The following is a 71,291-nucleotide window of genomic DNA, read 5'->3' as shown; positions in this document are numbered from 1 at the left end:
TATGTCCAGACTGGCCAAGAGAGTGTGGGAAAATGGCACACTGACACGGACCACAAAGGTCCAAGTGTATCAAGCCTGTGTCCTCAGTACCTTGCTCTCCGGCAGCGAGGCCTGGACAACGTACGTCAGCCAAGAGCGACGTCTCAATTCATTCCATTTTCGCTGCCTCCGGAGAATCCTTGGCATCAGGTGGCAGGACTGTATCTCCAACACAGAAGTCCTCGAGGCAGCCAACATTCCCAGCATATACACCCTACTAAGCCAGCGGCGCCTGAGATGGCTTGGCCATGTGAGCCGCATGGGAGATGGCAGGATCCCCAAGGACACATTGTACAGCGAGCTCGTCACTGGTACCAGACCCACCGGCCGTCCATGGCTCCGCTTTAAAGTCATCTGCAAACGCGACATGAAGCCCTGTGACATTGATCACAAGTCGTGGGAGTCAGTTGCCAGCGATCGGCAGAGCTGGCGGGCAACCATAAAGGGGAGGCTAAAGCGAGGCGAGTCGAAGAGACTTAGCAGTAGGCAGGAAAAAAGACAGAAGCGCAAGGAGAGAACCAACTGTGTAACAGCCCTGACAACCAATTTTATCTGCAGCACCTGTGGAAGAGTCTGTCACTCTACAATTGGCCTTTATAGCCACTCCAGGCGCTGCTCCACAAACCACTGACCATCTCCAGGCGCTTACCCATTTTTTCTCGAGATAAGGAGGCCAAAGAAAAAAGAAAAAAAGAATGGGGGAGGGGAGGGAGGAACCATTTGGGACACAGCACAGGGCAGGAGGTCCCCCCTCCCCCACTCCCTGGTTCCACAAAGACTCCCCTTGGACTGGGCCACCCCTGGGCAGGGCTGGCTCAAGGTGCAGGAAGCTGCAAGCTGCTAGGCTGAGCTGTGGACTGGGAGGAGTGGGGGGTTTGACTGACAGGCCTGGGGAGGGGGATATCAGGGCAGGTACACACACTGCTCCCCCTTTTCCTCCTGGCATGTTTTACTGGAGTCGTGTTGCTGAGTGTTTCTGAACTCTGTTTTCCTATCCCAGTAATGTTGCTGTGATTGTTGGACTATATTGCCTCTCCTCATTCTTCCTCTTTCTCCCACTCTGAGTTTCAGGCTTCAGGCTCCAGCAGCTCAATGTGCCTGAAGTGTTAACTCTGTTTCTGTTTCTACAGCTGCTGCCTGACCATTTCCAACATTTTCTCTTATTTCAGATTTCCAGCATCTGCAGTATTTTCATCTTATTTTAATGCTGACGTTGCTCACAGAACTGAATTGAGAAACACAAACAGACCAATTAAGAGCCAGCTTGTATCAGGGTGCGTGTTGGATGTGGAACTCGGTCCCTGACCTGTGTAGGTCTTTTTTATTGCATCAGTTTTATCTGAAATGGAGATGGAGGAGAAGCTGCTGGGTTTAACCCGAGTACTTTTAAGCCCAGTCGGGTCCAATAATTTCTGATGTGCGACTGTCAAGGGAGGTAGATTCCATTGGAGATAAGGTTGCTAAATGGACACCAAGCACTCAATGTAAAAGAATATTGTTTTAGAAACAGTATTTCTGTAGATGCTGTTAATCCATTTTATAAATCCAGATTTTATTACTTCATTCTTGGGATCTGGGTGTCACTAGCCAGACCAGAATATATTGCCAATCCCCAGTTGCCCATTGAGAAGGTGATGGTGGGCTGCCTTCTTGAACCGTTGCAGTCCGTGTGGTGAAGGTGATCCCACAATGGTGTTAGGGAAGGAGTTACAGGATTTTCACCCAGTGATGATGAAGGAACGGTGATATATGTCCAAGTTAACATCCACTTGTATTTATGTTGCGCCTTCAATGTAATAAAATGTTCCAAGTCTGTTCACGAGAGTGTTATAAAGCAATATTTGGCACTGAGCCACATAAGGAGATCTGAGGGCAGATGACCAAAATCCCGATCAAAGAGGTGGGTTTTAAGAAGTGTCTGAAGCTCGGAAGGTGAGGTAGAGAGGTGGAGAGGATTAAGGAAGGATTTCCAAAGCTCATGGCCTTGGCAGCTGAAGGCCTGGCTACCAGTGGGGGAGCAATGAAATCGGGAATGCTCAAGATGCCAGAATTAGATGAGTCCTGATCTCTCGGAGGGTTGTAGAGCTGGAGGAGATTATAGAGGATTGGATTTTAAAATTGAGGTGCTGCTTAACTGGGAGCCTGTGTAGACCAGCGAGCACAGTAGCGATTGATGAACAGGACTTGGTTTGACTAAGGACACAGGCAGCAGAGTTTTGAATGATCTCAAGTTTATGGAGGATAGAATCTGGGAGGCCGGCCAGGATTGTGTTAGAATAGTCAAGTTAAGAGGTAACAAATGCATCGATGCAAGTTTCAGAGGCAGATCAGCTGAGGCCGTGGTGAAGTCGGGCAATGTTACTGAGGTGGAAATAGGCGGTCTGAGTAATTGCACCAATATGCAGTAAGAAGCGCATCTCGGGGTCAGATATAACACCAAGGTTATGAACGGTCTCGTTTAGCCTCGAGGGAGAGGAATAAAGTTGGTGGCTGGAGAGTGGAGTTTGCAGCAATTACTGATAAGGTCCCGCATGGGAGATTGGTTAAGAAGGTAAGCGCCCATGGGATCCAGGGCAATATGGCAAATTGGATCCAAAATTGGCTTAGTGGCAGGAGGCAGAGGGTAATGATTGAAGGCTGGTTTTGCGATTGGAAGCCTGTGACCAGTGGTGTACCACAGGGATCGGTGCTGGGACTTTTGCTGTTTGTAGTGTACATTAATGATTTAGATGTGAATATAGGGGTATGATCGGTGAATTTGCAGATGACACAAAAATTGGTGGTGTCATAAATAGTGAGGAGGAAATCCTTAGATTGCAGGACGATACAGATGGGCTGGTAAGATGGGCGGAGCAGTGGCAATGGAATTTAATCCTGAGAAGTGTGAGGTGATGCATTTTGGGAGGACTAACAAGGCAAGGGAATATACAATGGATGGTAGGACCCTAGGAAATACAGAAAGTCAGAGGGACCTTGGTGTACTTGACCATAGATCACTGAAGGCAGCAGCACAGGTCGATAAGGTGGTTAGGAAGGCATATGGGATACTTGCCTTTATTAGCTGAGGCATAGAATATAAGAGCAGGAAGGTTATGATGGAGCTGTATAAAACGCTAGTTAGGCCACAGCTGAAGTACTATGTACTGTTCTGGGCACCACACTATAGGAAGGATGTGATTGCACTGGAGAGGGTACAGAGGAGATTCACCAGGATGATGCCTGGCCTGGAGCATTTCAGTTATGAAGAGAGACTGGATAGGCTGGACTTGTTTTCCTTCAAGTGGAGAAGGCTGAGAGGGACATGATTGAGGTATACAAAATTATGAGGGGCATTGATAGATTAGATAGGAAGAAACTTTTTCCCTCAGTGGAGGGGTCAATAACCAGGGGGCATAGATTTAAGGTAAGGGGAGGAGGGTTAAAGGTTTTTCACCCAGCGGGTTGTTGGAATCTGGAACACACTGCCTAAAGAGGTAGTAGAGGCAGGAACCATCACAACATTTAAGAAGTATTTAGATGAGCACTTGAAACACCATAGCATACAAGGCTATGGGCCAAGTGCTGGAAAATTAGATTAGAATAGTTTGGTGCTTGATGGCCAGCACAGACACGATGGGCCAAAGGGCCTGTTTCTGTGCTGTATGACTATGATTATACCCCAATTCTTTGTAACAAAAGCTAACATACCATTTGCCTTCCTAATTTCTTGCTGCATCTGCATGTTAATTTTCTCTGATTCATGTACAGGGACACCCAGGTCTCTCTCAATGTAAAATTCCTCAGTCTCTCACCATTGTCATAAGTGCCTTCGTTTTCCTTTTAAAAAACTAAAAGGTCTCTGTTGATTTAAGATTGATGAGAAAAAAAGACCTTCTATGCATTGAAAGTTGACAATTGGTTTGAAGAGAGAGCAGGCTGTAAGTCTAGTATCTAAGCAACAGAAATATTTACAATGGTCTTGTGGTTCCACTGAAGAAGTTTTATTTTAGTTTCAGTTACGGCTGGAACTAACCAGGATTACAGCACAGAAAACGTTTTCTCTTGGAAAATAACTCCTGGATCAAGTGAAATTCTGATTTCTTCATGAAGTTAAAAGAACTTGAAGGAGTTGGAAAAAAAACTCATGTATGGGAACTAAAACCCTTTTTTTTCTTTTTTTTAAATTCATTTATGGGATGTGGGCATCGCTGGCCAGGCCAGCATTTATTGCCCATTCCTAATTGCCCTTGAGAAGGTGGTGAGCTGCCTGCTTGAACCACTGCAGTCCATGTGGGGTAGGTACACCCACAATGCTGTTAGGAAGGGAGTTCCAGGATTTTGACCCAGCGACAGTGAAGGATCGGCAATATAGTTCCAAGTCAGGATGGTGTGTGACTTGGAGGGGAACTTGTCGGTGGTGGTGTTCCCATACATTTGCCGCCCTTGTCCTTCTAATTGGCAGAAGTTGCGGGTTTGGAAGGTGCTGTCTAAGGAGCCTTGGTGCATTGCTGCTGTGCATCTTGTAGATGGTACACACTGCTGCCACTGTGCATCGGTGGTGGAGGGAGTGAATGTTTGTAGATGGGGTGCCAATCAAGTGGGCTGCTTTGTCCTGGATGGTGTCGAGCTTCCTGAGTGTTGTTGGAGCTGCACCCATCCAGGCAAGTGGAGAGTATTCCATCACACTCCTGACTTGTGCTTCTAGATGGTGGACAGGCTTTGGAGAGTCAGGAGGTGAGTTACTCACCACAGGACTCCAAGCCTCCCACCTGCTCTTGTAGCCACGGTATTTATATGGCTACTCCAGTTCAGTTTCTGGTCAATGCTAGCCCCTAGGATGTTGATAGTGGGGGATCCAGCGATGGTAATGCCATTGAATGTCAAGGGGAGATGGTTAGATTCTCTCTTGTTGGAGATGGTCATTGCCTGGCATTTGTGTGGCGTGAATGTTATTTGCCATTTATCAGCCCAAGCCTGGATATTGTCCAGGTCTTGCTGCATTTCTACACGGACTGCTTCAGTATCTGAGGAGTCATGAATGGTGCTGAACAGTGTGCAATCATCAGCCAACATCCCCACTTCTGACCTTATGATTGAAGGAAGGTCATTGATGAAGCAGCTGAAGATGGTTGGGCCTAGGACACTACCCTGAAGAACTCCTGCCGTGATGTCCTGGAGCTCAGATGATTGACCTCCAACAACCATAACCATCTTCCTTTGTGTTAGGTATGACTCCAGCCAGCACAGGGTTTTCCCCCTGATTTCCATTGACCTTAGTTTTGCTCGGGCTCCTTGATGCCATACTCGGTCAAATGCTGCCTTGATGTCAAGGGCAGTCACTCTCACCTCATCTCTTGTGTTCAGCTCTTTTGAACCAATGCTTGAACCAAGACTTCTTGTTGTTTCTGCCTGTAGAGAGAGAGGAAAGTGTTATGATCCTGTCAATATTTTTTTCAGGAAGAAGGCAGCGTGCCTTTAAGGCTGGAAAGGGAGCAGTACTGCTTTAAGGCAGCAAGCTCTCATAACTGAGTTGAAGAATTCATTCTCATTGCCCCAGGATACAGCCATTTGGAGACTGCGAGTCAAAGATTGCATTCTCATTGCCTGGGATACAGCCATTTGGAGACTGCGAGTCAAAGATTGCATTCTCATTGCCTGGGATACAGCTATTCAGGACCAGAGATCGAGAGATACATTGTTACAATTTAATCTTGAGCTGGCTAATAATGGAAACAGACTGTTCTAACTCAGAGAAACAAACTGGACTGACAGCTGTGTGTTAGCAGCTGAAAGGAGCGTTCTCACACCATTTAAACTGAAGGAAGAGAATTTAGTCTGTATTATTCTCTCTCAAAATTTTAAAGCATCAAGCCAAAACAGAGATCTCTGATAATTTAAACTGAATGAAGGGAAATTAGACTGTAACAATCTTTTATCCCTCAAAATTCTAAAGCCAAATTGATTCATTAAAAAGTTATTAATTGTGAAATTCATCACTGGAGAAGGACTGCTGAATTAGGCGATGTACTGTTCTCCTGTTGAAGAACCTTTTTTTCCTCTATTGGACGGCTCTGAGGACTTCAAGCAACCTTGGACAGTTCCACATCCGGCAGGAGCGTAAATCTGCAAGGAGTCTTTTTTTTCTTTATTTTGAATGTTGTTTATATCTTAGTAATGTTTAAGAATGTAGTTTTTTTTTTCTAATTACACAGTTAATTTGTTGATTTAAGGGCACCTAGTTTGGTTAGCCTCATTCATACATGGTATAATTTGGCTAGGTCTTTCTTTAAATTGGAAAGGTTGAAATGATATGTTCGGTGATCTGTGGAGGGACAGGATTGAATTAACAGTGCGTTTCTCCCACCACAATCAGAATCATATATTTTGATTGGGGAACTTTGATTTGAGTGATCGGTCGTAACATATTAATTGGGTTTCTCATCTGGGATTTAAATCACATTAATTGGGGGTTTGCTCACAGTTAACTCATATATAATGCGATGGATAGCATCTGGGATCAGAATCAGCCAAATTTAGAGGGCTCGCATTTGGAATCATTAATTATTCATTTCTGAGATAACATAAATTAGGGTCTTGCATTTGGCATCATATTTAATTGCTCTCGTGTTTGGGATCATAGCAATTGGAAATGCGATTGTTGGGATCTAAATATAACACAAATTACAAAGAAATTGAAAAAACCATGTCTCTTGTATAATAAGGTACAGTCTATACCAGCGTTATGGTATTAGTGGTTATAGCAGAGTTTTTGGGAAAGCAGAATGTTTCCCTGAGTGACTTGATAACTTTAACTAAGAACAAATTAAAAGAATTGACAGCGAAATTGGGTTTGGAATTGAAATCAGGTGCCAAAAAAAGAGATAATTATCATAATAGCCAAACATCTGGAATTAGTAGATGATGATGATGATGAAGCTGAAGGGGAATACGAGGAACAATAAAGAGAATATGAGAGACATGAAGGTAGTATGTCTGTGAGTGATGCAGTGGTATTGGCTAGAATTCAGTTAAAAAAAATAAAAGCTTACAGAAAAAGAATTAAGTAAACTTGAATTGGAGAAAGGAGAGAAAGAGAAGAGAGGGAATTGAAGTTAAAATAGTTGGAACTGAGACAAAAGGGTAGTCTTGAATCTAGGGAAAATTCGGGTCAGGAAGAATTTGAATTTAGATCAGGACTCAGCGAGAAGTTATTAATATTTATGCAGGTTCTTCCTAAATTCGAGGAAAGGGACGTAGAGGCATTTTTCATGTCATTTGAAAAAATAGCCAAACAGCTGAAATGGCCAAAAGAAAGCTGGACACTGCCTATTGTTACGACCGACTGTCCCTGTCAAAGCCCCCAATCAAAATATACAATTCTGATTGTGGTTGGAGAAATGCACTGTTAATTCAATTCCATGGCTCCACAGATCGCCTAACATATCATTTAAAACTTTCTAAATTAAAGACCCACCAAATTGTGCCATCTATTAACCCCCGAATGAGGCTAACCAAACCAGGTGTCTTTAAATCAACAAATTAACTCTTTAATTAGATGAACCAAATTCTTAAACACTATGAAGATATAAACAACATTTAAAATAGAAAAAAATAGAGTCCTTGCAAATTTACAGTCCAATATTGCTTGAAGTCCCCACAGGATGTTGTTCAAAGTACCCACAGGATGTTTGTTTCCTTCTCCAGCGAATTGCAACAAGTAATGACTTGCAAACACTTTCAAGAGAATCAATGTGACTTTAGAGCTTTTTGAGGGATAAAAGATTGTCACAGTCTAACTTCCCTTTCTTCAATTTAAATTACCAGAGATCTCTGTCTTGGCTTGATGTTTTAGAATTTTGAGAGATAATAATTAAACAGACTAAATTCCTATTCCTTCAGTTGAAATGGTTGAGAGCCCTTTTCTTTTCAGGTGTGCTAAACACCACAGCTGTCTGTATCTTCTGTGTCTGTTAGGACAAACTGTCTCACTAAAAGCCAGTTCAAACTGAATTGTAACTAATGTATCACATCAAGCTCACTCCAGTGGCTATATCTATGGTATCGAGAATGGACCCTTTGAATTGCAGTCTCCAAATGGCTGTTTCTAAGGCAATGAAAATGCACCTTCCTATAACTCCTAACGCTTGCTGGTTATTAAAGCAATACCAAACCCCTGCAAGCCTTAAAGGCAAACTGCATATTGCCAACCAAAACTACAGGACTGTGACATTATTCAGGGCAGGTTGGTAGGCAGAGCTCATGAAGCTTATGCCATGCTTTCTGAAGAGGCTTCTATAGATTATGATTTGGAAAATAAGGCTATTCTCGCTGTCAATGAGTTAGTCCCTGAAGCTTACCGTCAGAAGTTTAGGAACTTAGAGATTGGCTGGGCAGACATATTTAGAATTTGAGAGGGTGAAGCAAATTACTTTTGACTATTGGATATGGGCATTAAAAATAGAAACCACATATGAGAACCTTTGAGAATTAATTCTCTTAGAAGAGTTTAAAAACTCCATTATTTCAATAGTGAGAGGAAGTTTTGAAAGCTAGGCAAGCAGCAGAGATTACTGATGATTTTGAGAATCATGATCTTGTGAATAAGCCAACCTATTTTGTCTGTCACCCCCATAAACCCGAGAAGGATAGGAAATGGGTGAGACAAAGGAAAGCAGGTAGCTGGGGACAAGAAGGAACAGCTGCAAATGCCCCAGGATCATCTATTCACACCAGAAAGGAAGATGCTGAGGATAGAAGTGAGGTTCACAAGCCAAAGTGTTCTCATTGAAACAACATGGGTCATCTTTATTCAGAATGTTGGGAATTGCGATTTAAACCCATAGGATTTGTTGGGGTAGGCAAAGCTATTGCAGAAGAAAAGAATAAAAGCAAAATACTGCGGATGCTGGAAATCTGAAACAAAAACAAGAAATGCTGGATTCACTCAGCAGGTCTGGCAGCATCTGTGGAAAGAGAAGCAGAGTTAACGTTTCGGGTCAGTGACCCTTCTGCAGAAGAAAAGAGTCTGACTGAGCGTATAGCAGACCCGGCTATAGCTTTAACAATGAGATATTAAAATTAAGAGGAGAGTAGAGATTAAAAATAAAATACCTGAGAGTTATATTTTTTTTTTGTCAAAGGGAAGAGTAACTCCGTATCCTGTAAGTGAGGCAGATAAGCCTATCATTATACTTAGGGACACAGCAGCAACCCAAACACTCTTGCCAGGGAAAGAGAGGAGGTTTCCACCAGCGAGCGCCTTGAACGCTAAAGTTTTATTTAAAAGAATTGGTGGGGTGTGTATACCCATACCTTCATATCAAGTATGCCTAGAGAGTGACTTCATATCTGGGATAGTAACTGTAGGTGTTTTCCACAGTTTACCAGTAAAGGGAATAGATCTACTCCTGGGAAATGATTTGGCTGGATCAAAAGTATCAGTTTCTCCTCTAGTTCCAGAGGAACCAATGAAATTAAGGGAATGGAGCAATTACAGGAACAAGTTCCAGGAATATTTCCTGCATTTTTAGTTACCCAAGCAATAGCTAAACAAGATCCATTGTTGGAGGTAAAAGGGGCACCACAAATAGATAGCCAAGCATCTGAAATCTTATTTGGGGATTTAGGTAATCCAAATGACAGGTTTAGCAGATTGTCTGTAATTGCAGCACAGCAGGATGATCCGAAGATATACCAAATAACACAGACGGCTCTGTCAGGAGCTGAGGTCAAAGGAGTTCCGGAAGGCTATTATATGGCAAGTGGGGTTTTGAGGAGGAAATGGAGACCCCCTCATAGAACTGCATATGAAGACTGGACAGTTGTTGAACTGATAGTGGAACCACCTAAATATCAACAAGGATCATTGAGGTTAGTACACGACATGCCTTTTGCAGGACATCGGGAAATTCAGAAGACCAAATAGCACACAAGCAAATATTATTACTGGCCATGTCTTACAAAGGACGTGAGACAATTTTGTAGGACATGCCATACCTGTCAAATGGTGGGAAAACCACAAACTACCAAAAAAATCAGGGAATGAAGTATCAGTGTTGTTACCTTCACTGGGAGAACCACTAAAAGCACAGTTCAGTGGCCCAAATAGAGTGTTCAAAAGAGTGGGTAAGATAGATTACTTGATTGATACCCCTGATCACTGGAAGAACCGATTGTGTCATATTAAAATGCTCAAACAATATTACCGCAGGGAGGAGGATAAGCCAATACAGGAATGTCAGGTAATTGGGACTATTGAGAAAGAAAAGGATAGTGAGGATGAAGCAGAAGCAGGCCTAGGAAATCCTCAGATTGAACTTCTAACTATCCGATTCGCGAATACAGAATGGTTAGGAAAATTGCTCTTAGAGGCAAAACAGCGTGAAGTCCAAACCAGGGTTTTCACAACATTTCAAAGAGTTTGTAGGGATAAGCCAGGATGTACCTTAGCCGCACATGATGTGGTAAAGGGGAACCATTCTTTTAAAACAACATCCTTGTCGTTTAGGTCCAGACAGACAGGCCCACGTGGAAGCAGAGGTACAATGCTTGCTGAAAGGCAGCTTCGATGAATCTAGTCAGGACAGCTGGAATTCACAGATGGTCTTGATGACTAAACCTGGTGGGTCGGCTCAAACTTGCATAGATCTAGAAAAGTCACTGTGGTAAAGAAAGCAGACTCCGACCCAGAATTCTCATTTAAAGGACTGTATGGACAATAAATAAACAGACTAAATTCCTTCAGTTTAAATGGTCTGAGAGTGTTCCTTTCAGGTGCTAACACATAGCTGTCTGTCCGCTTCTCTGAGCTAGAACAATCTGGTTCCACTACAAACCAGTTCAAAATTGAATTGTAACAATGTATCTGTCGATCTCTCTTCCTGAATGGCTGTATCCTGGGCAACGAGAATGCATGCTTTGACTCAGTTTTAGAGCTTGTTCCCTTAAAGCAGTACTGCTCCCTTTCCAGCCTTAAAGGCACACTACATTCTGCTTGAAAAAAAAAACTACAGGATCATAAAACCTCCGCCTGGTGGAATGAAATGCCATTCCAGAAATGCATTTCATTACAATGTGTAAAACATACAATTTGAAAAAAAAAAGTGCTATACCATGTCTCTTAAAGAGACAAATGTTTGGAGGAAACTTGTCAAATTCCTTTGACACCCCAGGGTGAGAAAAAATCAGCTTCCATTCTACGGGACAGGGTTTTCCAGTGTCAATTGATGCCACATAGGTTAAAGGGTACTCGAGAAACTTCTCAGAGAATAGTGAACCCAGTAGTAGTCAGTGCTCCTAGCTGTGCAGTTCACCTGGCTGAGGTGATGGACAATAGGGACACTTGGAAGGAAAACACGAAACAGTTGGAAGACGATGCTTGGAAATTTGGAATGGGTTAATTTAGGACAGCCTTTTGAAAATTTAAAGTCGAGATGTTCTGCTGGAACTTGTTGCTGTAGTCTTGACATTTTAGAACAGTGCATGCCTGTAAATGCGAAAAAAATGTGTTAGCACTTTTTTTTTTCAAATTGTATGTTTTACACATTGTAATGAAATGCATTTCAGGAATGACATTTCATTCCACCAGGCGGAGGTGTTATGATCCTGTGGTTCATTTTTTTTTCAAGCAGAATGTAGTGTGCCTTTAAGGCTGGAAAGGGAGCAGTCCTGCTTTAAGGCAACAAGCTCGAAAACGGAGTCAAAGCATGCATTCTCGTTGCCCAGGATACAGCCATCCAGGAAGAGAGATCAACAGATACATTGTTACAATTCATTTTTGAACTGGCTTGTAGTGGAGCAGATTGTTCTAGCTCAGAGAAGCGGACAGACAGATATGTGTTAGCACCTGAAAGGAACGCTCTCAGACCATTTAAACTGAAGGAATTTAGTCTGTTTATTTATTGTTCTCTCTCAAAATTCTAAAAAGTCAAGCTAAAACAGAGATCTCTGATAATTTGAACTGAAGGAAGGGAAGTTAGACTGTGACAATTTTTTATCCCTCAAAAATTCTAAAGGCCAATTGATTCATTAAGAAGTGTTTGGAAGTTGTTAATTGTGAAATTCATCACTAGAGATGGAAGCAACAATTTCGATTTCTGCATTAGACTACGGACTGTTCTATGGTTGAAGAACTTTTTTCCCCCATCTGCAAGGATTTTATTTTTTTTTCTATTTTAAATGTTTTTTCATATCTTAGTAGTGTTTAAGAATTTTTTCTAATTAAACAGTCAATTTGTTGATTTAAAGGCACCTGGTTTGGTTAGGCTCATTTGGGGGGTTAATAAATGGTACAATTTGGCTGGGTCTTTATTTAATTTGGAAAGTTTAAAATGATATGTTAGGTGATCTGTGGATAGATGGGATTGAATTAACAGTGTGTTTCTCCCACCACAATCAGAATCGTATATTTTGATTGGGGAAGGGGGGGGTGGTTTGACTTGAGCAGTCAGTCATAACAAAAGACTCAGAGGAAGAGAAGTTGCAATACACTGGAAGCACACTGCTCTATATAGAGAGGCTATTTTGCGGAGAGGAAGCCTACATTATTGAAGATAGTCTCCAGACTCTGAAAAATCTCTACTTCAAGTGTGATTCCTGTTGCATTTTTGTATTTTTTGGAGGTTCCTGAAATCTCAAGAAAGTTTCTACTTTAAAAATGTAAATAGCCCTGTTGCTGCAACCAGTTGCTGAAAGAGCTGTGTGACCCCTGCTGCAAATGAACTACCTTGAACGCCTACCCATCACAGACTGTTCATTGATTGCACCTGGAGAGACATCGAGTGGCATCTGACTATTCAACTCTGGAACCTCACCAATCCATGAAATTACAACCAAACATTACAACCCAGTTATTTATATATTCCCAACAGACTCTTGTAAAAAAAAATCTCCATTTTCCCCAGTTAATCATTGCTAATTGGATGTATGTGTATGCATCAGGGTTAGGAAGATTAGGGAGTTGTAAATTTTTTTCATACAAATAGATTCATCTCATTATACTCTCATCATCATTTCAAACTTGGCTCATTAATAAATCATTAATTTTGTTGTTTAACGAAACCTGGTTTAGCTTGCTTTATTCTTGGGATAAATAAAGTGTTGAATTTGGCTAATTTTCTGGTAGTTGGGAAACATTATTACCTGTGGCGTAGTGGGACTGAATTAACCAGTGCATTACTCCCACCTTGGTCATAACACCATTCAGAAAAAAAAATGTTTTTTATTATTTTTCCCATCAAAGTGGATGACTTCACATTTCATCACATTCCCTCTGCCATGTTCTTCCCCACTCACCCAACCTGTCTATATCCCTCTGCACCCTCTTTCTGTCCTCTTCAATTCTTACTTTCCCACCTAAATTTGTATCATCAGCAAGCCTGGATATGTTACACTAAATGCCCTCATCTGAGTCCTTCATATAGATTGTAAATAGCTGAGGCCCTAGTACTGATCTTTGTGTTACCCTGCTGATTACAGCCTGCCAACATGAAAATAGCTGATTTATTGTGACTTTCTGTTATCTATCCATTAACCAACCTTCAATTCATGCTAATATATTACTTCCATCTCATGAGTCCTAATTTTGTGTAATAACCTCAGGCTGAGTTTTACCGGCTGCTCGATGCCGCGGGTCACAGCATGGGGGCCAGTAAAATGCTGCAGGGAGTGGACTGCCTCGACCTGCAACATCGAGACAGGCCTGCCACATTTTACCAGTGGTGGTGGCACCTCTTTGCGGCCCTCCACCCCACGGCGGCGGCACAACAATTAGCATATGGTAATGTTTACTTACCTATGCTGATTATGCAGCCCAGCAGCTCTGCACCAACACTTCTGGACTTTTCTTTGAATGGGCGGCCATCACATTCACTATTTGAAAAGTTGGCGGGTCCTCAAAGGCAAAAGTTGTCACCAGCGAAGGTAAGTTGTGTTATTCAGGGGTCTCACTCTAGCTCGGATGGAGGGATGGCTTCTTGGAGACTAGGGCTATCCCTACAGGGGGGATACACAGGGCTCTAAATCTGCATTCTTAAAAGGAGGAGGGGGGGTGATATGCAGGGGTCTAACTCTGCATTCTGGAAGGTAGCCACTGCGATTCTGCCCTTCGTAATGGTTGGTAGCTCTGCAGCATCGACTGCCTCTGTCATTGAGGGAACAATGGCACTCGAATCACCCTGTATGTGGGGAGAGTACTGCATACGGTAGGCGTGTGAAGCTTATATAGCAATCTATGCAGCTTGTACAATCTCTATGTGGTCATGCGGTGCCACTCTTAGTGGGAGCTAAGCCGGGCAATGTTATGCAATACCACACAGTTGCTGTATGAAAGCATCTGATGTTCTGCTCAACATCAATCTCTGCCCTGTCAGGAACCTTTGAAGTATTGAAGGATCCGAGTTGAATTGCAACTTGAAGATGGGGATGGTTCACCCTGTATTCACTGATGCGCTTCTTGAGAGGATACATACACACAGCAGGCAAAACCAACAGGCAGATGCAACACACATAGAGGCCCCCAGTCATAAGCAGCAGCATCCAAGCAGAGCTCACCACTACAGATTGCGATGCATCTACAGGTACCGCATGACATACCTGCAGATGTCAGAGCGCCAGTGTCAGAGGTGACTGTGGATGTCGAGAGAGGTAGTGACACATCTCTGTGCCCTGCTTCATGATGACCTGCAGCCCAGGAGCTTGGGGGGACATCCTATGCCTGTGGCCCTCAAATTGCAGTTCTCAATGTTTCCACCTCTGCATCATTTCAGGGACCCACCAGAGACCTTTGTGGGGTCTCACAGTCAGCACTGCAGCGCTGCATCAGGGAGGTCAACAATGCCCTGTTCCAAACGGCTGGTGACCATATCCACTTCACGACAGACCATGGAAGCCACACAGACAGCCAACAGTTTCCGCTCCATTGCAGGATTCCCACAGGTGCAAGGAGACATAGACTGCACCCATGTGGCCATCAAGGCTCCTGCCAGGCGACCAGCTGAATATGTCAACAATAAGGGCTTCCACTCAATCAATGTGCAGCTTGTATGTTTTAGTTTTAGAGATACAGCACTGAAACAGGCCCTTCGGCCCACCGAGTCTGTGCCGACCATCAACCACCCATTTATACTAATCCCACACTAATCCCACATTCCTATCACATCTCCAACTGTCCCTATATATTTCCCTACCACCTACCTATACTAGGGGCAATTTATAATGGCCAATTAACCTATCAACCTGCAAGTCTTTGGCATGTGGGAGGAAACCGGAGCACCCGGAGGAAACCCACGCAGACACAGGGAGAACTTGCAAACTCCGCACAGGCAGTACCCAGAATCGAACCCGGGTCCCTGGAGCTGTGAGGCTGCGGTGCTAACCACTGCGCCACTGTGCCGCCCAGAAGCGATTCATGAAAATCAGTGTCCGTTTTCCAGGCAGCTGCCATTATGCCTTTGTTCTGCACCAGTTGTAGTTGCCATTGCTGTTCATTGAAATGGCTCGGATGGAGGGGTGGTTTCTTGGAGACAAGGGCTACCTCTACAGACATGGGTGGCACAGTGGCGCAGTGGTTGGCACCGCAGCCTCACAGCTCCAGAGACCTGGGTTCAATTCTGGGTACTGCCTGTGCGGAGTTTGCAAATTCTCCCTGTGACCATGTGGGTTTTTGCCGGGTGCTCCGGTTTCATCCCACAGCCAAAGACGTGCAGGTTGATCGGTAAATCGGCCATTATAAATTGCCCCTAGTATAGGTAGGTGGTAGGCGAATTGTGGGGACGTGGCAGGAATATGGGATTAATGTAGGATTAGTATAAATGGGTGGTCGATGGTCAGCACAGGTCGAAGGGCCTGTTTCAGGCTGTATCTCTAAATAACTAAATAAATAATGGTTGTTGACACCAGTGAGACATCCCAGCACTACAGCAGAAGAATGATACAACGCCAGCCACGGAGCTACAAGAGCCACCATTGAGCAAGTGATTGGCATGCTTAAAATGCGATTCTGCTGTCTGGATAGATCGGGTGGAGCCCTGCAGTACAGGCCAGAAAGGGTATCTCACATCATTGCCTACATTACTGTATCCATGGAGATGCACATGTGATACTGGAATGGTAATAATGTTATTCCACATTGTCACATCTGGAAGGCCAATTCTGTAAAGGGAGGAGCCACGATCAGTACATGCTCGCACACTTCATTCCCATAATAAAAGTGCTGCAATGTTAGTGAAGATGTTGTGCCACTTTGTTCTACATTCCACCAACAGATGAAATTAGTTCTCTTTATCGACCCTATTAAGTCTTTTAATCTTCTTAAACACTTTAATTAGATCACCCCTTATTCTCTCCTCAATGGAATACAAGCGTAGTCTGTACAATTGATCCTCACAATTTAACCCTTTTCGCCCAGGTATCATTCTGGTGAGTGTGCAATTGAACCCGCTGCACAACCAATATATCCTTCCTGAGGTGTGGTGCCCAGAATTGAACACCTCACTTCATGGGGCGGCACAGTGGCGCAGTGGTTAGCACCGCAGCCTCACAGCTCCAGCGACCCGGGTTCAATTCCGGGTACTGCCTGTGTGGAGTTTGCAAGTTCTCCTTGTGTCTGCGTGGGTTTCCTCCGGGTGCTCTGGTTTCCTCCCACATGCCAAAGACTTGCAGGTTGATAGGTAAAATTGGCTATTAGAAATTGCCCCTAGTATAGGGAGGTGGTAGGAATAATATAGGGACAGGTGGGGATGTGGTCGGAATATGGAATTAGTATAGGATTAGTATAAACGGGTGGTTGATGGTCAGCGCAGACTCGGTGGGCTGAAGGGCCTGTTTCAGTGCTGTATCTCTAAACTAAATGATTTGTAACTAAAGTTGTTTACTTTGATCCTTCAGATAAAGGCTAGCATTCTATTTGATATTTTTAATTCTTTATTCTATCAGTTGTTACGACTGACCACTCAAGACAAAACCCCCAAAGTATATGATTCTGATTGTGGTGGGAGAAATGCACTGTTGATTTAATCCCACCCCTCCACAGATTGCCTAACATTATCATTTTAAACTTTCCAAATTAAAGAAAACCACAGCCAAATTTAACCATTAACTACTGAAGGGATGAACCAAACCAGGTGCCTTTAGATCAACAAATTAACTGTGTAATTAGAAACAAACACTACTAAGATATGAACAGCATTTAAAATAGAAAAAAAATATTTTCCTGGCACATTTATTCTCCTGCCGAAGTGGAATCTTTCAGTGTGGAACAGTCCAACGTTGCTTGAAGTCCTCACAGCCATCCGACAGGCAAAAGGAAAATGTCTTACATGCGAAACTGCAGTTCCTCTTTCGTCCAGCGATGATCTCAGCCAATCAACAACTCACAAACACTTCAGTGAAACAATTTGGCTTTAGAATTTTGACGAATGAAAAAGCGATCAGTGGCACAGTGGTTAGCACTGCAGCCGCACAGCTCCAGGGACCCGGGTTCGATTCTGGGTACTGCCTGTGCGGAGTTTCTAAGTTCTCCCTGTGACCACGTGGGTTTTCGCCGGGTGCTCCGGTTTCCTTCCACAGTCAAAGACTAGCAGGTTGATAAGTGAATTAGCTATTGTAAATTGCCCCTAGTGTAGGTAGGTGGTAGGGAATATGGGATTACTGTAGGATTAGTATAAATGGGTGATTGATGGTCGGCACAGACTCGGTGGGCCGAAGGGCCTGTTTCAGTGCTGTGTCTCTAAATAAATAAATAAAATTCACCTTCCTTCAGTTTAAACTATCAGAGAACTCTGTTAGGTTCATGCTGGTCCAACTGTATGTCTGTGTCAGTGAGTTAGAACAGTCTGTTTCCACTATCAGCCAGTTGGAAATTAAATTGTCGGATTGTATCTCTCGGTCCTCAGTTTCTGAGTGGCTGTATCCTACTGCAACCAGAATGTATTTTTTGACTCAGTCCCTGGAGTTGGCTGCCTTAAAGCAGTACTGATCCTTTTCCAGCCTCAAAGGCACACCGTATCATTCTTGGGGGGAAAAAAACTACAGGATTAGTGATTTCTGTACATGAAACCCTAAATCTCTCTGTCCCTCCACAGTTCCCAACTTTTAATCATTTAGAAAAAAATATGACCAACGTTCCTTAAATCTAATTTATCCGAATGGTTCCAGGGATGAGAGATTTTACTTACAAGGTTAGGTTGGAAATACTGGGGTTTTCTCCTTCGAGCAAAGGAGATTGAGGGAAGATTTAATCGAAGTGTACAAGATTATGACAGGCATAGGCAAGTTAGGCAAGAGAAAAAATGGCCCCATTAACTAATGGTACAAGGACTAGGGGGCACAGATTGAATGTTTTGGGCAAGAGATGTAGCTGGTAATACCTTGTAACTCACTGCCCACAAGTGTGGTAGAAGTAGAGACAATCAATTATTTCAAGAGGAAATTGGATGACCATTTGGAGGACATAAACTTGCAGGACTATGGGAGTCGAGCAGGGGAGTAGGACTGACTGGATTGCTCCATGGAGAGCTGTCATGGATTCGATGGACTGAATGACCTCCTTCTGTTTCATAAATGACTCCACTTCCCCACATTGAATTCCTGCTGCCACTATTTTGTCCACTCACTAAATCTATCAATGCCCCTTTGCAATGTTTTTTCTGCCTTCTAGAACACTCTAACTCAGTATCAACAAGAAGCTTAGATATACAGTTCTCTATTGTTGCATTGAAATTATTGATAAATATAGTGGAAACCTGAGACCCAGTACAGATACTTGGGGGCACTGCTAGTCACATCTTGCCAAATGGAGTTCATACACCGTACCCTACTCTTTGTCTCCTACTTCCTAACCAATTCCCTATCCAAGTAATAATTCTTGTAATAATAGCAATTTTAATTCCATTTACTTTCATTTTGTTAACAGTCGCTTGTGTGGAACCTTATTAAATGCTTTCTGGAAGTCCCTTATCTACCATGACCTCAAAAATACAAAATGTTTGGTTAGACATGACTTAACCTTTTACAAATCCACGCTGGCTTTCTGTGATCAGGTCATATTTGTTTCAGTGATAAAGGGTAAATGATTGAGACCGCACAGACCACTGAACCTCTCATTACTGGAGATTCTTCCCATTGATTAAACTATTGTCCTATTTATGGCAAGTGTAAAAGTAGAGTTCATCTCTCTTACTCTCCCCATCTTCCCTTCTCACTCCATCTGCCTATCTTTCACTCCATCTTTTCTTCTGTCTCTGTCACCTTCTTTCTCCCTGTAATTCTGTCTTTCACTTAAGATTAAAATTGCCCTGATTATTGCAATACCTTTCTTACAAGCCCCCATTATTTTTCCAACATACTCTGTTTTACAGTGTAGCTACGGTTAGGGGGCCGATAAACTACTTTGACTAGTGACTTCTTACCTTGGCTATTTCTTATCTCTACCTAAACTGATTCTGCATCTTGATCTTTAGAACTAAGTTTTTTCTCACTACTGTATTAATGTCATCCTTAATTAACAGAGCTACCCCACCTTTTCCTCGCTTCCTGTCCTTCTGAAAAGTTAAACACCCTTGAATATTCAGATACCAGCCTTGGTCACCCTGCAGTCACATCTCTGTAATGGCTATCGGTTCATACATATTTATCTCTATTTCTCCGTTTTGTTATGCAGTCAGATCTAGAGCCTTTAGTTCTATCTTTTACTAATTTTTCTAATTCTGACCTTATCTGCTGACGTACTCTTAAGTTTGTACGCTCTGTCCCTTCCTGCCACGCTTTGATTATCATTACCCTTGTTGCTACCTTTCTCTCTTGCCTTATCTTCCGTCTTTAAATAGTGGGGGCAAGGGATCAAGTGAAGCAAGATGTGTTAGCTTTAGTTGAAAATCCTCTCTACTGCCCTATTTATATGACATATGACTCGCCAGTACACTAGTACCTGCATGGTTCAGGTGTAGACCTCCCAATGGTTCAGCTCCCATTTTCCCCAGTACTGGTGCCAATGCCCCATGAATTCCAAACCATTTCTCCCACATCAATCTTTGAGCCGTGCATTCAACTCCCCAATCTGATTTGCCCTTCACCAATTTTCTCGTGGCTCAGGTAATAATACAGAGATTATTACCTTTGTGGCTCTGTTTTAGCAGCCTCTAGCTGCTAATACTCTCTAAACAAAACATCTTTCCTCGTCCTATCTTTGTCTTGGGTACCTACGTGGACCATGACAACTGGATCTTCCTGCACGCTCCCATCCACACCCACAACTGCAAGTTCCTCTCCAGCCCTGAACAGATCTCCTGAACCTTCTCATCGGGCAGGCAACACAGCCATCTGGACTCTTGCTGTCAGCTACAGAGAACTGTGTTTATGCCCCTAGCTATACTGTCTCCCATTACCATTACATTTCTATTTTGTCCCCCTGCTTGAATGACTTCTGCACCACAATGCCATGGTCAGTTTGCTCCTCCAACATGCAGCCCCCGCTCTCATCCATACAAGCTGAAAGAACCTGAAACATGTTGCAGAGATGCAACATAGATAGGAATTTAGGAGAATAGAATTAGGGAGAGACAGGAACAGAGAGGGACAGATATAAAGAGACAGGGAGAGAGAGGGGTACAAACATAAGATAGGTTGCATTCACAATAAAGTGGATGAATTAATCACAGAAAGATATAAACAGGTATGATATATTCAGGATTACGGAGACATGGCTGCAAGGTAACCAGGGATGGGAAATGAACATCCAGGGGTATTCAGTATTTAGGAAGGACAGACAAAAAGCAAAAGGCAGTGGAGTTGCATTGCTGGTTAATGAGGAAATTAACGCAAGAGTGAGGAAAGATATTAGCTCTATGTGGAATCTGTATGGGTAGAGCTGAGAAACACTAAGGGGCAAAAATCGTTAGTGGGGGTTGTATATCGACCCACAAACTGTAGTGATGATGTTGGGAATGGTAGTAAACAGGAAATTAGAGACGCATGCGATAAAGAAACATCTGCAATTCTAGGTGAATTTAATCTGCATATAGATTGGGCAAATCAAATTAGACAATACCGTAGAGGAGGAATTCTTGGAGTATACACGGGATGGTTTTCTGGACCAATATGTTGAGGAACCAACATGAGAACAGGCCACTCTAGACTGGGTATTGTGTAATGAGAGAGGAATAATTGACAATCTAGTGGTCTTGGGGATGAGCGACCATAATATGAGAGAATTCTTCAACAAGATGGAGTGATGTAGGTGATTCTGAGTTTAGGGTCCTGAATCTTAGTAAAGGAAGCTACAAAGGTATGAGGCACGAGTTGGCTATGATGGATTGGGAAACGTTACTTAAAGGGATGATGGTGGATAGGCAATAGCAAACATTTAGAGAGCACATAGATGAACTGCAACAATTGTTTATCCCTGTCTGGTGCAAAAGTAAAATGGGAAAGGTAGCCAAACCATGGCTTACAAGGCAAATTCGAGATAGCATTAGAGCCAAGGAAGAGGCATATAAATGAGTCAGAAAAAACCAACAGACCTGAGGATTGGCAGCAGTTTAGAATTCAGCAAAGGAGGACCAAGGATTGATTAAGAAGGGGAAAATAGAGTACGAGAGCAAGCTTGTGGGGAACATAACAACTGACTGTAAAAGTTTCCAAAGGTATGTGAAAAGAAAAATATTGGTGAAGACAAATGTAGGTCCCTTACAGTCAGAAACAGGGGGATTTATTTTGGGGAACAAAGAAATGGCTGACCAACTAAATGCATACTTTGGTTCTGCCTTCACAAAGGAGGACACAAATATCATACCAGAAATGCTGGGGAACACAGGGCTTGGTGAGAGAAAGGACTGAAGGAAATCAGTATTAGTAGAGAAATGGTATTGGGGAAATTGATGGTTTCGACGGCCAATAAATCCCCAGAGTCTGATGGTCTGCATCCCAGAGTACTTAAGGAAGTGGCTCTCGAAATCGTGGATGTGGATTGGTGGTCATCTTTCAAGATTGTATGGACTCTGGAACAGTCCCTACAGATTGGAGGGTAGCAAATGTAACCCCATTATTTAAAAAGGGAGGTAGAGAGAAAGCAGGGAATTATAGACCAGTCAGCCTGACGTCAGTAGTGGGGAAAATTCTAGAGTCCATTATCAAAGATTTTATAGCAGAGCACTGGGAGAACAGTGGTAGAATCGGGCAGAGTCAGCATGGATTTATGAAAGGGAAATCATGCTTGACAAATCTACTAGAATTCTTCGAGGATGTAACTAGTAGAGTTGAAGAGGGGGAGCCTCTTCTGGACCTTCAGAAGGCTTTCGACAAGGTCCCACATGAGAGATTAGCGTGTAAAATTAAAGCGCATAGGATTGGGGGTAGTGTATTGCGATGGATAGAGAATTGGTAGGCAGACAGGAAGCAAAGAGTATGGATAAATGGGTCTTTTTCCGAATGGCAGGCAGTGACTAGTGGGGTACCACAGGGATCGTTGCTAGGACCGCAGCTATTCACGAGTTTTACGCGTCTCGAAGAACCTGACAACATTTGTCAGCTTGTCCAGAGTTATCAGTTTGTCCAGAATCGCCTGCATACAGCCATCTAAGACCTCCATGATACAGTACTTGAAAGACTGGGAGACCGTGCTGTCTGTGGGCTTCACGTCATACAGTCCGGTGTAAAAAGATTTGATGATACTTAGTATGTCAGACTGCGATTATGATACCCAGCTGTCCTCCTCCTTCAGGCTGCTGATTACAGAGCTCTCTCTTTTGGAAGAAAGATGATCACGTCTCATCCTGCTCCATACAGCGGACTTTGGACTGTAAGATGATCTTGGAGGCTTCCGCAGCAAAGACCGAGGCCTGCTGGTTCTTCACCTCTTAGAGATCTTCCTTGATCTTAACCCCATCGCCTGCAGCAGGAGCAGATTCTGCATTCTTTTCTGGATTTGGGACATTTCCTTCTGTCTCTCCATCACTCTCTGAACACCTTTGAGGATGAAGGAACTCTTGCTGTTCACCTTGATCGTTTCCTATCAGTGTGTTGGAGACTCAAAGAAGGGTTTCACGATTCTGCAACCTTTGTAATCCATTTTCAGTTCCACAATGTTTTCTGGGATCAACAGTTTCACATTCAGCTTCCATGTCCCCCTGCCAACCCTCTGGTCATCCTGCAAGTGACAATTTGCCAGTGGGAGGCAGTGGTCAGAGAAGAACACCGGCTTGACATCAGTGGATCTGACTGTGAATGTACAGGACACAAATAGGAAGTTCATCCTGGAACAGACAGACCTGTCTGGTCTCAACCAGGTGTATTTAAGCTGCGCTCCATCTGCAGGGTCACTGAAGACATCATGCAGCTTGGCATCTTTTACCATTTCAATCAGGAGTCTGGATGTGGCATCCATTTGACTGTTGGCCCTGCTGGATCATCCAGCTGCACCAGTGATGCAGTTGAAGTTACTGTCTAGAATGACCGGCCTGGACATCGCCAGCAGCAGTGGGAGCTGCTGGAGGATGGTCAGCCAGTCGCTGTATTGAACTGGAGGGTACATAAAGGTTGATTAACCGGAGTGGAGCATTGTTGTACATCATGTCTGCTACATGGAGGCAACCACCCACCGCCTCCTAAACTTTAGAGATGGTGAAGTTGCCTCCCCACAGAATACCCAGGCAAGAGGAATGGGAATTATTATTCCCTGACGAGATCGATGGACCATGGGACCACCTTCACTACCATTGCCTGTAGTTGCTGAGGTGTGGTATTCCACACTCCTACAGAAACAGCAAGTAGCTTTGACCTTGGCAATGTTTCCCAAGGTCAAAACACATCACATAGTGGATTTAGCACTCTGCACATTAATGGAAGCAATCTTTAAACCCATTAAAACTGTATGTTGCTTACCACACCAGGTGTCAGTACTAGTACTAGTCCAGGTTCTTGGGTATGTTCCTGCAAACTAAAGCCTAGCTCGGGCATAAAATTAAAACCCGACCTGGGCACCCCCTGACCACAGCCAACCCAAACCCAGCCCAAGTCCTTTATTTATTTTTTTTCGCTCCCGAACCAATCTGACCCGACCTTCATCTGTTCTGAAGCAGGCTATTCCTGCAGCCGGAGTTGGGGGAAATCATGTAGTTGGATCTAGTTGGGCTCATGTTGGGTAGCCAGGCTTTACTGCAAACCCATAGTGTTCACAGAGTGGTGCCGTTGTTGGGCTCAGAAAACTGTCCTAGTCACTCACAGGGGTTTTGTTCTGCTGGAGTGATATTGGAGGGTCGGGGGGGGGGGGGGGTGGGTGTTGGAGAGTCTTGTAGGCAACGAGGTTTGGACTGTCCGCTGCTGGTGGAGTCTTTCCCATCAGTTCCTCCTCGGCTTCCCGGAGCTGGGGTGCACTGGGAGCTTCACACTGGCAACAACACCAACATCCTTGTTTGCAGATTTGATCGGAATGTCGGGGTTAGAACGGAGTGCAGCAAGTTCAGACGGAGACAGGCTAGAGTGAGAAATTGACATGGCTGATGTCCCGCCACAGTTTTCAATGAAAAGATCAAGAGCGGGTAAGAGGCCAGAGGGAGGGGTCCAGGTGGAGGAAGAATAGTGGAGGCTGGTGAATCGCTCTGCTTGTCAAAGGAGGACTCCTGGTCAAAGAAGTGAGCATGGAGGTGAAGGTGATGGAAGAGTCAATATCATGCTGTGCACAAAATTCATTGAGGTGGGGCGTAAGGGGATAAAACGGAGTCCTTTGCTGAGTACAAAACATTCAACATTAGAAAGGGGGAGGTCAGAGGGTATAGTGAATACACGGCAAGGGGTCAGATCAGAAGGGGTGCGGTCAGAGGGAAGTGAAGGGGAAGAAGGATCTGGAGGGGCATTAGTTCCCATCAGCTGCTGCAGCTTGAGTTCCGTAACACCTGAAAGGAAGAAAAAAAACTTCCTGTCCTTTGACATTTCAACATCCCCCAACCCGCCACTCTGATGCCCATATCTGCATCCTGGGCTTGCTGCAATGTACCAGTGAACATCAACGCAAGCTTGAGGAACAGCATCTCATTTACCAATTAGGCACGTTGCAGCCTACCAGACTGAACATTTAGTTCAATAATTTCACAGCATGACTGCACCCCCCTTTTTATTTTCAGTTTTTTATTTTTATTTTATTTTAGTTTGTTTCATCATTCATTTTTTTACCATGTGCCTGCCCACTTTTTTTTTTAATGTTTGTACTTTTGGGCAGGGCTGTTCATTTTTCAGTCAATTAACACCCTCTCTGCCTTTCACCACACCATTATCACACCCTGTGCCTTTACTCCACGACCTTCTCCAGCGACCTGGGTTCAATTCTGGGTACTGCCTGTGTGGAGTTTGCAAGTTCTCCCTGTGTCGGCGTGGGTTTCCTCCGGGTGCTCCGGTTTCCTCCCACAAGCCAAAGACTTGCTGGTTGATAGGTTAATTGGCCATTATAAATTTCCCCTAGTATAGGTAGGTGGTAGGGAAATATAGGGACAGGTGGGGATGTGGTAGGAATATGGAATTAGTGTAGGATTAGTATCAATGGGTGGTTGATGGTCGGCACAGACTCGGTGGGCCGAAGGGCCTGTTTCAGTGCTGTATCTCTGTAACTTCTGGTCAGTTATTCTCTGTGACCCTCTGTCCTATCAACGCCTTCCCTTTTGTTATTCTTTTCCCCGCCCCACTTTATTTGCTCAAAATCTATTGCATTTCTAATCTTTGCCAGTTCTCATGAAAGGTCACAGACCTGAAATGTTAACGCTGCTTCTCTCTCCACAGATGCTGCCAGACCTGCTGAAATGTACCCTAGGTAGTTAAAAGAAGCGAGAGGAAATATCAGAGGTTCTGACCATCATTTTCCAGTCCTCACTGGATACAGGTGTTGTGCTGAAGGATTGGAGAACTGCTAACGTTGTACTTCTGTTTACAAAGGCAGTGAAGGATAGATTGAATAATTACAGTCCAGCCAGTCTTATCTCAGTCGTGGGCAAATCATTGGAATCAATTCTGAGAGACAGGATAAACTGTCACTTAGAAAGACACATGTTAATCAAGGATAGACAGCATGGATATGTTAAGGGAATATCTTGTTTCACCAACATGTTCAATTTTTTTAAAGAAATAACAAGGTAGATGAGGGTAGTGCAGTTGATGTAGTCTACGTGGAATTTAACAAGACTTTTGACAAGGTCCCACATGGCAGACTGGTTTAAAAAATAATCCCATGGGATCCAGGGAAATGCCACAAGGTGGATACAAAATTGACTCAGTGCAAGGAAACAAAGGGGAATTGTTGATGGCTGGTTTAGAATTAGAATTAGAATATTACAGCGCAGTACAGGCCCTTCGGCCCTCGATGCTGCGCCGAGCTGTGAAACCATCTGACCTACACTATTCCATTTTCATCCATGTGTCTATCCAATGTCCACTTAAATGCCCTTAAAGTTGGCGAATCTACTACTGCTGCAGGCAGGGCATTCCACGCCCTTACTACTCTCTGAGTAAAGAAACTACCTCTCACATCTGTCCTATATCTATCACCCCTCAACTTGAAGCTATGTCCCCTCGTGTTTGCCATCACCATCCGAGGAGAAAGACGCTCACTATCCACCCTATCTAACCCTCTGATTATCTTATATGTCTCTATTAAGTCACCTCTCCTCCTCCTTCTCTCCAACGAAAACAACCTCAAGTCCCTCAGCCTTTCCTCGTAAGACCTTCCCTCCATACCAGGCAACATCCTAGTAAATCTCCTCTGCACCCTTTCCATAGCTTCCACATCCTTTCTATAATGCGGTGACCAGAACTGCACGCAATACTCCAGGTGCGGTCTCACCAGAGTCTTGTACAGCTGCAGCATGACCTCGTGGCTCCGAAACTCGACCCCCCTACTAATAAAAGCTAACACACCATATGCCTTCTTGACAGCCCTATTAACCTGGTTAGCAACCTTCAGGGATTTATGCACCTGGACACCAAGATCTCTCTGCTCATCTACACTAACAAGAATCTTCCCATTAGCCCAGTACTCTGCATTCCTGTTACTCCTTCCAAAGTGAATCACCTCACACTTTTCCGCATTAAACTCCATTTGCCATCTCTCAGCCCAGCTCTGCAGCCTATCTATGTCTCTCTGTACCCTACAACATCCTTCGGCACTATCCACAACTCCACCGACCTTAGTGTCATCTGCAAATTTACTAACCCACCCTTCTACACCCTCTTCCAGGTCATTTATAAAAATGACAAACAGCAATGGCCCCAAAACAGATCCTTGCGGTACACCACTAGTAACTAAACTCCAGGATGAACATTTGCCATCAACCACCACCCTCTGTCTTCTTTCAGCTAGCCAATTTCTGATCCAAAGCTCTAAATCACCTTCAACCCCATACTTCCGTATTTTCTGCAATAGCCTACCGTGGGGAACCTTATCAAACGCCTTACTGAAATCCATATACACCACATCCACTGCTTTACCCTCATCCACCTGTTTGGTCACCTTCTCGAAAAACTCAATAAGGTTTGTGAGGCACGACCTACCCGTCACAAAACCGTGCTGACTATCACTAATGTACTTATTCTTTTCAAGATGATTATAAATCCTGTCTCTTATAACCTTTTCCAACATTTTACCCACAACTGAAGTGAGGCTCACAGGTCTATAATTACCAGGGCTGTCTCTACTCCCCTTCTTGAACAAGGGGACAACATTTGCAATCCTCCAGTCTTCCGGCACTATTCCTGTCGACAATGACGACATAAAGATCAAGGACAAAGGCTCTGCAATCTCCTCCCTAGCTTCCCAGAGAATCCTAGGATAAATCCCATCTGGCCCAGGGGACTTATCTATTTTCACACTTTCCAAAATTGCTAACACCTCCTCCTTGTGAACCTCAATCCCATCTAGCCTTGTAGCCTGAATCTCAGTATTCTCAACAACATTTTCTTTCTCTACTGTAACTACTGACGCAAAATATTCATTTAACACTTCCCCTATCTCCTCTGATTCTACACACAACTTCCCACTACTATCCTTGATTGGCCCTAATCTAACTCTAGTCATTCTTTTATTCCTGATATACCTATAGAAAGCCTTAGGGTTTTCCCTGATCCGATCCACCAATGACTTCTCGTGCCCTCTCCTTGCTCTTCTTAGCTCTCCCTTTAGATCCTTCCTGGCTAGCTTGTAGCTCTCAAGCGCCCTAACTGAGCCTTCACGTCTCATCCTAACATAAGCCTTCTTCTTCCTCTTGACAAGCGCTTCAACTTCTTTAGTAAACCACGGCTCCCTCGCACGACAACTTCCTCCCTGCCTCACAGGTACATACTTATCAAGGACACGCAGTAGCTGCTCCTTGAATAAGCTCCACATTTCGATTGTTCCCATCCCCTGCAGTTTCCTTCCCCATCCTATGCATCCTAAATCTTGCCTAATCGCATCATAATTTCCTTTCCCCCAGTTATAATTCTTGCCCTGCGGTATATACCTGTCCCTGCCCATCGCTAAGGTAAACCTAACCGAATTGTGATCACTGTCACCAAAGTGCTCACCTACATCTAAATCTAACACCTGGCCGGGTTCATTTCCCAGTACCAAATCCAATGTGGCATCGCCCCTGGTTGGCCTGTCTACATACTGGAGGACTGTTTCCAGTGGCGTTCCGCAGGGCTCAGTACTGGGTCACCTGCTTTTTGTGATTATATATATATATATATATATATATAAATAAAAATGTTTTGGATGTAAATGTAGGGGGTATGTTCAAGAAGTTTGCAGACAACATAAAGATTGGCCAAGTGGTAGATAGCGAGGAGGATAGCTGCAGGCTGCAGAAAGATATTGGTGGTGTGGTGAGATGGGCAGAAAAGTGGCAAATGGAATTCAACCTGGAGCAGTGTGAGGTGATGCATTTGTGGAGGTCAAACAAGGCAAAGGAATACATGATTAATGGGCAAATACTGGGAAGTGCAGAGGGAGTGAGGGGCCTTGGAGTGAATGTCCACAGATCCCTGAAGGTAGTAGGACAGGTCGATAAGATGGTTAAGGCGGCATATGGAATCCTTTCCTTTATTAACTGAGGTATAGAGTATAAGAGCAGGTAGGTTATGCTGGAACTGTATAACTCATGGTCAGGCCACAAATTGAGTACTGTGTGCAGTTCTGGTCACCTCATTCCAGAAAGGATGTAATTGCACTAGACAGGATACAGAGGAGATTTACGAGGATGTTGCCAAGGCTGGCAAAATGCAACTATGAGGAAAGATTGGATAACCTGGGGTTGTTCTCAGAACAGAGAAGGCTGGGAGGAGATCTGATTGAAATGTACAAACTTTTGAGGGGCCTGGATAGAGTGGAGGTGAAGGGTCTATTCACCTTAGCAGAAAGATCAGTGATGAGGGGGCATAGAATTAAAGCGATTGGTAGAAAAAAATAGAGGGAAGATGAGGAAAAACATTTTCACCCAGAGGGGGATAGTGGTCTGGAATTCACTGCTTGAAAGGGTCGTTGAGGCAGAAACCCTCAACTCATTCAAAATGAATCTAGATATGGACCTCAAGTGCTGTAATCTGCAGGGCTACGGACCAAATGCTAGAAGGTGGGATTGGAATCGATGGAACGTTTTTCGGCAAGCACCGACATGATGGGCCAAGTGGCCTCTTTCTATGATTCAGTGCTCCCAGTTTCCTGATGCTAGCATGCACTGGGCCCTTCACTACTCCCGGTTTCCCACAGCTGGGGTGCTCTGGGAGCTTCACTGTTCCCAGTTTCCTGGAACTGAGGTGCACTGCGAGCTTCACTGGTCCCAGTTTCCCGGAGCTGGGGTGCACTGGGCTTCTCGCTGTACTCTGTGCTTTGGGGTTGAGGTGCGCTGGGCCTTTCTCTTCTTCGTGTTACGGAGCTGTGGGACCTTCTCTTTCAGCTCTTTTGTGTTCTGCCGCTTATTTTGCTGGAGTTGTCTTTCCTGCCATTCCTCATCCTATGCGGAGCAGCCACTGTGGTCTGTTTCAGACATTAGCCTCCTCTTGCCACTGGTTCGGGTGGTGGCCTGTTCCCTTTTCTGGGCCTCCTTCATGGTTTTCCTCTCCACCACTTGCCACTCAACCGGTTGTCCCTCTGCTGGCTCCTCCTCCATTGATATTCTCCATAGGAGAATAGAACAAACAAAGAACAAAGATAATTACAGCACAGGAACAGGCCCTTCGGCCCTCCAAGCCTGCGCCGATCCAGATCCTCTCTCTAAACATGTCGCCTATTTTCTAAGGTTCTGTATCTCTCCATAGGAGTGTTGACAGGCAGAGAGATCTGGGCGTACAGGTCCACAGGTCACTGAAAGTGGCAACGCAGGTGGATAAGGTAGTCAAGAAGGCATACGGCATGCTTGCCTTCATTGGTCGGAGCATAGAGTATAAAAATTGGCAAGTCATGCTGCAGCTGTACAGAACTTTAGTGAGGCCACACTTAGAATATTGCGTGCAATTCTGGTCACCACAGTACCAGAAGGACATGGAGGCTTTGGAGAGGGTACAGAAGAGGTTTACCAGGATGTTGCCTGGTCTGGAGGGCATTAGCTATCAGGAGAGGTTGGATAAACTCGGATTGTTTTCACTGGAACAACGGAGGTGGAGGGGCGACATGATAGAGGTTTACAAAGTTATAAGCGGCATGGACGGAGTGGATAGTCAGAAGTTTTTTCCCAGGGTGAAAGAGTCAGTTACTAGGGGACATAGGTTTAAGATGAGAGTGGCAAAGTTTAGAGCGGATGTGCGAGGCAAGTTTTTTTTTTTTACACAGAGGGTGGTGAGTGCCTGGAACTTGTTGCCGGGGGAGGTGGTGGAAGCAGGTACCATAGAGACATTTAAGAGGCATCTTGACAAATACATGAATAGGATGGGAATAGAGGGATACGGACCCCGGAAGTGCAGAAGATTTTAGTTTAGGCAGGCATCAAGATCAGCACAGGCTTAGAGGGCCAAATGGCCTGTTCTTGTGCTGCACTGTTCTTTGTTCTTTGATTCTGTCTGCTGAGGAGGAGGAGGCTCCGAGCACAGGATTGGATTTTGGCAGCTTGCTGCAGCTCCCTCTCCTTTCTTCTCCAGATCTTCCTCACTGTGTGGCTCAGTTACTGGGGAGGGTTACTGGTCTCCTTCACAGCACCAGCCATGTTGGCCGATCCATCCTCGTGCCTCTCCTTGGTTCTCACTGCCTGTGTATAACTGGATACACCATCACCTCACAGTCGGGATCATGTGTCTATGAAGGGGAGGTTGTTGTCCTTTCTAGACCACCCTGAATACCTTTGCTCCATGACTGTCAGGAATCAAAGATCCCGGGATTGTGAGAGGAGCCTCATGGCATCAGTCTCGTTGATCCTATAAAATAGTGAACTACATGAGTGGGAGGAGACCATTCAGCTCCTTGAGCTAGTTCTGCCATTCAAATATGTCATGACTGATCTGCATCTCAGCTACATTTACCCAGTTTGGTTCCATAACACTTCATAAACTGACCAACAAAAATATATCAACTTCAAGTTTTGAGATTCTCTTACCTTCTCTCACTGTCAGTCTCTCACTCTCTCTATCTCCTTGTGTCTGACTCCCCATTTACAGCCGTTCCCAGTCCTGACTCCATTTCTCCTCATTTACAGACGCTCTCTAACCAGTCCCATTTCTCCTTTCTCCATCGAAGCTACCTGACCAGTTCCCATTTGTCAGTCAGGACTCAGTTGTCAGTATACTCCCAGATGAGTCTGAAGGATTTGGGTTCAAGACGCACTCAAGTGCCTCAGCACAAAAATCTAGGCAATCGCTCCAGTGCAGGACTGAGGGAGTGCTGCACTGTCGGAGGTGCCGTCTTTCAGATGGGCGTTAAACTGAGGCCTGGCCTGCCCTCTCAGGTGGATGTAAAAGATCCCACGGGCACCTCTTCAAAGAGGAGCAGAGGATTATTCCTGATGTCCGGGCCAATATTAAGCATCACATTAAACATCATAGAGAGAGATTATTGGTCATTATCACAATGCTGTTTGTGTGAGCTTACTGCAGATTGACTGCTGCAATTCTTACATTACACTGATCATACTTGAAAGCTACTTCATTAGGGCGGCACAGTGGCGCAGTGGTTAGCACCGTAGCCTCACAGCTCCAGCAACCCGGGTTCAATTCTGGGTACTGCCTGTGTGGAGTTTGCAAGTTCTCCCTGTGTCTGCGTGGGTTTTCTCCGGGTGCTCCGGTTTCCTCCCACAAGCCAAAAGACTTGCAGGTTGGTAGGTAAATTGGCCATTATAAATTGTCACTAGTATAGGTAGGTGGTAGGGAAATATAGGGACAGGTGGGGATGTGGCAGGAATATGGGATTAGTGTAGGATTAGTATAAATGGGTGGTTGATGGTCGGCACAGACTCGGTGGGCCGATGGGCCTGTTTCAGTCATGTATCTCTAAACATTGGCTAGTATACAATTTAGGGCATCCTGTGCTCATGAAAAACACTAGAGAAATTCAAGAATAAAACCATAATGCTGAAAATACTCAGTAGGTCAGGCAGCATCTATAGAACATAACAGCGCAGTACAGGCCCTTTAGCCCTCGATGTTGCGCCGACCTGTGAAACCATCTGACCTACACTATTCCATTTTCATCCATATGTCTATCCAATGACCACTTAAATGCCCTTAAAGTTGGCGAGTCTACTACTGTTGCAGGCAGGGCTCTGTGTAAAGAAACTACCTCTGACATCTGTCCTATATCTATCACCCCTCAACTTAAAGCTACGTCCCCTCGTGTTTGCCATCACCATCCGAGGAAAAAGGCTCTCACTATCCACCCTGTCCAACCCTCTGATTATCTTATATGTCTCTATTAAGTCACCTCTTATCCTCCTTCTCTCTAACGAAAACAACCTCAAGTCCCTCAGCCTTTCCTCATAAGACCTTCCCTCCATACCAGGCAACATCCTAGTAAATCTCCTCTGCACCTTTTCCAAAGCTTCCACATCCTTCCTATAATGCGGTGACCAGAACTGCACGCAATACTCCTGGTGCGGCCGCACCAGAGTTCTGTATAGCTGCAGCATGACCTCGTGGCTCCTAAACTCGATCCCCCTACTAATAAAAGCTAACACACCATATGCCTTCTTAACAGTTCTATTAACCTGCGTGGCAACTTTCAGGGGTTTATATACCTGGACACCAAGATCTCTCTGCTCATCTACACTACCAAGAATCTTCCCATTAGCCCAGTATTCTGCAATCCTGTTACTCCTTCCAAAGTGAATCACCTCACACTTTTCCGCATTAAACTCCATTTGCCATCTCTCAGCCCAGCTCTGCAGCCTATCTATGTCCCTCTGTAACCTACAACATCCTTCGGCACTATCCACAACTCCACCGACCTTCGTGTCATCCGCAAATTTACTAACCCACCCTTCTGCACCCTCATCCAGGTCATTTATAAAAATGACAAACAGCAGTGGCCCCAAAACAGATCCTTGCGGTACACCACTGGAAACTATACTCCAGGATGAACATTTACCATCAACCACCACCCTCTGTCTTCTTTCAGCTAGCCAAATTCTGATCCAAAGCACTAATTCACCTTCAATCCCATACTTCTGTATTTTCTGCAATAGCCTACCGTGGGGAACCTTATCAAACGCCTTACTGAAATCCATATGGACCACATCCACGGCTTTACCCTCATCCACCTGTTTGGTCACCTTGTCAAAAAACTCAATAGGGTTTTTTTTTTTAGATTAGAGATACAGCACTGAAACAGGCCCTTCGGCCCACCGAGTCTGTGCCGAACATCAACCACCCATTTATACTAATCCTACACTAATCCCATATTCCTACCAAACATCCCCACCTGTCCCTATATTTCCCTACCACCTACCTATACTAGTGACAATTTATAATGGCCAATTTACCTATCAACCTGCAAGTCTTTTGGCTTGTGGGAGGAAACCGGAGCACCCGGAGAAAACCCACGCAGACACAGGGAGAACTTGCAAACTCCACACAGGCAGTACCCGGAATCGAACCCGGGTCCCTAGAGCTGTGAGGCTGCGGTGCTAACCACTGCGCCACTGTGAGGCACGACCTACCCTTCACAAAACCGTGCTGACTATCTCTAATGAACTTATTCTTTTCAAGATGATTATAAATCCTATCTCTTATAACCTTTTCCAACATTTTACCCACAACCGAAGTAAGGCTCACAGGTCTATAATTACCAGGGCTGTCTCTACCCCCCTTCTTGAACAAGGGGACAACATTTGCTATCCTCCAGTCTTCCAGCACTATTCCTGTCGACAATGACGACATAAAAATCAAGGACAAAGGCTCTGCAATCTCCTCGCTGGCTTCCCAGAGAATCCTAGGATAAATCCCATCTGTGGAGAGAAGCAAAGTTAGGTCTGTGACCTTTCATCAAAAATTCAAGGCATTTTTTAAAAAAGGAACTCCTTCATTGACAGGCATTCCGTGACCACACTCCATGTCTCTTCCATTTAGAGATGCTCCTTCGACAGTCCCCATTTCTCCTCCATTTAGAGATATTCCCTTACCAGTCCTCATTTGCCCTCCATTTAAAAACGTTCCCTGACCAGTCCCCATTTCTCCTCCATTTAGAGACGCTCCCTACCTCTCCTGGATTTTGGGACAGTCTCCGCTCCCGGCTCATTGTTGAGATTCGGTCCGGAAGGAAACGGTGGAAGCCTCAGCTTGGGGTGAATCTTGTTGTTTGTTGTGATCCCACAGTTGAGATTGTCTCCTGGTTCCGCACTCGGTGTAGCTGCAACCTGCGATCCCCAGCCTTCATTAACCCGCCTCCCTCGCACCGCGCTCTCCGCCTTACGCCCTGTCGACCGCGCATGCTCAGCTCACATGGCTCGCCCGGGTGATTGACGGCAGCTCCTGACCACTAGAATGCGCGGGGGCGGGGCTGGAGGACTGAACGGGTGATGTGATCTTCAACCAATCGGAGCGAGTGTAGGGCGGGGCTGGAGGACCAGGTAGCACGCCCTGGTCCTCCAGCCCCGCCCTCCCTTACTATTGGTCAATCATGACATCGCGAGCTTTCAAGTCAGAGGTCGTTCAGGTACGAAGTGCGCAGGCGCGCTGTTATAGACTGGACTGCGGGTGCTGCAGCGGATTGATGGTCTTGGAACCACAACGGGTGAGAAACCGAGGAAAGGAGGGAGCCGGTGGGTGGGTTTCAAAGTACCCGGTGTAGGCCTCAAAACTCCCGATAAGAAGCTCCCGGTCTCGTGTTTCTACCGATCGGAGCGTCAACTGCGGGGCTTCTCCCACCGCCAGATTTCCAGCTCCTTTCGAGGAAATAAGGATTAATAAACTGTAACATCAAAGGAGAAAACTTTAAAGGAAACTGAGCTCAGTTATAAAGGAGCCTGGGAGAGGGGAGGGGAGGGAGGAACCATTTGGGAGACAGCACAGGGCAGGAGGTCCCCCATCCCCGGTTCCACAAAGACTCCCCTTGGACTGGGCCACACCTGGGCAGGGCTGGCTCAAGGTGCAGGAAGCTGCTAGGCTGAGCTGTGGACTGGGAGGAGTGGGGGGTTTGACTGACAGGCCTGGGGAGGGGGATATCAGGGCAGGTACACACACTGCTCCCCCTTTTCCTCCTGGAGTCGTGTTGCTGAGTGTTTCTGAACTCTGTCTCCCTATCCCAGTAATGTCGGTGGATTGTAGGTTGTTGTGAGTGTTGGACTATATTGTCTCATTCCGAGTTTCAGGCTGCAGGCTCCGTCAGCTAGATGTGCCTGAAATGTTAACTCTGTTTCCTCCTCCACAGATGCTGCTTGACCTTAGTGTTTCCAGCATTTTCTCCTTTTGTTTCAGATTTCCAGCATCTGCAGTATTTTCGTTTTACTTTAATGCTGGCACTGCTCACAGAACTGAGTCAAGAAACACAAACGGACCAATTAAGAGCCGGTTTATATCGGGGTGGGTGTTGGATGTGAAAGTCGGTCCCTGACCTGTGTTGGTCTTTTTTATTGCATCAGTTTGAGCTGGAGTGGAAATGGAGGAGAAGCTGCTGGGTTTAACCTGAGTCCTTTTGAGCTGAGTTGCGCCCAGCACTTTCCAATGTGAGACTGTCAAGGAGGTAGATTCCAAAAGAGATGAGGTTGCTAAATGGATACCAACCACTCAGTGTAAAAGTATTTCTGTAGAGGCTTTTAATTTGTTTCACATGTACAGATTTTTTTTTACTTCCTTGGGATATGGATATCACTAACCAGACCAGAATATTTTGTCAGTTTTCAGTTGGACATTGAGAAGGTGATGGTGGGTGGCCTTCTTGAACCGCTGCAGTCTGTGTGGTGAAGGTGGTCCCACAATGGTGTTAGGGAAGGAGTTACAGGATTTTCACCCAGTGATGATAAAGGAGTGATGATATATGTCCAAGTTACCATCAACGGGAATATAGGGACGGATGTGGTAGGAATATGGGATTAGTGTAGGATTAGTATAAATGGGTGGTTAATGGTCGGCACAGACTCGGTGGGCCGAAGGGCCTGTTTTAGTGCTGTATCTCTAAATAAAAAAAATTAATTAAAAAAAAATAAATAAAATGTAGTAAAATGTTCCGTCTATTCACGAGAGTGTTATTAAGCAATATTTGGCACTGAGTCACATAAGGAGATATTAGGGCAGATGACCAAAATCCCGATCAAAGAGGTGGGTTTTAAGAAGTGTCTGAAGAAAGGTGGAGAGGTGGAGTGGATTAGGGAGGCATTTCCAAAGCTTATGGCCTTGGCAGCTGAAGGCACGGCCACCAGTGGTGGAGCAGTGAAAATCGGGAATGCTCAAGGTGCCGGTATTAAATGAACCCTGATCTCTTGGAGGGTTGTCGAGCTAGAGGAGATTATAATGATAGTGAGGGGCAAGGGCATGGAGGGATTTGAAAACAAGGATGAGGATTTTAAAATTGAGGAGCTGCTTAACTGGGAGTCTGTGTAGGTCAGCGAGCACAGTGGTAATGGTTGAACAGAACTTGGTTTGAGGAAGGACACAGGCAGCAGAGTTTTGGATGATCTCAAGTTTACGGAGGGTAGAATGTGGGAGGCCGGCCAAGAGTGTGTTAGAATAGTCAATTTGAGATGTAACAAATGCATGGATGTAAGTTTCAGAGGCAGATGAGCTGAGGCAGTGGCGATGTCAGGCGATGTTACTGAGGTGGAAATAGGCGGTCTGAATGGTGGCGCTGATATGCAGTCAGAAGCTCATCTCAGGGTCAGATATGAGACCAAGGTTATGAATGGTCGGCTTAGCCTCGGACAGTTGCCAGTAAGAGGAATAGAGTTGGTGGCTGGAGAGTGGAGTTTGCAGCAGAACCTGAAGACAATGGCTTCAGACTTCCCAATATTTAATTGGAGGAAATTTCTGTTCATCCAGTACCGGATATCAGACAAGTCAGGATGGTGTGTGACTTGGAGGGGAACTTGGAGGTGATGGTGTTCACATACACCTGTTACCCTGGTCCTTCTAGATAATGGAAGTTGAGGGTTTGGGAGGTTTTGCCAAAGTTCTGGTTGTGTTGTACATATATAAAATCCCTCTCCTCTCCCTGCGCCTCCCTCTGCGGCTCTCTCCTCCCATAGAGGGCAGAGTCTTGTGTAGGTCCTGACTGGGTGGCAGGTTCTCTTCCCTGAAGGATATTAGTGAACCAGTTGGGGTTGTATGTCAATCCAGCAGCTTTCATGGACATCTTTTCCTCGTGCCGGAATTACCAGGTTCATTCAGATCCATTTCACAACCTGACTTACCTTCAGGAGTGGAGAGCAGCCAGACCTGTGTGGAAACAACCAGAACTGGGAGCAGATAAACCCAGCGCGAGGCTCAGGGCCTTCACTTACCTTCAGTAGTGGAGAGCAGTCGAACCTCTTCAAATGCACCGGAGTTTTGAAAAAAAAGGAAAAAAAAAAGCCAACAGTGACATCACAGGAAAGCTGAAAGGTGATTGGTGAGTAACTGCTGTTAGGGGATAGCAAAAAATAGCTGGGTAAATATCTAAGGTAAGAAAGATCTGCAGTTTATTTTCATATATACTAAGTAGTGTTTTTTTTTAGGGAGTTCTGTAGTAACGAGGACCAGGGAAGAAGGGCCCGAGAGTAATTGATATTATTTGACATTAAGATCTTCCAAAAGGTTTAATTTAAATGGTTAATTCATGGCAGGACAGCTCAAAGCCGTGGTGTAATCCTTGTGCTCCATGTCAGAAGCCGGGAACGTTTCCAGTGCCCGGGACCAGCATGTGTGCAGGAAACGTATCCAGCTGCAGCTCCTGGAAGCCCGGGCTTCGTGGAGCATCCACGAGGCGGAGAGTATTGTGGATAGCGCGTATAGAGAGGGGTCACACCGCAGGCTCAGACCCCACAGGCAGAAAAGGGAATGGGTGACCACCAGGCAGAGTAAGAGGACTAGGCAGGCAGTGCAGGAATCTCCTGTGGCTATTCCCCTGCAAAACAAATATATTGCTTTGGATACTGTTGGGGGGAATGACCTCTCGAGAAAGCAGCAACAGCCCACTTTGTTGCACCATGGTTGGCTCTGCTGCAGAGGGGAGGAGTAAAAAATGTGGGAATGCAATAGTTAGAGGGGATTCAATTGTAAGGGGAATACATAGGCGTTTCTGTGGCCGCAAAAGAGACTCCAGGATGGTATGTTGCCTCCCTGGTGCTAGGGTCAAGGATGTCTCAGCGCAGTTACAGGACATTCTGAAGGGGGAGGGTGAACAACCAGTGGTCGTGGTTCACATTGGTACAAACGGCGTAGGTTTAAAAATAAAATTGAGGTCCTAAAAGCAGAATATAGGGAGATAGGAAGTAAGTTGAAAATAGGACCCCAAAGGTAGTAATCTCAAAATTAGTACCAGTGTCACGTGCTAGTCAGAGTAGAAATTGCAGGATATATCGGATGAATACGTGGCTGAAGGGATGGTGTGAGGGGGAGGGTTTTAGATTCCTGGGGCATTGGGACTGGTTCTGGGGGAGGTGGGACCAATACAGACTGGACGGGTTACACCTGGGCAGGACTGAGATTGATGTCCAAGGGGGAGTTTTTGCTCGAGTGGTTGGGGAAGGTTTAAACTAAAATGGCAAGGGGATGGGAACCTTTGCAAGGAGTTGGGGGGGGGGGGGGGGATCAAAGACAAGAACAAAAGACAGTAAGGGGAATAAGAAAAGAGATAAGCAGAGAAATCAAGGGCCAGAATCAAACAGGGCCACACTGAAAAATAGTGGAAAGGGGACAAGTAATGTTAAAAAGACAAGCCTTAAGGCTTTGTGCCTTAACGCGCAGAGCAGTCGCAATAAAGTGGATGAATTAATCGCACAAATAGATGTAAACGGGTTTGATATAGTTGGGATTATGGAGATATGGCTGACCTGGGATGGGAAATGAACATCCAGGGGTATTCAGTATTTAGGAAGGATAGACAAAAAGCAAAAGGCAGTGGAGTTGCATTGTTGGTTAAAGAAGTAATTAACGCATTAGTGCGGAAAGATGTTAGCTCTGACGATGTGGAATCTGTATGGAGAGAGCTGAGAAACATTATTAGTGGGGGTTGTGCATAGACCTCCAAACTGTAGTGGTGATATTGGGAATGGTATTAAACAGGAAGTTAGAGACGCATGCAATAAAGGAACATCTGTAATTATGGGTGAGTTTAATCTGCATATAGATTGGGCAAATCACATTAGTCACAATACTGTAGAGGAGGAATTCTTGGAGTGTATATGGGATGGTTTTCTGGGCCAATACGTTGAGGAACCAACTAGGGAACAGGCCATTCTAGACTGGATATTGTGCAATGAGAGAGGAATAATTGACGATCTAGTTGTGCGAGACCCCTTGGGGATGAGCGACCATAATAAGGTACAATTCTTCAACAAGATGGAGAGTGACGTAGTTGATTCTGAGACAAGGTTCCTAAATCTTCGGAAAGGAAACTACAAAGGTACGAGGCGTGAGTTGGCCATGATGGATTGGGAAACGGTAGTTAAAGGGATGACGGTGGATAGGCAATGGCAAACATTCAAAGAGTGCATGGGTGAAATGCAATTGTTGTTTATTCCTGTCTGGCGCAAAAGTGAAAAGGGAAGGGTAGCCAAACCATGGCTTACAACGGATATTAGAGATAACATTGCATCCAAGGAAGAGGCATATAAATTCACCATAAAAAACAACAGACCTGAGAATTGGGAGCAGTTTAGAATTCAGCAAAGGAGGACCAAGGGATTGATTAAGAAGGGGAAAATAGAGTACGAGAGCAAGCTTGCGGGGAACATAAAAACTCACTGTAAAAGTTTCTATAGGTATGTGAAGAGGAAAAGATTGGTGAAGACAAATGTAGGTCCCTTACAGTCAGCAACAGGGGAATTTATTATGGGGAACAAAGAAATGGCTGACAAACTAAGTGCATACTTTGGTTCTGTCTTCACAAAGGAGGACACAAGTATCATACCAGAAATGTTAGGGAACACAGGGCTTCGTGAGAGAGGAACTGAAAGAAATCAGTATTAGTAGAGAAGTGGTGTTGGGGAAATTGATGGTATTGAATGCCAATAAATCCCCAGGGCCTGATGGTCTGCATCCCAGAGTACTTAAGGAAGTGGCCCTAGAAATAGTGGCTGCAATGGTGGTCATCTTCCAAGATTCTATGGACTCTGCAGCAGTTCCTACAGAGGGTAGCAAATGTAACCCCACTATTTAAAAAGGGAGATCAGAAGAAAGCAGGGAATTATAGACTAGTCAGCCTGATGTCGGTAGTGGGGAAAATTCTAGAGTCCATTATCAAAGATTTTATATCAGAGCACTTGGAGAACAGTGGTAGAATCGGACAGAGTCAGCATGGATTTACGAAAGGGAAATCATACTTGACAAACCTACCAGAATTCTTTGAGGATGTAAGTAGTAGAATTGATGAGGGGGAACCAGTGGATGTGGTTTATTTGGACTTTCAGATGGCTTTCGACAAAGTCCCACATAAGAGATTAACGTGTAAAATTAAAGCGCATGGGATCGGGGGTAGTGTATTGCGATGGATAGAAAATTGGTTGGCATACAGGAAACAAAGAGTAGGGATAAATGGGTCTTTTTCCAAATGGCAGGCAGTGACTAGTGGGGTACCACAGGGATCGGTGCTAGGACCCTAGCTATTCACAATATATATTAATGATTTAGATGAGGGAACTAAATGTAATATCTCCAAATTTGCAGATGACACAAAACTGGGTGGGAGGGCGAGTTGTGAGGAGGATGCAGAAAGGCTTCAGGGTGATTTGGACAAGTTGAGCGAGTGGGCTAATGCATGGCAGATGCTGCATAATGTGGATAAATGTGAGGTTATCCACTTTGGTAGCAAAAACAGGAAGGCAAATTCTTAACTGAATGGCTATAAACTGAGAGAGGGGAATATGCAGTGAGACCTGGGTGTTCTCGTACACCAAACGCTGAAGGTAAGCATGCAGGTGCAACAGGCGGTAAAAAAGGCAAATGGTATGTTGGCCTTCATAGCGAGAGGATTTAAGTACAGGAGCAGGGATGTCTTGCTGCAGTTATACAAGGCCTTGGTGAGGCCACACCTGGAATATTGTGTGCAGTTTTGGTCTCCTTATCTGAGGAAGGATATTCTTGCTATAGAGGGAGAGCAGCGAAGGTTTACCAGACTGATTCCTGGGATGGTGGGACTGACGTATGAGGAGAGATTGAGTCGGTTCGGATTATATTCGCTGGATTTCAGAAGAGTGAGGGGGGATCTCATAGAAACTTATAAAATTCTAACAGGATTTGACAGGGTAGATGCAGGAAGGATGTTTCCGATGGTGGGGGAGTCCAGAACCAGGGGTCATAGTCTAAGGATGCGGGGTAAACCTTTCAGGACTGAGATGAGGAGAATACACCAGAGAGTGGTGAGCTTGTGGAATTCGCTACCACAGAAAGCAGTTGAGGCCAAAACATTGTATGTTTTCCAGAAGGAGTTAGATATAGCTCTTGGGTCTAAAGGGATCAAAGGCTATGGGGCGAAAGCGGGAACTGGTTACTGAGTTGGATGATCAGCCGTGATCATAATGAATGGCGGAGCAGGCTCGAAGGGCAGAATGGCCTACTCCTATTTTCTATGTTTCTATGTTTGTGTTTTTGTGGGTTCTTTCACACACTTTCTCTGTTTTCAATAAATTTCACAGGGTTATAGAAGGGGAGGGATTGCAGTCATGAAATGCAAAGCAAGCATCAGATCAGGATCTGAAGGAGTCGCCCAATTTATCGTAACTTGAATATCACAAGATTTTGAACCTGGAAGGAAAAAGCATCGATCGCAGTGGGGTGAAACTGTACACGTGTTCTGTGTGTGGATGAGGTTTCAGCCAATCATCTGGCCTGTTGAGACAACAGGCACAGCAACACTGGGAAGAAACCATGTAAGTATGAGGACTGTGGAAAGGGATTGAGTTATCCAGTTGAGCTGGAAACTCATCCACGCAGTCATACCCTGGAGAGGCCGTTCACCTGCTCTGAGGGTGGCATGGGATTCACTCAATCATCCGACCCACTGGCACATCAGCGAGTTCAAACTGACGAGAGACCTTTCAAATGTCGAGACTGTGGGAATTGCTACAAAGGTTCTGCTGAACTGATGTCCCATCAACGTGTTCACACTGACGAGAGACCATTCAGGTGCTCTCATTGCGGGACTGGGTTCAAGCGATCATCTGAACTCACTGTCCACCAGCGTATTCACACTGGGGAGAGGCCGTTCACTTGCTCAGAGTGTGGGAAGGGATTCACTCAGTCATCCCACTTGCTGAAACACCAGCGGGTTCACACTGGGGAGAGGCCATTCACCTGCTCAGAGTGTGGGAAGAGATTCACTACTTCGTCCCACCTGTTGACACACCAGCGAGTTCACACTGGGGAGAGGCCATTCACCTGCTCCGAGTGTGGGAAGGGGTTCACTACTTCATCCCACCTTCTGAAACACCAGCGAGTTCACACTGGGGAGAAACCATTCACCTGCTCAGAATGTGGGAAGGGATGCAGTACTTCATCCTACCTACTGAAACACCAGCAAGTTCACACTGGGGAGAGACCATTCACCTGCTCAGAGTGTGGAAAGGGATTCACTACTTCATCCGACCTGCTGACACATCAGCGAGTTCACACTGACGAGAGACCTTTTAAATGTCCAGACTGTGGGAATTGCTATAAACGTTCTGCTGAACTGATGATTCATCTACGTGTTCACACTGACGAGAGACCATTCAGATGTTCTCACTGCGGGACTGGGTTCAAACGATCATCTCATCTTGCTGAACACCAGCGAGTTCACACTGGAGAGAGGCCATTCACCTGCTCGGAGTGTGGGAAGGGATTCACTAATTCATCAAGCCTTCTTACACATCGACGAATTCACACTGGAGAGAGGCCATTCACCTGCTCGGAGTGTGGGAAGGGATTCACTACTTCATCCAACCTGCTGACACACCAGCGAGTTCACAAGTAACCCAGGGATAAGAAATTTCTGCCACATAACAGATTTCCGACATTGGGATTTCAGAAATCGACCATTGGCTTCTCCCTTTTTGCTCTTAACCAAAAGACCAGCTTTAAAAAGAAAAATCAGAACTGTCAGTTCGGTGTCCAATTTTGTTTTTTTAAAGCCGGCCAATCACAAAGCTGCACGGAGATCTTTTTTTCTGTTTTTATGTCTTTAGTTTTTATCGTCTTCCACCTCAGTGGGAATTAACTTCAACCAGGAAAGCAAGTGGGTTGAACTGCATCCTCCTTCACAACTTCAGTGTGTTGATCTTCTGTATATGGCCAAAAAGGAGGTGTGTATATACATAGACCAATTCCCAATGTGTGTTTTTGCCTTCATGGATATCTTAGCAGATACCACCTGAGAACTGCATGGCTCATTTGACATGGCTTAAAATTAATGGTGCAGGATCAATAGCTGGCAAATCACTGGTCTGCAGCAAAAACATTAGTCTGTCAATAGGAATTTGAAACTTGCTTCCATTTATACAGCAGTGTGTCTGAAGTAATTTCTGAAAACCCTGCACACACTGGTTACTGCATGTGAATATCCTGTAGTGAGCATGAGTCGTATAAACTTAAAATGTCCTGTGCTTTGCAGCAACTGAAGTGATCTGGAATTTCCACTTATCAGTTTACTCAGGTGTATGGCTGAATTCCATTCATTTTTCATCTCCGCTTTCACTGTCTACTGGCCCAGTCACACTGTAAACCTTGAGTCAGTGTGAAGCTGTCTTTTACACCATAGTGATGCAAGGCAAGGAGTTTAGCTCTAGCCATCTTTCTTCAATGTGTGGTTTGGCATTGCTTAAGATTATCTGGAAAAGGTTGTCCTGCAAAACAAGTGCTGTGCATCGGCTACAGTGGAACTATCCTGTGAGCTCTCTGCAGTCATTATTGGTGGTCACTGAGTTTCTGAGACTGATGGCACAATACTCTGTACATGTATGAATATGTATATACAGAGTTCTGACTTTTTCCAAGCCAATTCAATAGTTATGATTTTCAGTCACCTTGCTGTTAAGTACAGCTGCCTCTGCATCAATTGATGCAGTAGAGCAGGAAGCAGAGGTTTTCATCACTGTTTGGATTTACAGCTGTCCATTGGACCTGCTGCATTGTCACAGGGTCATTACCAAAATTTTGAGCCTGATTTGGGGATGATGCAATAGAACCTCAGACTTGTTACTGCAGAGGTCGTCGTCTGCCATCCCTCGATTCTAGGATGACGTCTACTCAAGGTCACGGGTTTCTGCCATGGGTCTTCAGGTGATTGATCAGGCCGATTCTCGACCCGCAGATCTTTGGGCATGTGGGGCAGGATATCCCACACGGTAGTGGGGCCCGGAGTTCAGGATTTCCTTCCTAGAGGAACAACACTAGTCTCATTACTTTTCCACTGTCACTAGCAAGATCTGGTACAATTTTTACGTTGCATAATATTTAGACCCTTTTAAGAGGAAAACCAGTTTTATTTAGTTTTTATTAAGATTATGATGAGATCTGTGCTGCAAACAAGATTATTTTAGTTCAGCATCTTTATAATCGGACAGTATTTCTTAATTATAAAGTCTACCATGAGTCATGATATTTAAAAACAAGCATACTATCTAGAGAGGCACCATGTTTGTTAATAAGGTATATTTTCCTCTTTTGTGCTTGGAGGTATATAATTGTCAAAAAGCAAACTGGGTTGGGAGTTTCACATGCTCCTAAAAGAATGTATGTGATATTCCTGTTCATTTAAGTTAACATACAGCAAATTGGTCAGGCTGCATAACTGGCATACAATCCTCCCTACCTGGTTTTGCTCTCTGCTTCGTTCAGGTGATTATGTATGTAATAGCACAAAATAAGAAAAATTACCCTGCTTATGTTCAAATTTCTGGATTGTCAATGTCTCATAAATGTTTACTTTTTATTACTTTATGTACCAACTGATTTGTGTACATCGCTTATCAAGGTATCGGGATATACCATCTGCTATGCTTATATATTGCTTTCCATTAAAGTTGACACAGCTTCACAGAACATCTTTTACACGAGCAAGCTATAAATAGGCAGAAGCAGGACATTGAGAATGTGAAGCTCTGTAAAACCATTGTCAGCTGTTAGAATACAATTTCAGGTGACTTTCCTGAGTACAGTGCAATTTTATTCATTACATACACAATATTGTGCAAAACTGCTATTATTCAACTAGTTTGCTTCAATAACTGCTATAATTACATGATTCCTTGTCAAAAAAATCTGACTTTTTTTATCTTTGGCCACTAATTTTCAGATCTATTGGTCTTTGGCCATTGTCACCCTTGCATTTGTTACTTGTTTTGTGAAATACTCTCCCTATTAGTGCTCAACTGCTGGATAACTCTGATTACATTTATCTGTATTGTACATGTCTATAAAGTGTCTGTGAGCCCAGATTTAACTAATTTGTGATATGTAACCAATAAATGATGTTTCGGACATGACTTGTAGTCTGGTATCTTGGTGATTTGTCAAGAAAGATTTAATTCACTCACTCAGCAGCTGGAGAGGAACCAGACTGAGATTTAATGAACATAAGAAATAGGAGCTGGAGGAGGCCATTTGGCCCTTCGAGTCTGCTCTGCCATTCACCAAGATCATGGCTGATCTACCTCAGCTCCACCTTCCTGCACTATTCCCATATCCCTTAATTCCCTTAGTACCCAAAAATCTATCAATCTCTGTTCAATATACTCAACGACTGAGCATCCACAGCTCCCTGGGGTGGACAATTCCAAAGGTTCACAACCCTTTTATTGAAGAAATTTCTCCTCCTCTCCATCCTAAATGGCCAACCCCTTATCCTGAGACTGTGACGCAGTGTTCGACACTCCCCAGCCAGGGGAAACAGTTTCTCAGCATCTAAGAATTTATGATGTTTCAGTCAGATCACATCTCATTCTTCTAAACTCCAGGGAATATAGGCCTAGTCTACTCAATCTCTCCCCATAGGAGAAGATGGATCATAGTGGGGGTGCTGTAGCATAGTGATTCTGTTACTGAACTAGTAATCCAGAGGCCTAGACTAATGATGCAGAGACATGAATTCAAGTCCCATTGCGGCAGCTCGGGTTTAAACTCAATTAATTAAATAAATTTGGAATTAAAAAAGCTAGTATCAGAAATGGTGACCATGGACCTACCAGATTGTTCTAAAAACCCACCTGGTTCACTAATGTCCTTGAGGGAAGGAAATCTGATGCCCTTACCTCATCTTGCTTATATGTGACTCCAGACCCACAGAAATGTGGTTGACTCTTAACTGCCCTATGAAATGGCCAAGCAAGTCACTCAGTTATCGTCAAGAAGGCGGCTCACCACCACCTTCTCAAAGCCAATTAGGAATGGGCAATAAATGCTGGTCTTTCCAGCAACACCCACATTTCGTGAATAATTACCTCATCCTGGCACCCAGGCTAATGAACCTTTGTTGCATTCCCTCTTGGGCAAATATGTCTCTCCTTATGTAAGGAGGCCAAAACTGCACACACTACTCCAGGTGGGGCCTTAACAATGACCTGTATTATTGTAGTAAGACTTAGTTACTGTTTAGATTAGATTAGATTAGAGATACAGCACTGAAACAGGCCCTTCGGCCCACCGAGTCTGTGCCGAACATCAACCACCCATTTATACTAATCCTACGCTAATCCCATATTCCTACCAAACATCCCCACCTGTCCCTATATTTCCCTACCACCTACCTACACTAGTGACAATTTATAATGGCCAATTTACCTATCAACCTGCAAGTCTTTTGGCTTGTGGGAGGAAACCGGAGCACCCGGAGAAAACCCACGCAGACACAGGGAGAACTTGCAAACTCCACACAGGCAGTACCTGGAATACCCCAATCCCTTTGTAACTAAAGCTAACATATCATTTGCCTTCCCAATTGTTTGCTGTACCTGCATGTTAACTTTCTGTGATTCATGTACGGGGACACCAGATGCCTCTGAATGCAAACATTTCTCAGACGCGCCATTCATAAAAAAATGATTTTTTTTCTATCAAAGTGGATGACTTTACAATTCACCACATTGTATTCCACCCTGTCATGTTCTTGCCCACTCGCCCAACCTGTCTCTATCCCTCTGCAGCCTGTTTGTGTCCTCACTGCTTATCTTCCCACCTAACTCTGTATCATCAGCAAACGTGGATACATTACGCTCAGTCCCCTGTTACAGACAGGTAGGAAATGGGGTGGCTGGCTTTCACTTTTCACCTCCCAATAGTGGTTTTGTTCAACAAGTGTTTCAGCCCCTGAGTGTTTTAAGGATCAAATAAACAGATCAACGGCAGGTTTTCTCTTAGTTTTAAAGAAAGAACAATAACTATTATTTCCACAATAACTGATTTGTTCGTAACCTTCACCCACTCACACATTCAAACACATAAAGATAGAAAGGAAAAGGTAAGATACGTTTAAAGTCCCAACTGATTTTAAGAGTTTTGTGATTTGCAAAAATCTGTTAAATCTGTTGAATCGTCTCAGGAGGAAAGTCTTTTCAAAGATGCAGGCCTGGATGTTTGTAGCCTTGAACTTGCTGAAGTGTTATAGAATTCTGATTTGCTTCTGCTGGTGGGGAGTTCAAAGTCACCTTGCAATTACTCTCTGCCTCAGTTGTTCTAAGATGTTTTGAAACGTTTTTTCAGGCGCTGTACCTTTGCTTAGCTGGTCGGCCTCACAGCTTCTCTGGCTGGATGTATGGCCTTCAGTCTCTCTCTATCTCTAAGAAAAAAAGTCTTAGCTTCGTTTTGATCATGTGATCAAAGAATGCTCTCCCCTGCAGGCTTCATACAATGTGTTTGAACGTGCACCATTGTTAAAAATGGGGTTTGAAGATGGCTCATCATGATACCGTGGTGTTGGGTCACACCTATTTTGGCTTTTGAATCCACAGTCTCCCTCTCTGCCAGTGTCTTTGATAGCACAGTTGTTGAAGGTAGGAGCCACATTGCTTTGAATTGCCTGTTTCCCATTTTAATGCCTTCCCATAGCTGGACCAAGTGTGATGATGGCTTTTGGTCTCCAACAGCCCAGATATATTTTGTAGTACAGGAGGGGAGTCACCTGACCCCGACCCAATCTTTTCTGCAGTAATGTGTCCATGTTTTGGAGTTTAATTCACCAGTTTATTTTTATAGTTCATAACGGCTCCAGTTCACTTCATTTTTCATTGTTGTTTCTTTTTTGAGCATACAACTGATTCTGGCTGTGTTCAGTTCCACACTCACTGGTTCCCCTCTCTCTCCTCCCCTGAATGTGCTGAGTCTGACTGGGTTCAGTTCGACACTCACTGGTTCCCCTCTCTTTCCTTCCCTGGAGGTGCTGACTCTCTTTGGGTTCTGTTCTGCACCTACTGGTTCCCCTCATTCCTTTCACCTGAAGGTGCAGATACAGCACGGGTTAGATCCAGAGTAAATCTCCCTCTACACTGTCCTCATCAAATGCTCCCTGGACAGGTTAGCTCTGGGTTTGCTGCTGCCTAATTGGGACCACTGACTGCTGGGTACACACAAGTCTCAGCTGACTGCTAATTGTGGACCGTGAGTTGGAGGCTGTGAAACTGCGGCAGAGAGAGACAGAGACTGTGAGGAAGATTTTTCCACTTATTCTATCAACAAGGAAGATGAACAGTTAGACAAAAGAACTGAACGTTGTTCGATGAGTTTGGTTTAACATTGCAGTCTTTTTGTATTTGATTGTTGGAGGGGGAAGAGCAGAGGAAGGAAGAAGACCTCGGGTGGTGCTGCCTGTTTCATTAGGGGGCTCCTGTGTTGTTGCCATCGAATCGGGAGCTCCCTCCCCACCCCAACCACTTGGCTTGGGACAGCAGGAGCTGCCCAGGTGAAGGGACTTTATTGTTGTACGATAAAGCCTGGAAAAGTGTGTGCCTGGGCAACTTCAGCTGTCCCAGGTGAAGACATCATTGCGCCCCGCCCCCTGACCAGAAGATCAACGATAAGGTGCTCTGTAATTTTGCAACTGCAAAAGACTATTTCCTCCTGGCCTTCCTCTCCCTCAGACTCTTCCCCTTTGCCTCTGACTCCTTACAGTATACATTTATTGTTATATCTGATAATTGTTTTCCCTTCTCTCTCTCAACGTAGGTGGGTGTAACTCTTCTGCCCATGACTTCTTAGTCCTCGCCGGTGGCAGGGCCTTGCTATGCTGCAGCCATTCCTGGTGCCCTGTCACCTTTCAAACTTTTGACAACAAAGCATAGGGTAAAGAGGTATGCCCACCCCAAAATGTCTATCGAGGCCTGCATAAAGGCAATGGCTGATGTTGTCAGCCCCTGGGCCACCGTGACAGCCTTGAAGATGTACGGGAAGGCTGTGTTCTTCCTGAAGACCAAGCGGGCAGTCTCCCTGGCCCTGAGTAAGGGGCTCACTGTGGGAGGGACGTTCCTCCCAATGGACCCTCTGGGGGCCACTCTGCAGAGGATCATGTTACCTAATGTCCCACTCTTCATTCCAGGTGAACTCCTGGACCATCTGGGGGAGGTGAGGTTGGGGATCACCCCAGTGCCACTCACTCTTCGGGGAAACAGCCTACAGCATGTGTACTCCTTCCACCACCAGCTATATATGCAGCTGGCATGGGAGGCGGTCTCGGAGGGCCAATTTGATGTTAAGTTCCAGGGGGAGGCCTACTGCGTCTTCTGGACCTTGGATGGGGCACGGTGCCATGCCTTCAAGGGGGTGGGGCATATTCTTAAGAACTGCCCAACCTCCAAGCCACCGACCACTTTGGTGGCACAGGATGGCCCTGCTACACCTCCTCCCACTCCCCCTACACCTCCAAAAGACGATTCTGGAGGCCATAATTTTCAAGGCCTCTGGTGGGGAGGGGGTTGCCCGTCTGAGTAGAAGGAAATTCAGAGAAAGAATAAACACGGAAAGCCGCATCCCCTGGATACTGTGGCACAGCCCGAGCCTAAGCTCAGCCCAAGGCCGGATCCCAGGGAATCCACCTGCACCAGGGCTGATCTCAGGCCCAGGCAACCAAACAAAACGAGGGTGTGGAGGCAGAGGCCCCTGATGACATGAAGAGTACAGAAGAGTTTTACCAGGATGTTGCCTGGTCTGGCGGGTATTAGCTATGAGGGGAGGTTGGATAAACTCGGATTGTTTTCACTGGAATGACGGAGGTGCAGGGGCAACCCGATAGAGGTTTACAAAGTTATGAGTGGTGTGGATAGTTGGAAGCTTTTTCCCAGGGTGGAAGAGTCAGTTACTAGAGGACATAGGTTTAAGGTGTGAGGGGCAAAGTTTAGAGGGGATCTGCGAGGCAAGTATTTTACACAGAGGGTGGTGAGTGCCTGGAACTTGCTGCTGGGGGAGGTGGCAGAAGCAGGTACGATAGCGACGTTTAAGAGGCATCTTGACAAATACATGAATAGGATGGGAATAGAGGGATATGGACCCCGGAACTGCAGAAGGTTTTAGTTTAGACAGGCAGCATGATCGGTACAGGCTTGGAGGGCAGAATGGCCTGTTCCTGTGCTGTACTGTCCTTTGTTCTTTTGTCTCTGAGCCTCCACACCCTGGTACAAGAGGAGAAGGCACACCTTCACAGAGTTAACACAGGGTACTGAGGTGCAGGGCCCATCTGGTGGAAGGGAGCTGTCTTCTGCTTCAGGTCCCCATGGTCCATCTGCCACCACCACCGTCAAGACTGTAAAGCATGGGCAGGAGCGTCCTACCCCTCAGGTTGGAGGGCAAACCACTGTACATGTGGCCCCTTTTGAGGCAGCAAATGGTGGAGAAGCCTGATGATACTCCTGAAGGAGCCTCCCATTCTGCCAATGTGTCGGGTGCCCTGAATGGAAAGGAGGCGGTGGCCCCAAAGGGTCGGCCCTCCCAGCCAAAATCCATTCCCGACCAGGATGTACCCGGCCCACTTATTGTTGAAAATGATGCCCCACCTGCTGGGCCTGTGGGAGCTGGTGGCGCAGGACATGGCCTCCTCTCTCTGCCTCTGGTCTCGGCTCTGACTGGATTTCTGGAGTCTGCAACTTTCATCTCCTCCGGGCGGCTCACGAGTCTGGGGACAGAGGTGGAGGGGGGTCCTGAACTGCTGGCGCCCATAGGGTCCAGTTCCACAGAATAACCCGGAGAGGACACCTCGGACATCGATCCTGGGGGTGAGATCGCAATGGAGGCGGGACCAGCTGGCGCGGGTGGGATGTCCACCCCACAGTGTGTTGTGGGGGTGCCAGCCACTGGTGGTGACGACCCAGAAGAGGATGGGGACTCGGTGTGGGGCACAGCGGATGACCTTGAATCCATCGTCAGTGAGGCAGTGGACTCCCTCTTGCCTCCCATCAAGTCTCCTCTTGTCCCCACAGCGGAACTCCGGTCTTTCCTCGCAGCATGCTGAGACAGCACCTTCCAAAATCCTGGAACTCCCTTCCTAACAGCACTGTGGGTGTACCTACCCCACATGGACTGCAGCGGTTCAAGAAGGCAGCTCATCACCACCTTCTCCAGGGCAATTAGGGATGGGCAATAAATGCTGGCCTGGCCAGTGACGCCCACATCCCATGAATGAATGAAAAAAAATGCGGTGGTTGCCACAACAACGTTCAGCTGGTCCTCGGTTGATGGTTGAGTCTGGCGCAAATCCTTCATTCCGTCCTTTCACCCTCAAGAAGGTGGAGAAGGGTGCAGGTGTTAACCTGGTTAAGAGGTGCCGGTTTAAAGCGTTCCTCAATGGGTTGTTGTGGGAGTGGAAGGTGAGGTGCACTTACACTCCCTCCTCACAGCAAGGTGTTGGTGATGGGATCAAAGTACTTTTGACATGAAGATAACCATAGCCAGCCTCAACATCAACGGCAACAAGGAGTCTCTCTGCAGATTTCATAATCTCTCAGTCCTCAGGGAGGAAGATGTGTGGTGGGACTACATGAGTCACCTCACTGCTATTTCTAGTGGGATGGCTCTCTTGTTGGCCCCAAATTTTCAGCCGGAGAACTTGGGGCTCAAGGAGCTTTTGCCAGGCTGCTTGCTGTACCTCGCTGTTCACCTGGGTAGCGTGCCACTCCACTTTGTGAAGGTGTATGCACCGAGGCCCGGTGCGTTGAGAGCGCGTTTCTTTAAGGAATTGTCCGCTCTTTTGAGCTCTATCAATAGCGGCGAGTGCAACATCCTCGGGGGGATTTTAACTGTACCCTCGAGGTGAGGGATTGCTCCTGTCTCCAGTGCGGCCAAACGTCGGTTGAGAAGTTGAGGGAACTGATCAGCTCCCTCAACTTGGTGGATGTCTGGCAGAATCTCCATCCCGACTCCAGTGCCTTCACATGGAGGTCTGTAGAAGGAGGGTCCTGAATGGACGGCCTCTGCATTTCACAGGTATACGCCTCCCACATCTGATGGCCTCCATGCGATGGAGGCCATGCTTGGACCACCACCTGGTGTGGGCGAAGTTCATGCCACTCATGGGTGGGGTCTGCGTACTAGTACTTTAACAACTGGCTGCCAGAGGACGAGCGATTCCAGGGCTCGTTCTGTCCATTCTGGGCTGACTGGAGCAGGAACAGGGGGGCTTCCCCTCCTGAGGTGATGATGGGATGTGGACAAGACTCATATCAGTGTCTTCTATCAGGAGTACGCGAAGGGGTCAACCAAAAGGCGGGAAGCTAAGATGGGACACCTGCAGAGGGAGGTGTTGAATTGTAGTCCCGCCTCGGTCAGGCCACCGCGGACCCAGCCCTTCAGCATGCGGACAAAGAGAAGGAGGGTGCGCTGAGGGACCTGAGGCTCGTAGGGTCCTGAGGTGCGTACGTGAGATTGCGGATCCAGATCCTGGAAGATTTGGACTGGGCCGCAGACTTCTACATGCTGGAGTAATGGCAGGGGGTCCGGAAGAAGCTGCTGGCCAATGACGGATCCTTTGTCATGGACCTGGATGGAATGGGCCTTTTGGTCCTCACCAACTAAGGCATGTTGTTCTCTCCGGATCCATCCAGCAAGGACCCGCGCAGAGTTTTGTGGGAAGAGCTGCTGAAGATCACCCCAGAGGGTGCTGAAGGATTGGAGGCTCTGCACATGTTGGCAGAGCTGACCAGCACCCTCCACCAGCTCTCGAGGGCAAATCATCAGACTGGACAGGCTGACTGTGGAGTTCCTCAAGGCCTTCTGGGAGGTCCTGGCAGGGGCGATTATGCTTGGGTCCTGAGGGAAAGGCTGGCGACTGGGGAGATGCCCCTCTCGTGGCACAGGGCGGTCATCGTCCTGTTGCTGAAGAGAGGCGCTCTCTGCCTGCTTAAGAATTGGCATTCAGTCTCCCTCCTCAGCATGGATTATAAGATCTTTGCTCAGACTCTGTTTACCTGCCTGGGCTCCATGCTGGCCCACATGATCAACCCCCACGGCCAGGCCAAGGTGGAATTCACAGGTCCAGGCTCTGGAGAGGGGTGGGGGGTCCATCCACCCTGATTCCCTGCCCCTATTCCGTGGTTATGTCCACACCCAAGTGTCCCTGGAAAAGGAGCATGCGGTGTCCGCCAGTACGCTTGAGGCCTTTCACGACCGGCAGGAACCGCAGGGACTGGAGTGCATCATTGATGCAGACAATACTGTTTTCATTTGAGGTTTTTGTTTTATTTATCCGTTTTTATTAAAGTTGTTTGAAAATGAATATAAGAGAGTGGGGAGGTCTGAGGAATGAAAGCCCCTTCGACATAAAATACATAGAAGGGGCCAAGTGTATAAAGGCAACCTTAAGAAAAACGAAAAACAAATGATCCCCGCCCTACCACCCCCCCCCTACCCCCCACCCCCAGAGGTCCTACACGGTCCAGGGCTGGTCCATCCAGGACAATATCCATCTGGTCTGGGACCTGATCCATCTTTCCCAGAGGAGTGGTCTGTCAGTTGCCGTTCCCTCTCTCGATCAGGAGAAGGCGTTCGACAGGGTGGATCACAAATATATTTTCAGGTCTCTGCGTGCCTTCGGACTCAGGCTGCATTTTGTGGCCCAGTTCCGACTTTTATACGCTGACACAGAGCACCTGGTTAAAGTTAATGGGTCGTTGACGATGCACCTTTGCTTTGGGAGAGGAGTGCGTCTGGGATGCCCCATGTCCATCCAATTATGTGCCATCTACGTGAACAAAGAACAGTACAGCACAGGAACAGGCCATTCGGCCCTCCAAGCCTGCGCCGATCTTGATGCCTGCCTAAACTAACACCTTCTGCACTTCTGGGGCCCATATCCCTCTATTCCCTTCCTATTCATATATTTGTCAAGATGTCTCTTAAACATCGCTATCGTGTCTGCTTCCACCACCTCCCCTGGCAGCAAGTTCCAGGTACTCACCACACTCTGTGTAAAATACTTGCCTCGCACATCCTCTCTAAACTTTTCCCCACGCACCTTAAACCTATGTCCCCTAGTAACTGACTCTTCCAACCTGGGAAAAAGCTTCTGACTATCCACTCTGTCCATGCCGCTCATAACTTTGTAAACCTATATCATGTCACCCCTCCACCTCCGTCGTTCCAGTGAAAACAAGCCTGGTTTTTCCAACCTCTCCTCAAAGCTAATGCCCTCCAGACCAGGCAACATCCTGGTAAACTTCCTCTGTACCCTCTCCAAAGCCTCCACGTCCTTCTGGTAGTGTGGCGACCAGAATTTCACGCAATATTCTAAGTGTGGCCTAACTAAGGTTCTGTACAGCTGCAACATGTCTTGCCAATTTTTATACTCTATGCCCCGACCGATGAAGGCAAGCATGCCGTATGCCTTGACTACCTGCGTTGCCACTTTCAGTGACCTGTGGACCTGTACGCCCAGATCTCTCTGCCTGTCAATACTCCTAAGGGTTCTGCCATTTACTGTATACCTCCCACCTGCATTAGACCTTCCAAAATGCATTACCTCACATTTGTACAGATTAAACTCCATCTGCCATTTCTCCGCCCAAGTCTCCAACCTATCTATATCCTGCTGTATCCTCTGACAATCCTCATCATTGTCATCGCAAACTTATTAATTAGACCAGATACATTTTCCTCCAAATCATTTATATATACTACAAACAGCAAAGGTCCCAGCACAGATCCCTACGGAACACCACTGGTCACATCCCTCCATTCAGAAAAACACCCATCCACTGTTACCCTCTGTCTTCTGTGACTGAGCCAGTTCTGTATCCATCTTGCCAGCACACCTCTGATCCCGTGTGACTTCACCTTTTGTACCAGTCTGCCATGCGGGACCTTGTCAAAGGCTTTACTAAAGTCCATATAGACAACATCCACCGCCCTTCCCTCATCAATCATCTTCGTCACTTCCTCAAAAAACTCAATCAAATTAGTAAGACACGACCTCCCCTTCACAAAAACACGCTGTCTCTCACTAATAAGTTTGTTTGTTTCCAAATGGGAGTAAATCCTGACCCGAATAATCCTCTCTAATAGTTTCCCTACCACTGACGTAAGGCTCACCGGCCTATAATTTCCTGGATTATCCTTGCCACCCTTCTTAAACAAAGGAACAACATTGGCTATTCTTCAGTCCTCTGGGACCTCACCTGTAGCCAATGAGGATGCAAAGACTTCTGTCAAGGCCCCAGCAATTTCTTCCCTTGCCTCCCTCAGTATTCTAGGGTAGATCCCATCAGGCCCTGGGGACTTATCTACCTTAATGCTTTGCAAGACACCCAATACCTCCTCCTTTTTGATAATGAGATGACTGAGACTATCTGCACTCCCTTCCCTAGGCTCATCATCCACCAAGTGCAGCAGCTTTTTCGGGAGCAGCGTGTGAGCGAGTGAGCAGTTGGGAAAGTCAGTTTGAAAGTAAATTTAATTTCCTTTTGTTTTTCGGCGGAGGCCAGGGGGCTGCTGGGTAAGTAAAACACTATATATTTGGGCGGTTTAAAATAACTTTCCTTTCAGTGCAGCAGCTTTTTCGGGAGCAGCGAGTGAGCAGCTGGGAAAGTCAGTTTGAAAGTAAATTTAATTTCCTTTTGTTTTTCGGCGGAGGCCAGGGGGCTGCTGGGTAAGTAAAACACTATATATTTGGGCGGTTTAAAATAACTTTCCTTTCAGTGCAGCAGTTTTTTCGGGAGCAGCGTGTGAGCGAGTGAGCAGCTGGGAAAGTCAGTTTGAAAGTAAATTTAATTTCCTTTTGTTTTTCGGCGGAGGCCAGGGGGCTGCTGGGTAAGTAAAACACTATATATTTGGGCGGTTTAAAATAACTTTCCTTTCAGTGCAGCAGCTTTTTCGGGAGCAGCGTGTGAGCGAGTGAGCAGTTGGGAAAGTCAGTTTGAAAGTAAATTTAATTTCCTTTTGTTTTTCGGCGGAGGCCAGGGGGCTGCTGGGTAAGTAAAACACTATATATTTGGGCGGTTTAAAATAACTTTCCTTTCAGTGCAGCAGCTTTTTCGGGAGCAGCGAGTGAGCAGCTGGGAAAGTCAGTTTGAAAGTAAATTTAATTTCCTTTTGTTTTTCGGCGGAGGCCAGGGGGCTGCTGGGTAAGTAAAACACTATATATTTGGGCGGTTTAAAATAACTTTCCTTTCAGTGCAGCAGCTTTTTCGGGAGCAGCGAGTGAGCAGCTGGGAAAGTCAGTTTGAAAGTAAATTTAATTTCCTTTTGTTTTTCGGCGGAGGCCAGGGGGCTGCTGGGTAAGTAAAACACTATATATTTGGGCGGTTTAAAATAACTTTCCTTTCAGTGCAGCAGCTTTTTCGGGAGCAGCGAGTGAGCAGCTGGGAAAGTCAGTTTGAAAGTAAATTTAATTTCCTTTTGTTTTTCGGCGGAGGCCAGGGGGCTGCTGGGTAAGTAAAACACTATATATTTGGGCGGTTTAAAATAACTTTCCTTTCAGTGCAGCAGCTTTTTCGGGAGCAGCGTGTGAGCGAGTGAGCAGCTGGGAAAGTCAGTTTGAAAGTAAATTTAATTTCCTTTTGTTTTTCGGCGGAGGCCAGGGGGCTGCTGGGTAAGTAAAACACTATATATTTGGGCGATTTAAAATAACTTTCCTTTCAGTGCAGCAGCTTTTTCGGGAGCAGCGTGTGAGCGAGTGAGCAGCTGGGAAAGTCAGTTTGAAAGTAAATTTAATTTCCTTTTGTTTTTCGGCGGAGGCCAGGGGGCTGCTGGGTAAGTAAAACACTATATATTTGGGCGGTTTAAAATAACTTTCCTTTCAGTGCAGCAGCTTTTTCGGGAGCAGCGTGTGAGCGAGTGAGCAGCTGGGAAAGTCAGTTTGAAAGTAAATTTAATTTCCTTTTGTTTTTCAGCGGAGGCCAGGGGGCTGCTGGGTAAGTAAAACACTATATATTTGGGCGGTTTAAAATAACTTTCCTTTCAGTGCAGCAGCTTTTTCGGGAGCAGCGAGTGAGCAGCTGGGAAAGTCAGTTTGAAAGTAAATTTAATTTCCTTTTGTTTTTCGGCGGAGGCCAGGGGGCTGCTGGGTAAGTGAAACACTATATATTTGGGTGGTTTAAAATAACTTTCCTTTCAGTGCAGCAGCTTTTTCGGGAGCAGCGTGTGAGCGAGTGAGCAGTTGGGAAAGTCAGTTTGAAAGTAAATTTAATTTCCTTTTGTTTTTCGGCGGAGGCCAGGGGGCTGCTGGGTAAGTAAAACACTATATATTTGGGCGGTTTAAAATAACTTTCCTTTCAGTGCAGCAGCTTTTTCGGGAGCAGCGAGTGAGCAGCTGGGAAAGTCAGTTTGAAAGTAAATTTAATTTCCTTTTGTTTTTCGGCGGAGGCCAGGGGGCTGCTGGGTAAGTAAAACACTATATATTTGGGCGGTTTAAAATAACTTTCCTTTCAGTGCAGCAGCTTTTTCGGGAGCAGCGAGTGAGCAGCTGGGAAAGTCAGTTTGAAAGTAAATTTAATTTCCTTTTGTTTTTCGGCGGAGGCCAGGGGGCTGCTGGGTAAGTAAAACACTATATATTTGGGCGGTTTAAAATAACTTTCCTTTCAGTGCAGCAGCTTTTTCGGGAGCAGCGAGTGAGCAGCTGAGAAAGTCAGTTTGAAAGTAAATTTAATTTCCTTTTGTTTTTCGGCGGAGGCCAGGGGGCTGCTGGGTAAGTAAAACACTATATATTTGGGCGGTTTAAAATAACTTTCCTTTCAGTGCAGCAGCTTTTTCGGGAGCAGCGTGTGAGCGAGTGAGCAGCTGGGAAAGTCAGTTTGAAAGTAAATTTAATTTCCTTTTGTTTTTCGGTGGAGGCCAGGGGGGCTGCTGGGTAAGTAAAACACTATATATTTGGGCGGTTTAAAATAACTTTCCTTTCAGTGCAGCAGCTTTTTCGGGAGCAGCGAGTGAGCAGCTGGGAAAGTCAGTTTGAAAGTAAATTTAATTTCCTTTTGTTTTTCGGCGGAGGCCAGGGGGCTGCTGGGTAAGTAAAACACTATATATTTGGGCGGTTTAAAATAACTTTCCTTTCAGTGCAGCAGCTTTTTCGGGAGCAGCGAGTGAGCAGCTGGGAAAGTCAGTTTGAAAGTAAATTTAATTTCCTTTTGTTTTTCGGCGGAGGCCAGGGGGCTGCTGGGTAAGTAAAACACTATATATTTGGGCGGTTTAAAATAACTTTCCTTTCAGTGCAGCAGCTTTTTCGGGAGCAGCGTGTGAGCGAGTGAGCAGCTGGGAAAGTCAGTTTGAAAGTAAATTTAATTTCCTTTTGTTTTTCGGCGGAGGCCAGGGGGCTGCTGGGTAAGTAAAACACTATATATTTGGGCGGTTTAAAATAACTTTCCTTTCAGTGCAGCAGCTTATTCGGGAGCAGCGTGTGAGCGAGTGAGCAGCTGGGAAAGTCAGTTTGAAAGTAAATTTAATTTCCTTTTGTTTTTCGGCGGAGGCCAGGGGGCTGCTGGGTAAGTAAAACACTATATATTTGGGCGGTTTAAAATAACTTTCCTTTCAGTGCAGCAGCTTTTTCGGGAGCAGCGAGTGAGCAGCTGGGAAAGTCAGTTTGAAAGTAAATTTAATTTCCTTTTGTTTTTCGGCGGAGGCCAGGGGGCTGCTGGGTAAGTGAAACACTATATATTTGGGTGGTTTAAAATAACTTTCCTTTCAGTGCAGCAGCTTTTTCGGGAGCAGCGTGTGAGCGAGTGAGCAGCTGGGAAAGTCAGTTTGAAAGTAAATTTAATTTCCTTTTGTTTTTCGGCGGAGGCCAGGGGGCTGCTGGGTAAGTAAAACACTATATATTTGGGCGGTTTAAAATAACTTTCCTTTCAGTGCAGCAGCTTATTCGGGAGCAGCGTGTGAGCGAGTGAGCAGCTGGGAAAGTCAGTTTGAAAGTAAATTTAATTTCCTTTTGTTTTTCGGCGGAGGCCAGGGGGCTGCTGGGTAAGTAAAACACTATATATTTGGGCGGTTTAAAATAACTTTCCTTTCAGTGCAGCAGCTTTTTCGGGAGCAGCGAGTGAGCAGCTGGGAAAGTCAGTTTGAAAGTAAATTTAATTTCCTTTTGTTTTTCGGCGGAGGCCAGGGGGCTGCTGGGTAAGTGAAACACTATATATTTGGGTGGTTTAAAATAACTTTCCTTTCAGTGCAGCAGCTTTTTCGGGAGCAGCGTGTGAGCGAGTGAGCAGCTGGGAAAGTCAGTTTGAAAGTAAATTTAATTTCCTTTTGTTTTTCGGCGGAGGCCAGGGGGCTGCTGGGTAAGTAAAACACTATATATTTGGGCGGTTTAAAATAACTTTCCTTTCAGTGCAGCAGCTTTTTCGGGAGCAGCGTGTGAGCGAGTGAGCAGTTGGGAAAGTCAGTTTGAAAGTAAATTTAATTTCCTTTTGTTTTTCGGCGGAGGCCAGGGGGCTGCTGGGTAAGAAAAACACTATATATTTGCGCGGTTTAAAATAACTTTCCTTTCAGTGCAGCAGCTTTTTCGGGAGCAGCGTGTGAGCGAGTGAGCAGTTGGGAAAGTCAGTTTGAAAGTAAATTTAATTTCCTTTTGTTTTTCGGCGGAGGCCAGGGGGCTGCTGGGTAAGTAAAACACTATATATTTGGGCGGTTTCTGAACCCGAGACAGCACACTTGTAGTGTCTCCCACCCGCCCTCCTCCTCTAACCAAAAAAAAAAGGACTCGGTGGGGTGTTTATAAGGTAAGGCTTTTTCGATTTCTCTGGTTTTATTGTGATTGGTAAAAACTTTTCATTCCTTTTTCATTTAACTAAGTTTAAACTTAAGATTAAAAATGGCAGGAGATCTCAGACCCGTATCATGCTCCTCTTGCTCAATGTGGGAGCTCAGGGACATGGCTGATTACCCTGTCTCCTTCACGTGCAGGAAGTGTGTCCAGCTGCAGCTCTTGTTAGACCGCATGACGGCTCTCGAGCTGCGGATGGACTCACTTTGGAGCATGCGCGATGCTGAGGAGGTCGTGGATAGCACGTTTAGTGAATTGGTCACACCGCAGATTAGGATTGCTGAGGGAGAAAGGGAATGGGTGACCAAAAGGCAGAGAAAGAGCAGGAAGGCAGCGCAGGAGTCCCCTGCGGTCATCTCCCTCCAAAACAAGTATACCGTTTTGGATACTGTTGAGGGAGATGGCTCACCAGGGGAAGGCAGCAGTAGCCAGGTCCATGGCACCGTGGCTGGCTCTGCTGCTCAGAAGGGCGGGAAAAAGAGTGGAAGGGCTATAGTCGTAGGGGATTCGATTGTAAGGGGAGTAGACAGGCGGTTCTGTGGTCGAAAACGAGGCTCCCGAATGGTATGTTGCCTCCCAGGTGCACGGGTCAGGGATGTCTCAGATCGGCTGCAGAACATTCTAAAGGGGGAGGGTGAACAGCCAGTTGTCATTGTGCACATAGGCACTAATGATATAGGTAAAAAACGGGATGAGGTCCTACAAGCAGAGTTTAGGGAGTTAGGAGCCAAGTTAAAAAGTAGGACCTCAGAGGTAGTAATCTCAGGATTACTACCAGTGCCACGTGATAGTCAGAGTAAAAATGAAAGAATAGTCAGGATGAATGCGTGGCTTGAGAGATGGTGCAGGAAGGAGGGGTTCAGATTTTTGGGACATTGGGACCGGTTCTGGGGGAGGTGGGACTATTACAAATTGGACGGTCTACACCTGGGCCGGACTGGAACCAATGTCCTTGGAGGTGCTTTTGCTAACGCTGTTGGGGAGGGTTTAAACTAATGTGGCAGGGGGATGGGAACCAATTGAGTTCAGTTGACAGTGAGGAGGTAGTAACAAAAGCCTGTAAGAAACTAGATAATGAAGTCAGTGTGACTAAGGGGAAGAGCAGGCAGGGAGCAGATGATGAATATAAAGGGACTGGTGGTCTGAGGTGCATTTGCTTTAATGCAAGAAGTGTAGTTGGTAAGGCAGATGAACTTAGGGCTTGGATTAGTACCTGGGAGTATGATGTTATTGCTATTACTGAGACTTGGTTGAAGGAAGGGCATGATTGGCAACTAAATATCCCAGGATATCGATGCTTCAGGCGGGATAGAGAGGGAGGTAAAAGGGGTGGAGGAGTTGCATTACTGGTCAAAGAGGATATCACAGCTGTGCTGAAGGAGGGCACTATGGAGGACTCGAGCAGTGAGGCAATATGGACAGAACTCAGAAATAGGAAGGGTGCGGTAACAATGTTGGGGCTGTACTACAGGCCTCCCAACAGCGAGCGTGAGATAGAGGTACAAATATGTAAACAGATTATGGAAAGATGTAGGAGCAACAGGGTGGTGGTGATAGGAGATTTTAATTTTCCCAACATTGACTGGGATTCGCTTAATGTTAGAGGTCCAGATGGAGCAGAATTTGTAAGGAGCATCCAGGAGGGTTTTCTAGAGCAGTATGTAAATAGTCCAACTCGGGAAGGGGCCATACTGGACCTGGTGTTGGGGAATGAGCCCGGCCAGGTTGTTGAAGTTTCAGTAGGGGACTACTTTGGGAATAGTGATCACAATTCCGTAAGCTTTAAAATACTCATGGACAAAGACGAGAGTGGTCCTAAAGGAAGAGTGCTAAATTGGGGGAAGGCCAACTATACCAAAATTCGGCAGGAGCTGGGAAATGTAGATTGGGAGCAGCTGTTTGAAGGTAAATCCACATGTGATATGTGGGAGGCTTTGAAAGAGAGGTTGATTAGCGTGCAGGAGAGACATGTTCCTGTGAAAATGAGGGATAGAAATGGCAAGATTAGGGAACCATGGATGACAGGTGAAATTGTGAGACTAGCTAAGAGGAAAAAGGAAGCATACATAAGGTCTAGGCGGCTGATGAAAGACGAAGCTTTGAAAGAATATCGGGAATGTAGGACCAATCTGAAACGAGGAATTAAGAGGGCTAAAAGGGGTCATGAAATATCTTTAGCAAACAGGGTTAAGGAAAATCCCAAAGCCTTTTATTCATATATAAGGAGAAAGAGGGTAACTAGAGAAAGGATTGGCCCACTAAAGGACAAAGGAGGAATGTTATGCTTGGACTCAGAGAAAATGGGTGAGATTCTAAACGAGTACTTTGCATCGGTATTCACCGAGGAGAGGGACATGACGGATGTTGAGGTTAGGAACAGATGTTTGATTACTCTAGGTCAAGTCGGCATAAGGAGGGAGGAAGTGTTGGGTATTCTAAAGGGCATTAAGGTGGACAAGTCCCCAGGTCCGGATGGGATCTATCCCAGGTTACTGAGGGAAGCGAGAGAGGAAATAGCTGGGGCCTTAACAGATATCTTTGCAGCATCCTTAAACACGGGTGAGGTCCCGGAGGACTGGAGAATTGCTAATGTTGTCCCCTTGTTTAAGAAGGGTAGCAGGGATAATCCAGGTAATTATAGACCGGTGAGCCTGACGTCAGTGGTAGGGAAGCTGCTGGAGAAGATACTGAGGGATAGGATCTATTCCCATTTGGAAGAAAATGGGCTCATCAGTGATAGGCAACATGGTTTTGTGCAGGGAAGGTCATGTCTAACCAACTTAATAGAATTCTTTGAGGAAGTGACAAAGTTGATTGATGACGGAAGGGCTGTCGATGTCATATACATGGACTTCAGTAAGGCGTTTGATAAGGTTCCCCATGGCAGGCTGATGGAGAAAGTGAAGGCGCTTGGGGTCCAAGGTGTACTAGCTAGATGGATAAAGAACTGGCTGGGCAACAGGAGACAGAGAGTAGCAGTAGAAGGGAGTTTCTCAAAATGGAGACGTGTGACCAGTGGTGTTCCACAGGGATCCGTGCTGGGACCACTGTTGTTTGTGATATACATTAATGATTTGGAGGAAAGTATAGGTGGACTGATTAGCAAATTTGCAGACGACACTAAGATTGGTGGAGTAGCAGATAGTGAAGGGGACTGTCAGAGAATACAGCAGAATATAGATAGATTGGAGAGTTGGGCAGAGAAATGGCAGATGGAGTTCAATCAGGGCAAATGCGAGGTGATGCATTTTGGAAGATCCAATTCAAGAGTGAACTATACAGTAAATGGAAAAGTCCTGGGGAAAATTGATGTCCAGAGAGATTTGGGTGTTCAGGTCCACTGTTCCCTGAAGGTGGCAACGCAGGTAAATAGAGTGGTCAAGAAGGCATACGGCATGCTTTCCTTCATCGGACGGGGCATTGAGTACAAGAGTTGGCAGGTCATGTTACAGTTGTATAGGACTTTGGTTCGGCCACATTTGGAATACTGCGTACAGTTCTGGTCGCCACATTATCAAAAGGATGTGGATGCTTTGGAAAGGGTGCAGAGGAGGTTCACCAGGATGTTGCCTGGTATGGAGGGCGCTAGCTATGAAGAGAGGTTGAGTAGATTAGGATTATTTTCATTAGAAAGACGGAGGTTGAGGGGGGACCTGATTGAGGTGTACAAAATCATGAGAGGTATAGACAGGGTGGATAGCAAGAAGCTTTTTCCCAGAGTGGGGGTGTCAATTACTAGAGGACACGAGTTCAAAGTGAAAGGGGAAAAGTTTAGGGGGGATATGTGTGGAAAGTTCTTTACGCAGAGGGTGGTGGGCACCTGGAACGCATTGCCAGCGGAGGTGGTAGATGCGGGCACGATGGAGTCTTTTAAGATGTATCTAGACAGATACATGAATGGGCAGGAAGAAAAGAGATACAGAACCTTACAAAATAGGCGACATGTTTAGAGAGAGGATCTGGATCGGCGCAGGCTTGGAGGGCCGAAGGGCCTGTTCCTGTGCTGTAATTATCTTTGTTCTAAGTCCTTCTCCTTGGTGAATACTGATGCAAAGTACTCATTTAGCACCTCACCCACTTCCTCTGGCTCCACGCATAGATTCCCATCTCTGTCCTTGAGTGGGCCAACCCTTTCCCTGGTTACCCTCTTGCTCTTTATATTTGTGTAAAAAGCCTTGGAATTTTCCTTAATCCTGTTTGCCAATGACTTTTCATGACCCCTTTTAGCCCTCCTAACTCCTTGCTTAAGTTCCTTCCTACTGTCTTTATATTTCTCAAGTGCTTCATCTGTCCCTAGTCTTCCAGCCCTAATAAATGCTTCCTTTTCCTTTTTGACGAGGCTCACAATATCCCGTGTTATCCAAGCTTCCCGAAACTTGCCAAACTTGTCTTTCTTCCTCACAGGAACATGCTGGTCCTGGATTCTAATCAGCTGACGTTTGAAAGACTCCCACATGTCAGTTGTTGATTTACCCTCAAACAGCCGCCCCCAATCTAAATTATTCAGTCCCTGCCTAATATTGACGTGGAGCCAATCCTATGCCTGTTTCACAGGAGGTTGACGGGTTTGGCTCTGCGTGGGCTGGTCATGTGGGCCATCCTCTCGGCTTATGCCATAGACGTGCTACTCACGGTCACAGACCCCGTTGACGTGTGGAGGATGCGCGAGTGCCAGCAGACCTTTTCTGCCACGTCCTCCATGAGGATCAATTGGGAGAAATGTTCCAGACTCCTGGTGGGTCAGTGGTGGGTGGACTCCCTGGCAGAGGAGTTGACACCTATTGCATGGAGCAACATGTACCTCCTCTATGTGGGAGTCCACCTTAATCCCGCTGAGGAAGCCACTGGACAGGAGTGCTCTGAATGCTTTCCTACAGAGGCCGTGTGCTGGTCATAAACCAACTGGTGGACTCGGTGCTGTGGTACTGGTTGGTCACTGTTGGAGAATTTTTCTGAGCTTTGCTAATTATTACTTAACTTTGTAGAAGCAGAAAAACAGGACACAGCTTGTAGCTAATCTAACCAATGGTCATAAAATGTAGACAGAGCAACTGACCACAATCAACTGTCTTAGGAAGAGACAGAGCTCATGATGGATTTTGGGGAAATGAACGCAGACTGTTCGTTGCTGACTCTTCCGCTTTTATCATGTTTGTGCAACCTAACCAGAAGTAACGGTCAGATATAGTATCTGGAGTGTGTACGTTGAATAGGGAACAATAGCTTGTTATGCTCGAACTAGCGCTTTACTGACCTCGGATTTTGCAAATGGCACAGAGCTGTAGACAGTCTTGTGGTTGTCCTGTGGTTTATACTTAATTGTGAAACTGTTAGCTCCGCCTCTTTTATACTATATAAGTCCACCGCAATCTGTAGCTCTTTGCGAGTAGCACTGGACCGCCTTTAGGTAAGGTGTGCACCCCCATGATATCATGCAATAAAGTGTTTGATTCTCAAAGTCTGAGTCCGAAGAATTTGTTCAACAATTGGGCACAATCTGGATTTTCTCCAACAGATTTGGTGTAGTCGGCAGGATCCCTGAGTTCACGGGATCCAAAAGAACCTCTTGAAAATAAAACTTATCGACTTGATCAGGGCTAAGTCAACTTTTCTGCGACCCTAATGTCTCAATCACCCAGCCTGAGCCAGAATTAAGAGGGTGACTGGGCCCCACGTGAAGGCCAGATAACTGGGAGAGGGGCACTAGAGGGATCAAGGAAGAATTGGCTGAAACCTGATCAGAAAAGGTCTAAAATTGAGTTAGTTAAATCTCACACATGGGAAGTGAGTAATTCCGCGAAGGGAAGTTGAAAAGGAGATAAGTGGAAAATCCAGTAAATTTAGGAATCTGGCATAGTCGGCTGGGCCGAATAGCTGATCCCGTTGAGTATACGAAGTTAAATCTCACACACGGTCAGTGAGTAAAATATGGTGACAGATCTGGGACAGAGACGACTGGGGCTGTAACTAAATTACCAAATTGACCCAACAGGCACGTTTTCGGGGCTCTTGAGTACACCCGCTGATCTGGCCCTAGAGAAAGACGCGGGTGACAAGAATTGGAGAACGAAAATATCATTGACCTGAGGAGACAGGGGTGAGCCGGTTAGCTGACCTTGAGAATTTAACATTAACTGCGCCTGTTTGTCTCCTTGTGTGTGGTTCGTCTTTTGTTTGTATTAATGTTGTTTACTCCATAGAAAGAACTCGTAAAATTAGAAGGTTTTGAGAAAGTAAAAGTAAGAATGGACTCAATGGCTTCCAAGAAGGAAGGGTTGCCCCTGGGGACAAGTAAACCATGTCCTCTGGAGAAAGGCGACCCACGTCCGTTTGCCCCCTCGAAGGAGATGCAGAAGCGCCATGGTAGATATATGTTTTAAAGATAGGTATGTTTTGGAGTAAAAACAAGTTACTGTGTCTTTGATTCGACTGTGAGAATGTTGGAAGCTTCCATGAATTGAATATCTGGGTTTTACAATTTGTGTTCTGTACGGCTTGTGTTCTGTAGAACTGATTGTCGTTGATACTTTGTTGTCTGGCTTTAATGTTGAAAATTTGAATTCTATTAAGTTGTTTGGAATTGGGTGAGTGTGAAAAGTGATTGTTGAGTGTGTTCATTTCTATTTAGTGTTGTGCACCCAGGAATGGAATATAAAATTGAATTATATTTTAAGTTAAAGTTTTATTTTTAGTTGTTTTTGCAACTGTGAAAAGGCAATGAACAATTTTCTGAGGGATAAGCTTCAGCCTTGAAGGTCTGAAGATGTCTGGCAGAAATCTAATTTGGGGTTTGGAACATTGTTTTAATTGGAAACTCTGCTATTGTTTTATTTTACAGTCTAAATTTGAAGACATGTGTTATTGACTGTTATATTGTTTTAAGGGAGAGATAAATAAACAAAGGAGATATTACAGTCTGGCGCCTGAAGAAAGAGCAAGAAAAATGACGTAATGTACCTATCTTTTAAAATAAGCACGTGCTATTCTGTTCTGTGTGTAGTTAATAAGTATTATAAATTAATAAGTCTGAATTGAATTAATACTGTTAAGGTTAATTGACCTGTTAAGTTGAAGAACTGGAAATGTCATTTGTTGCAACAATGAACTTTTAAGTTTATTATGTTATGTTTTGGAGGCGTCTTAAGTTCCGGACACAAGACTCGTTCATATAACATCGGCAGTTTTGATTTTTAAATATTATTGCAGTGAATTGGAATTGGAATCATCTTTGTTGTAAAAATCCTTGGATTAGGAACCTCTTACAAAAGATACTAAAAAAAAAATTGGAAACAATTGGAGTTTAGTCTAAAATGTTGTCTTTCCTGATGGAGATGCTTTCCTTTGAAGTTGAAAATGTTACACATGATTTTGTTGTTTTTAAACCCTAAGGATACCAAAAGGAGTGAGAAAAAAAATTAAAATGGAGAGTAGTTCTTTTCGATCAGAAAAAAAAAAGGTTTTGTAAATTGACGCAGCTGAGAATGTTTTGCTCCGCCCCCTTGGAGACAAACAAAGAACTTAACCCGCTGCAGCTTTTTGCATTGCTGAGAGTCAAATTTATACATATTGGACATTGTTAAATTTTACATTTCTAAGTTGACAGATAGAATTGGACAAATTAACCCATTGGGCTCAGGGGCAGAGCCACAATGGATTCTTTTTAAGCAGGTGATGGCAGGTTCCAAGGCCACATGAGAACTGATGCCACAAGAGATCCAGCAGCTTTGAGAATTTAAAACTTAATTGCAGACATCAAATATCATAGCATCTTTATCAATGAGACAAAATGCTTGAGAAGGAAAGATAGTTGCAAGCATTTCTGTCCTTAACGTACAAAAGCACAACCAAGTCTAGGCATAAGAAATTGGAATCAATAAACAAAATTTAATTGATATGAGTGGTTATTTAAAGCACTCAAAGGGAAATCTATCTGACATTTAAGAGGACAATCAAAGTTTTAGAAAATAACAAATCAGTGGTTTACTGTGTTGGACATTAGCAATGGGTACTGGTCCATACAGTTGGCACAAGAGTGTCAATGAAAATTTGAGATTACTTTCAAGGGACAACAGTACATCTGGACGTGTCTCTCCCAGGGATTTTATAATAATCCATCGATATTCCACCTTCCTTCAGAAGGTCAGAGTGAAAGTTAGGCTGAAAATGGCACAGATAATGAAGGAAAAGGTTTCATATTTGGGAATAGTAATAACACAGGAAAAGCATGAGACAGAGCAAAAGTGAGTGCAGACAATCCTCGAACTCCCCCTAGCGCAAGATATTAAAGCTCTAAGATAAAAAAAGGACAGTTCCTATTTCAGGTTGTGAGATTAAACAGACAAGAAGCACAAACCCCCACGGTTAACTCCACATTCTAATTACTAACGAGTAAGGTTACAACCCAACAGCCACAAGTGACTGGTCTCCCTTGCCCGGTCTTGACTACAGGACCAGAAAATGGACTTGCGATAACAAAAACTAATAAAATTGTATATGATAATATAAAGCGTGAGTTGGTACCGGTAATATTGATTTTCTCAGATATCCAGCTACCTGACTGGTGCCCTGAGAAGACCCGAGAGTTGTACAAGGGTATTACTGTAACAATTGTTGAGACAGGAATTTGGTAATGAGAAAATGATAAATAGATTACATAAAATACAATGATATTTTACCCTATGTTATGGAAATTGGAAAAGAGGTAATTGGAACAACATTGTCTATTGTCTGAGTGTAGTCTGGAAAACCAGGTGATCATATGTCCTCATCCTTTAAATAAATTGGCAGAATCAAAATATGGATTTAATACCACTGTAAATTGCACCATGGAAACTAGGAAAGCATTGTCAGGACTAACCCATGTGGCCTATATGGGAAAGGGGAGCTATTGCTTAACCACCACAGTGAAGGAGTATCAGTATGGACATAAACGGACTTGTCCGGTGAGCAACAGTACATTTTGGTTCAACCCACAAATACCAACCCGAGTAGGGAAGATGGAGTTGGTACAGATACATGAGCAAAAGACAGAAACGATAACTGTGACAGAAAGTATTAAGGAGGATTTGACAAATTACCTCCGGGACTATGAATATACTATTCAGCCATTGCCCACACGCTTGGGTAAAGAGAGATAGCAGCTAGAAGCCATTGCAATTTGGAATATCAGTCGAAGATGCTACAATATGAGATTGACAAGATAAATGATTCTACCTGGCAGGAGGATTTATGGAACTGGGGGTCAGACGTGCAGATACACCCCTGGTTTAGAATTATCTCCCATGTCCTGATAGTGGTTTTGGGTATCCTGGTGTTAGATGTGACATACTTAATTTGGCAACTTAAGAAATTAATTAGGCAATGCAAGAGGATGTATGAACACAGGTTGGACAGCTACCCGAAAAGCAATTAGTGTTCGAACTTGCTCTGTCAAAGGAGGGACAATTAGTTATGCCATAAAAGGGGTAATTGTATAACCTTTTATATATTTAAAATGAGTTAATGAATGATCAATGTACTTTATGAAATTGTATTATGTTTGTACAATCGACTATGTGACAGTGATGCTTAAATGAGATGGTAAATTTAAAGTGGACCACCCTTTTATTTTGTAAGCAAGTATTTGAAGCCCCTGCAAAATTTATGCCTTTACAGAGTTCCTGCTGCCCCCTTGTGATATAAGCAGGCAACGTATTGAGTGCGACCCCTCTGGGTGTTGAAGGCTGTTTCTCGACAAATAGAGACCATTAAAGGCACCGAGGTGGGATCAAGGGAAGGATTCCTAAAAGGGTTTTGAAGAGTCAAGAGGGGACTGTGAGAACAGAATTTTAGACTTTTAAGAATAGAATATTATGGGGACATTTAAGCTGAGATTAATCAATCATGTATTGCTAGCTTGGCCTTGCGGCTGGTACAGCGCGATGGCAGGAAAAGATATTATGCTTCAATGATTACTTTAAGCCCCATACCTCTCCCCTCTACTCATGATGATGCTGTGTTATCATGGTATGATAAAAGGAGGGATTGTTGAAGAATTTTTATGAGCTTTGCTAATTATTACTTAACTTTGTAGAAGCAGAAAAACAGGACACAGCTTGTAGCTAATCTAACCAATGGTCATAAAATGTAGACAGAGCAACTGACCATAATCAACTATCTTAGGAAGAGACAGAGCTCATGATGGATTTTGGGGAAATGAACGCAGACTGTTTGCTGCTGACTCTTCCGCTTTTATCATGTTTGTGCAACCTAACCAGAAGTAACGGTCAGATATAGTATCTGGAGTGTGTACGTTGAATAGGGAACAATAGCTTGTTATGCTCGAACTAGCGCTTTACTGACCTCGGATTTTGCAAATGGCACAGAGCTGTAGACAGTCTTGTGGTTGTCCTGTGGTTTATACTTAATTGTGAAACTGTTAGCTCTGCCTCTTTTATACTATATAAGTCCACCGCGATCTGTAGCTCTTTGGAGTAGCACTGGACCGCCTTTAGGTAAGGTGTGCACCCCCATGATATCATGCAATAAAGTGTTTGTTCTCAATGGCTGAGTCTGGAGAATTTGTTCAACTATTGGGCACAAT

At 45.1% G+C, this 71,291-nt stretch overlaps 2 protein-coding genes across 5 annotated transcripts; one reads left to right on the top strand and one right to left on the bottom strand.

Annotated features, from left to right (window-relative positions):
* Positions 1–11,007: 11,007 nt before the first annotated feature.
* On the bottom strand, positions 11,008–37,732 carry LOC137373413 (uncharacterized). Its single transcript, XM_068038229.1, has 5 exons — positions 37,500–37,732; positions 35,133–35,356; positions 34,646–34,882; positions 34,236–34,394; positions 11,008–11,503 (listed from the first exon to the last, which is right to left on the bottom strand). Exons 1-5 carry the CDS (start codon positions 37,730–37,732, stop codon positions 11,256–11,258), a joined length of 1,101 nt encoding a protein of 366 aa, XP_067894330.1. The 3' UTR covers positions 11,008–11,255.
* LOC137374031 (zinc finger protein 436-like) lies at positions 35,097–46,037 on the top strand. Of its 4 annotated transcripts, none has more exons than XM_068039814.1 (3): positions 35,101–35,179; positions 37,758–37,987; positions 42,213–46,037. In XM_068039814.1, the coding sequence occupies exon 3, from the start codon at positions 42,551–42,553 to the stop codon at positions 43,526–43,528; it is 978 nt and encodes a 325-aa protein (XP_067895915.1). In that variant the 5' UTR covers positions 35,101–35,179; positions 37,758–37,987; positions 42,213–42,550; the 3' UTR covers positions 43,529–46,037. The 4 variants fall into 4 exon arrangements, with proteins under 4 accessions (XP_067895912.1, XP_067895915.1, XP_067895916.1 ...); XM_068039815.1 differs by having other exon boundaries at positions 35,110–35,179; positions 35,863–37,980; XM_068039813.1 differs by having other exon boundaries at positions 35,110–35,179; positions 35,863–37,987.
* Positions 46,038–71,291: the final 25,254 nt, after the last annotated feature.

Source organism: Heterodontus francisci, chromosome 9 (assembly GCF_036365525.1).
Source record: "Heterodontus francisci isolate sHetFra1 chromosome 9, sHetFra1.hap1, whole genome shotgun sequence".
Lineage (NCBI taxonomy): Eukaryota > Metazoa > Chordata > Chondrichthyes > Heterodontiformes > Heterodontidae > Heterodontus > Heterodontus francisci.
Note: the sequence above shows the minus strand (reverse complement) of the source record. Positions and strands in the feature narration are given on the sequence as shown.

What these genes read in the sequence shown, in the direction of transcription:
- LOC137373413 (XM_068038229.1), bottom strand. Translation starts at nt 37,732, where the DNA reads ATGTCCATGAAAGCTGCTGGATTGACATACAACCCCAACTGGTTCACT. An exon ending in GCTGCAGCACCCGCAGTCCA is followed by an intron (nt 34,883 to 35,132) that starts GTCTATAACAGC and finishes GAGCCATGTGAG; the next exon opens with CTGAGCATGCGCGGTCGACA. An exon ending in GGGGGGTAGAGACAGCCCTG is followed by an intron (nt 11,504 to 34,235) that starts GTAATTATAGAC and finishes TCGCATTTACAG; the next exon opens with GCATGCACTGTTCTAAAATG.
- LOC137374031 (XM_068039811.1), top strand. Translation starts at nt 42,551, where the DNA reads ATGGGATTCACTCAATCATCCGACCCACTGGCACATCAGCGAGTTCAA.